The sequence below is a fragment of the Nycticebus coucang genome, chromosome 4 (genome assembly GCF_027406575.1).
Source record: "Nycticebus coucang isolate mNycCou1 chromosome 4, mNycCou1.pri, whole genome shotgun sequence".
In the NCBI taxonomy this organism is placed as follows: domain Eukaryota; kingdom Metazoa; phylum Chordata; class Mammalia; order Primates; family Lorisidae; genus Nycticebus; species Nycticebus coucang.
Genome location: NC_069783.1, coordinates 119,147,766 through 119,219,854, shown reverse-complemented (window position 1 = coordinate 119,219,854; position 72,089 = coordinate 119,147,766). Strand labels below are relative to the sequence as shown.

General features: G+C 40.5%; 1 long non-coding RNA gene across 1 annotated transcript; it reads right to left on the bottom strand.

Moving 5' to 3' along the window:
• Positions 1-11,910: 11,910 nt before the first annotated feature.
• On the bottom strand, positions 11,911-58,472 carry LOC128584965 (uncharacterized). The gene is made up of 3 exons (XR_008379775.1): positions 58,392-58,472; positions 12,690-12,868; positions 11,911-12,030 (listed from the first exon to the last, which is right to left on the bottom strand). It is a non-coding gene; the product is annotated as an uncharacterized LOC128584965 (long non-coding RNA).
• Between the last annotated feature and the right edge of the window lie 13,617 nt (positions 58,473-72,089).

Here is a 72,089-nt window from a genome sequence, read left to right as displayed (position 1 = left end):
AGTCGATTCAGTGTTCATTGTTTTCTCTCTTCCTCTCTTCTTCTTCTTCTTTTTTCCCCTCCCTTGTAAGCTAAATCTAATGGAAGTCAAATCAGTCCTCAAAGAGAAAAAACATCAGGCTTATTTTCACCATTTTTTTCTTTTGCTTTGTTTTGTTTCTTTGGATCAGAAACACAGGACTTCTCAAATCAAGTTAAGTGAGTCCCAGATGTGGAATCATTTCAAATGAAAAACACACCCCATCATTTCAAGCAGAACTCTGCTTCAGAAAACTGGTGATTGCAATGCCTGAGACTAGAAGAGGATTTCTCTGGAGAGTTTGTCCCAGACTGAGGAGAGGAAGAGGAATGGGGAAGATGGAGCGTGGCATGCTTATCCTCTGCCTGGAGAGAGGAGAGATAGAATTCAGATTAATTAGACTTGGGGGAGTCATTCGTGAGCCAATCAGAAGAAAGGAAGGCATCTTTGAACAGAGCAGAAGCATTGTTAGAATTGAAGCTGCCACATGTTGAGATCTGGTTTTATTAAAAAGAAGGCACCAAATTCCTATTACAATCCAGGACATCTACCGCCAGGGACAAAAAAAAAAAAAAGAAAAGAAAAGATAAAATCAGTGAGAAATGACAGTGATGCTCACACTTGTAGGCATTGGAGAGAATCCTTTTTCCGAGGGAGAATGGTGGATGGCAGCTGGAATGTCGGGAAATGACGTGATGTGCAAATTAATATATTTCTTTTAAAGGCTAAGAGAAGAAGAGGGCCTTTGACAGCCTTTGGTTCAGGCATTAATTTTCAAAGACTGATCAAGACACTAACATGTCACGTGGACTTTCTTCCAGTGTTTGGCCAAAACAAGAAGGTTGAACTATGTAACCAAAGACGTCTCTTGGTGAAAGATCCTCCTTTTCACAGCTATAATTCACGTTTTCATCAATGTCATGCTGCACATGGATGAAAAAAGCCATTTCAATGTGTTTCTTCTGCTCCTTGTAATAGATTTGATTTTACATTTTTTCCCATCTGGTTTATGGAACTGAAATATGGAAATACTTTTACTCTCTATGTATTTCTTATGGGGCTTAGTTTAAGGCGTGGTGCTTTTCTTTTTACTGATCTGGACTCTAATTTGGATTTTCCCCACCTCGTCTCCTCAAGCAAACAGGTCATTTGAGTATTTTAGCAAGGCTCTTACCCATCACTTACCAGCTGCATTTTATGATGAACAGCTTATCTATTTCTTCCAGAGAATACCTCGTATCCTACCCAGCTATGCCTCCCCATGGTGTCACAACAGAGTTTATTAAACTAAATTGAGCTGGATGTGTTAATTTACATTTTCAATAATTATATTTCTCCAATCAGTCTCACAATACCATTCCTTGCTAGCATGGATTATGTACCATAATTCTGTTTAGAACTTTAAACAAATGTCCCATTTCAGCCTGTTCTCTACCCTATGAAGTTGCTAACATACCCATTTTACAGAAGAGGAAACTGAGAATCCAGTAAGCAGCAGAGATGACATTTGAAGCCATTTCTGTTTTCAAGTTTATTGCACTTTCACTTTTATCCTGCACTGTCACTTAGGGCAATAGAGCTCAAAGAGAACACAGATACTTAGGAGGGAGTGTGTCCAAACCATCTGGGAAGGTTAGAAAGACTGTGTGATGAGTTAGGTGCTGGTCTTGTACAGAGGCGTGTGAAGACAGACAAGGGCGAGTCTGAAGTGGGAGCAGCAAAGGAGGTGGTCAGAGTGCTGGAAAGTTCAATCCAGTGACCATAATACACAGTTTAAAAAATGTCTTAAGTATGAATCTGTGTAGTGATCTCCCTGGCCACTGTAAAAATTGTCACAATTTTGTAGCTTAAAACACAAGAAATTTATTCTCTCAGGGTCTGGAGGCCAGTAGTCTAAAAATCAAGGCTACCCAAGAGTGCGCTCTCTGCAAGGACTCCAGGGGAGAAGCTTCCCTTGCCTAATCCGGCTTCCAATGGCTTCAGTTCCACTGAACTGCTTAGCTTATGGCTACGTAAGTCTAATCTCTGCCTCCATCTCCTCTGCGTCTCTGTCTTCTTTTCTGTTTCTTCCATGGCTACTTGTCATTGAATTTAGGGCTTACCTGAGCTAGCCAGTATGAGCTCATCTTGAGATCCTTAACTGAATTCCATCTGCAAAGACCTTCCTCCAGATACACACTGAGGGGGAGTCTGTGAATGTATCTTTTTGGAGGCCCATTATAACCCACAAACCAAATATCAGATAAATGAATCACTGAAAGTGAAGACTGGTAAAGTGGGATTCTGCGGAGAAGACAAAGACCATGAATTAGCACTTGCTCCCTCCCCTCAGCACTCAGCCCCACACCTCATATTCCGAAGGCCTTATCAAGAGTTACCTTTAGAGGGCCAGCATAGCCCTGTGGAAGTGGCATATGCTTCGGCAAACCTGAGCTTGGATAATGACTCCGTCATTTCCTAGTTCTGACTTCAGGTGGTTCATTTCACCTCTTTGAGCCTCAGTCTTCCCTTCTGCTAAATGGAACTGGTCCTGACACACACCTGGCCAAGTGGGTGCAGGATGAAGGTGAAGTAAAATTTCCAGCTTCCCACAGTCTGCATTAAAATATGCATTAGCGAATATATCAATATACACTCGGGCATATTTAGTGAACACATTTATTTCATGTGTATGTCCCACTGATTTATTGAGCCCTTACTATGTGCTAGTTACTGTCTGAGATGTTGAGAATTTAGCCATGTAGATGATTAATGGTGCCTGCTCTGATGGTGTTGGCATTCTGAAGTGGGAGAATGAACAAAGGTGATCAATAAATACAAACACAAGCACATACTTTTTTTTTTTTTTTTTAAGAAAAACATCTTTCTAGAAGGTGATAAGAGGAAGAAGGATTTTTGAAAATAATGCACTATAGAAAGACTGGGGAGTGGGGGGTCACATCAGAGAAGGTGGTTGGGGAAGCCAATACCTGGTGATGGCGGGTAAGGTGAGAAGACGCAAAGCAGAGAGCAGAGGGAGAGAGTCATGGACAAAGGGGGACAGCGAGTGCAAGGGCCATGGGCCTTGAAGACCCATGACAATGAAGCCTTGTCCAGTAGACTCTCAGTAGATTCCTATTTCGATATGGTAGTCACTCATCAACTTTGTTCACCAAATATTTCTGCTTCTCTGCAATTCCTGGCCCCCTGGAATTGACAGGAACATATAACTAATTTTAGAAAATGAGCGGGGTGTGAGAGTGATGTATCACTTCTGGTGAGAGCATTAAATTACTGATGTGAGATCCCTGCGTTGCTCTCTTGCTCTGGGAAGGAGACTGACAATTTTGAGGGTGTTAGCTAATCCATTATCCTAGGAATCTGAGTAGAGCCACCCTACAAACTCACTCATGACATGTACAGTGAATGAAAACAGTGTGTGAGACTGAACTCTAGCTGTTTGACATTGCAGAGATTCTGGGGTTGTTTGTTACTGCAACAGCATCTAACCTGTCCTGACTGATGCACTTGATTTTGGTGAGTATAACCTTCCACTTGCCCACCACAGTCCCTCCACACTTTGTTGGGTTTAGGTCATCACTGAGAACTAGATGTCATCTCAACCCAAGCTGCCAGTGCCATCGGCAGGTTCCCACACCTCTTCCAGACAGAGAAATTGAGAATCCAGAGGAATTGTGTGGGCAGCAGCAGCTTAAATGAAACAGGAGCCTCCCCAGGAGAAGCAGCTACCTGCCTTCACCTCCACTAGCCCAGGCAACCCTCACCAGGGCACGGATGGGCTCTGCAGTTACTCCTACATGCTCACGCCCTCCTCCTCTCCCTTCATGAATCCCTTCAATACTCCCTTAGTGGGCCTGTACAGTCCCACTCTCGCCAACAAGCTGGAGTATTCATTCCAGACAGTGGGCCTGATCCTGGGGCCTGCACGTGGTACTTCTAAGGCATTAACATTACTCATCTCTGGGAAGGGAGTAGATTACAAGTGCATCCAGTGTTGGGAACGAATTGTCTGAGCCAGCACAGAGTGGTGACTTTCATCCTTTTAAACCTGAAGTCTGTACACCAAATGCTCTTAGGAGCCAGACACCAAACCAAAATGAGTGAAGTGGGCCAGGTGTGATGGATGCAAACTTGTGAGTGTGCATGCTTCTTCTGAAGGCAGCTGCTGCTTGATGCCGATGGGTTAGTGGCACCAGATCTGTCAATCCAGTGTGAAGAATCCAGACATTTCTCTCTCTCCCTTCCTCTTTCCCTTTCTCTTTCTCTTTTCTCTCTTTCTCTACTCTGTTGGCCCAGGCTACAGTGTTGTGGCATCAGCCTAGCTCACAGAGACCTTAAACTCCTGAGTGCAAGTGATCCCCCTGCCTCAGCCTTCTTAGAAGCTGGACCTATAGGCATCCACCTTCACACCCAGCTAATTTTTCTATTTTTTTAGTAGGATGGAGTCTCACTCTTGCTCTGGCTGGTCTCAAACTTCCTGAGCTCAAGTGTTCCTCCTGCCTTGGCCTCCCAGAGTGTTAAGATAATGACTGTAAGCCACTGCACCTGGCCCAGGTATCTCTATTTATTGAGAATATTTGGTTATAAAGTATTTGCAGCTAATTAAAGAATATTTAAACACTAGTTTTTATTGGTGTTATTTACCTACATTTCTAAAGTATTTCCAGAACTACCCCTGCCAAGAAGCAAGGTAAAATCACCCTTTCCTTGTCCCCTTGAGTTAAGCATTGCCATGTGACTTGCTTCAGCCAGTAAAATGTCAGCAGAGGTGACTTCAGCATTTCCAGGTGGAAACTATAAAACCCAGTAGGTTGTTCAAACAGACTCTCCTCAGTGTCTTATTTACTGTGGGAGCAGAAGGGCCTTTAGGTAGGTTCTTGAGTTCCTGTAACAACAGATGGACAAAGTAAACCCGGGGACCCCACCAGCAGGGACACGATGAACATGTAGCATAAGCAAGAAAACATGTTTTCTCCCCACACTTCTAAAGTGCAGGAGCTGTTTGTTACTGCAGCGTTATGAAACTTGCCATGACCCATTAAAGCACTGCCCAGATGACACAAAATGAGTCTATGGGCAGATTCTCCAATTTGCAGTCTTAGAAGAGTTGTTTTACTGCTGGAAAAACAGTACTATTTTTACTGGAAAAAAAAAAATTTCCTTTCTTTTATCATCCTTACTTATTCTTCCCATTCAGCAAACATTTTCCAAGACTTCTATATTTTGGATTCTGGCAATGGAGCAGGGAACACGTCAGCCCTGTTCTTGCCTTTGTGACAAGTGCAATTCACAGGAGAGACAGATGTCTATATCAAACAAGAAAGCACGGGGGGAGTATTGTTGTGAGTGCAGATGAATCATTTTTTTTAAAATAAATTGTATTGTTTACATTTGAGGTTCACAATATGTGGTGATATACAAATAGATAGTAAAATGGTTACAGTAGGGAAGCAGATTTGTGAGTCTGTCATCTCACATGACCACTTTTTTGTAACAAGAGCATCTAAAATCTTTTTTTTTTTTGAGACGGAGTCTTACTCTGTCTCCCTGGGTAGAGTGCATGGCATCATAGTTCACAGCAACCTCAAACTCCTAGGTTGGAACAATCCTCTTGTCATAGCCTCCCAATTATCTAGGACTATTGGTACCTGCCACCATGCCTGGCTAGTTTTTCTATTTTTAGTAGAGATGTGGATCTCGCTTTTGCTCAGGATGATCTTGAACTCCTGAACTGAAGCAAACCACTGGCCTCAGCCTTTCAGAGTGCCAGGATTACAAGCATGAGCCACTGCACCCAGCCTAAAATCTTATTTAACAAAAATCCCTACTAAAATACAATTGTATTAATATTAATTGTAGTCCTCATGTTGTAGGTTATATCTCTAGACTTGTTCATCTCAGATGTTTGCTATTTTGTGTCCTTTGACCTACATCTTCTCATTTCCTCCCGAGCCCACCCAGGCTAACCATTGTTACAATCTCTGTCTCTATATTTGAGCTCTTTTTTTTAAAAATCCCACACTTTTTTCTTTTTTTTTTTTTTGTAGAGACAGAGTCTCACTTTATGGCCCTCGGTAGAGTGCCGTGGCCTCACACAGCTCACAGCAACCTCCAACTCCTGGGCTTAAGCGATTCTCTTGCCTCAACCTCCCGAGTAGCTGGGACTACAGGCGCCCACCACAACGCCCGGCTATTTTTTGGTTGCAGTTTGGCTGGGGCCGGGTTTGAACCCGTCACCCTCGGCATATGGGGCCGGCGCCCTACCGACTAAGCCACAGGCGCCGCCCAAAAATCCCACATTTAAGTGAGATTGTGCAGTACAGCAGAGCCTCCATAGTTGACCATCTCCCTACACTGAGCACCTTCTTACCTTGGCTTGTACACATCGGTACTGTAGGCCTAATTCTGTGTGTTGACCAGTTTTTTACAGTCCCTTGGTTGGTCAACTTACAGAGATTCTATTGTATTTTTTATTCTTTGTCTGGCTTATTTCACTCGGCCTAATGTTCTCCAGGTCCATGCATATTGCAGCAAATGGCAAAATTTCCTTCCTTCTTAAGGCTAAATGATATTTTATTTTATAAAAATTTATATTTATATTATGAAAATATATATATCATTCACCCATCAATGGGCTTTTACATTGCTTCTGTATCTCGGCTATTGTAAATAATGCTGCAGTGAACATGGGAGTGCAGACATCTTTCTGAAGTGGTGATTTCATGTCCTTTGGGTACATACTGAGGAGAGGGGTTGCTGGTTCATGTGATAGTTCTATTTTTAATTTCTTTACGTAGTTCCACGTTGAATTTCATAATGGCTGTGACAATCTACATTTTCACCAACTGTTTGCTAGGGTTTTCTTTTTGACATAATATCACCAACATTTATCTCTCGTCTTTTTGATAATGGGCATCCTTAATAAGTGTGAGATTATATTTCATAGTGGATTTAATTAGTGACTTAATTTTTCATACACCTATTTATCATTTTTATGTCTTCTTTGGAGAAATGTCCGTTTGGGTCCTTTGCGCATTTTTAATTGGGTTTTCTGCTACTGGCTTTTAGGAATTCTTTATACATAAGAATTCTTTATACATAACATTCTTATTTAAGAAGAATTCTTAACTTCTTATCATACATGTAGTTTGCAATTTATGTCATTCCCAGTCTATAGGTTGCCTTTTCATTTTGTTACTTGTTTCCTTTGTTATGCAAAAACTTTTAGTTTGATGTAGTCCCATTTATTTATTTCTTTTTTATAGACTGAACTTTTGGCGTGGTATCTAAAAAAATCATTGCCAAGGCCAATATTGGGGAGCTTTTCCTCTATGTTCTTTTCTAAGAGTTAAGCATTCAGGTCTTATGTTTAGATCTTTCATCTATTTTGTGTTGATTTTTGTATATGATGTAAGGTAAAGTCCAATTTCATTCTTTAACATGTGGAAATCCAGTTTTCCCAGCACCATATATTGAAGAGATGATCTGTTCTCACTGTGTCCTCCTGGTGCCCTTGCTGAAAATGAAAAACAGAGACGTAGACCAATGGAACAGACTAGAAACCCAGAAATAAAAAGATTATTCCCTTTAGGATCTTTGTTGTTAAAGTTCATCCATAGCAAACTAGGAAACTCTTTTCAGGGGCCATGTCCTAAAAGCCCAATGGGTGTGGACCACGCAGTTGCAAACATATTCAAAGGCCTTTTTAACCTATAGTAAATTTCCAAAATCTCCCTCCCTTCCTTACCTCTCTTTTTTTCTTCCTTTTCTTACTCCTTGTCTTCCCTTTATTTCTCTCTTCTATCCCCCCTCCCTCCTTCTTTTCTGTCTTCATTCCTTCCCCCCTTTTTTCTTTCCTTAAATAAATTAAAATAGATTTGCCATCAATCCCACCCCTGCTTGCTTACAGCCAAATGTTTCAGCTCAGTGCTTTCCTGAGTAGGACGGATCAAGGTAGACCAGTGTAAACTAGTAAGCTTAGTGCCTACACATTAAGATCCCTGCATGATTATATAATGTGGAACAGTAACTACCAAACTACAAGCACATTATAGACGCTTATTAATGAATGTCCAGGTATGCATGTCATCAGAGTGTTATACAAGCGACCATTGTTTTTCATAGCGCCAAATGAGGGATAATGGTTGATGTAATAAGAGTGATCAAAAGTTAGCTTCAAGGGTGCACCTAGCATGTGGGCAGAACGGGCCTGAGCGCTCTAATGGACATCTCATGTGAACATGGACATCTCATGTGAACTGCACCACAACCCTACAAAGGACTTATTACTATTCGCATTTTACGGATGAGGAAACTGAGACTTTCACAGGTTCTGTCCTTTGCAAAGGTTTCCCAGATAGTGAGAGGAAGAATAGGGATCTTTTGAAATTCAAATTTGCCTGAATACAAACCTTGCACACAATCATGACTTTTTACCTACCCACCTAAGTCACCCTCAAGGGCTTGACTTGGGTCTCTTCTGAATTTCAAGGTGATTCCAACCCTTTGTAGTTGGTTTACCCCATCCAACTACTCCACTCACCCAGAGCTCAATAGCAGCAATGATTCATAGCTGGAAATGCAACTCAGGCCTCCTGGAAGTGAGTGTCTCATTCTTTCTACTAATCCTCAGTCTTGGAGGGGCCCCTTGCTTACCAGAGCAAATCTCAGAATTTTTATTGTCTGAACACACAGCTTTACCAGGACCTATGCTCAACTGGGTGCATGGAGGTGGGAACCAAGAGATTCAACTCATCTCAGCCAAGCACCTATCTGTCCTGGGAGCCTCTTACCCTCCACCTGGAAGACAAAAGTCCACCTGCAATTAAGAAACAGTACATTATCTCCAAATTGTGAAACTGAGTGATCTGTTCCTCTCCCTCCTACTCTTCGAGTGGAGTTACTGCCTTTGAGTCATAATGAGCAGGGGGGTTTTGTTTGTTTTTTTTTTTATCCCCCATTTTTTTTATTAAATCATAGCTATGTACACTAATGCAATTATGGGGTATAACGTGCTGGTTTATATACAATTTGAAATACTTTCATCAAACTGGTTAACATAGTCTTCATCACATTTTCTCAGGGTTTATTAGCCTGAATCTCTGTTTTCCCATCTGCTAAATGGGAATAGTGGCATTTGTTGTGTAGGTAGCTGAGGGAATTTAAAAAGATAGTGATAATGATGGAAAACTGCTGGTGATGATACCATGGCAACCATACCATAGCAACAACAACTGTAATAATAGAGGATGCTAACCTCAGGCAACCAGCTCATTCAGGGTAGTGTACCCTCCACAGACCAACAGGCAGAGACTGTCGAGACCCCAAAAGGGTCAGAGCCCAGAGAACCTCACAACCCTCAGCCAACCCTAATGTCTATATGGGTTCCAAAAGACTCTGACCCACAGCACCGTGCTTACTCTCAGACCCCCTAAAAGGTGCTTATTTATAGTTTTGCATGCTATGTGTGCAGTTTCATTATAAGCATGTTTGTTTTAGAATCAGGCCGACTTGGTTCCATTTGCTGTTTAGCCACTTATTAGCTGTGTGGCCTTAGGCCTTGATTTTCTATTGAATTAATACATCTTCATTCTTGCAGGCTTACAGATGAGGATCAGGCATAACATATAGCAAGCACTCTGAAGGGTATAAGGCCAATAGAAGGGGCTTAATTAATGGCAGCTTTCTTAGCAGGAGTCAGGGGGATATCAGCAAGATGAAATTAGAAGTTGTGACCCGGTGTAGGATAATGCATTGAGTGTGTGAGTTTCGGAGCCCAGCTGCCTTAAGATCTTTGTTGATAAAGTTCCTCTAGGCAAACTAGGCAACTCTTTCCAGGGGCCATTCCTGAAAAGCCCAGTTGGTGTGGATTGGATTTTCCCAATGCTCTCCATAAGTATGGATACCTGGGTGAGTTGCAGTGGCTTACGGTTGTAATAGTAACACTCTGGGAGCCTGAGGTGGGAGGAACACTTGAGCTCAGGAAGCTTGAGACCAGCCAGAGCAAAAGTGAGACCCTGTCCTACCTAAAAAATAGAAAAATTAGCTGGGTGTGATGGTGGGTGCCTGTAGGTCCAGCTTCTAAGGAGGCTGAGGCAGGGGGATCACTTGAACCCAGGAGTTCACAACCTGGCTGGCTCCACCCTCACTCCAGCTGTGTGACAATGAGCAAGATACTGAGCCTCAGTTTCCTCATATGTCAAATAGGAAAAATACCCATAGTATTTGACTCCTAGGGTTGCTGTCCCAATTGCCAAGCATGTAATGAAGGCAAAATATCAAGCCTTATGTCCACAATTATTTTAAAATCTGACAACATCCCCTGATTTCAAGTCTAATTTGAAACTGGTCAGTTTGGTGCTGGACAAAGTTTTGCTTTGAACTGCAGAAGAAGCATTGTCCAGTCTGGCCCTCCGGAACCCACCTTTTAGATTGAAACAGTTTATATGTCTGACAAGGCCTCATTGTTTTCATCTCAGCAAGGAGCACGTGTTCCTTCCGTGTACACTTACCTTTGAAATGGTTAACTATAGGGTCTTACACTCAGCCTCTTCTGACTCCGAGACGCTGGATAGCGGGGCCAAGGCTGCCCTGGAAACCTGATCCACTCCCCAAGCCCTCCCCAACCCCTCAATTCCAATCATGTTGTTTCTTAGACTTGGGCTCACCTATAAATCATTTTTAATGACAGTTTGAGAAGAAAGAAGTTGCAAAGCAAATCTTACATGACGTTCTCATCACCAGCGGCATTTAATATCCTAAATCAAATGCTTTATGGTGTTGCATTGCGGGTGTTGTGCCAAATGAAGGAAAGCTATTAATTTTTTTTGCCTTTGTGCACCTTTTGTGTGCTTGGGGTCACTCACTTCAGGGAATTCCCGGCTGTTATGCTTAGGGAGGGAGGGTTCGTGTTGCGGGGTGTTAGGATGGTCGGAGAGTCCACCAGGATTCTTGGGGGACTTTCACACAATGAGGCAGCCTGTACCATGGTATCCAGAGCTGGTAATATGAGAAAGTTATGAGAATATAAGCCAGGCCTCATCTGGGGTTCCTCGCCATTCACCTGAGGGGCCCCTTCCCTTCCAGGGAAGTTGATACAGTGAAAATCAAACCAAACCGACAGCAAATAAAAACAGACTCTACCTCTTCCCCCTCCCCATCCAAACTCAAGCTAGGTTTGAGAATAAATGTGAATGAACATGGCCAAGTTGAACTCCTGTGTTCCAGTTCCCTTCCCTATTTCCCTTCCACCTGACACATGTTTTCTGAGGGCCTACAGCATACCCAAGCTGTGCCCATCTGCGAGCTTAGCAGGATTCCTGAGGTCAGAGCATGTCTTCTGAGCATCCCCATCCCCAGTTGCATTGTGTTCTCAATGCTGGTGCTATTTCAGGGTGACTCAACACAACTCTTCTCAGAGTGATTTAATTCAACCGTGGCATGGATATTTAAGTGCCAACCGCAGGCTGGGAGCTGAACTAGCTCCTGGTTGAAAAGAGAATGCTTTTCCTCTCTGGTGCTTGTTTCAGGCTGTGGTCTTCAATGAGTCTAAGGCACAGAAAAGTACAAAATGCCAGCAAAGTGGGATCGGGGATACTAGACTCACCCAGGACAGTGATTAGCCATGGTAGGCATTCCGCAAATGGTTAGTGAGTGAATGATCTGGCCGACGAAGAACCAACAACACACACACACACAAAAAGTGACTGGAATAGCACTGATATGTGGCATAAGTTTTGTGCATTGTTCAACTTCAGACAATGGAGGAAGAGCATCCGGAACATTGGCTCATCAAACCCACCATGCAGGGCAGCTCCTACTAGCAAGAGAGAGAAGTGTTCATGTTCTACAATAAGAAACTGGAAAGATGTCAGTTCCTCCCCACCTTTGATTTCCTAGGAATGACAGCCCTCTTCTTGACTTGCTCGTGTCTGCAATGAGGATGTTGTTTGCATGGTCACAGGCTGCCTTCTGCCCTCCTGTGCAGATGCTGTGGCTCATTCCAGAAGGTTTCTGATAATAAGAGCCACATTCAGTGGGCTGCTACTGTGAGCTCAGACCTATGCTTTCCCCTTCCACTTGGTCAGAAGGCTGAAGCTCTGAATAATTCCCACATCCTAAAGGGGCTGAGTTCTTAGCACAGGGCCGGTTGTATACTAGCTGTTAAATAAATGGCAGATTTAGTTAATTCTTGTCACTTTCAGTTTACAAGGGAGGAAACTGAGGCTCAGAGAAGGGAAGGGAGGGAAGAGGCTCTGAATTGATGCTGGGGAGGTCATGAGCTTCCCAGCCATGGTAAGGACTTCAGTCTAGCACTGGAGCTGGGTGACTTTGGGTGTATTACTTCATCTCTCTGCAATTCAGCGACTATGTACTACTCATGGGTGAATCATAGCAGAGCTCCAGTTTTATACTTTTAAAGTGTTTGGATATCAGTGATTTTTCCCAGGTTCCATTTAGTAAAAGAACTTCCTCATAGTGGTCATGTGAAGAATTAAAAGGGGATATAAAAGCTGGGCGCACAGTTTTTCAGTACCCAAGAGTTAATTCAATTATCGTCTCCATGGCTTTCCTGGACAAAGGAAGGAGAGAGTTCTATTTATACATTGGAAACAAAGCTACTGCCATAGTTTCCACTCCTGGACAAGGCTGTGCCGAGGGCCCGTCCTTACCTCCTGGGCTTGGTGATAGGCGATCAGCAATTTCCTCTGCCAGTCACACGGGTCAATTATTCACTAGCTGCTCTTAAACTCCGTCTCCACCTCGGGGCAGAGCTCGCCCAACCGTCCTTTGAACCAGAACTCCGGGATTGATGTTGGGGGATCCCAATCAGCTTTATTTTCTTCTTGTCCTGGGGAAGTGGAGTGAGGTGGGGGGATTGGGCAGAGGGCAGGTGTGCACTGTAGGTCAATGCATGGTGACACGAAGGTGGCAACTTCCAAAAGCCCGTGTTAACTAGAACTTGGCTTCCCTGAAGCTGGGCCTCGACAGAAATATTGGTATCTTTTGATCTCCATTACGTCATCATCATCATATTTTGCATCACCTACCATGACCGCTTCTTTTTCCCTATCTTCTCCTCCTCCTTTTCCCTCCTTCTCCGTATTCTTTCCCTCCTCGTCCTCCTTCCCAGCTCCCCCTCCTCCTTTCCCTTCACCTTGTCCTCCCACTTGTCACTTTCCCCTCCCCCTTCCAATTCTTATAACTTTCAAAATGGTCATTTAAAACCAAAATAATAAAAGCTAAGAAGTCCAAAAGGTTCTGGGTTTTGTCATAATAACTACCTTAGTTTATAAAATATCAACTATCAAGGTCATTAAAAAAAGAAACAAAAAAGAATGGGAGTTTGGTGTCTCTGATTTCCTGGAGCCCTGGTATGCCCTGGGGTATTTTTAGAAAGATAAAAGGAGCACTAAACACAACTTCATGTATGTGAAAATGTGGACACCGACACCTACAAAATACACTCACACACAGTGCACACACGTTTGCACACACACTCCCAAACATTTCACAATTACACACTTACATGAGTATACACATCCTAAAACACCATTACTCTACATGGTCTACACACACGTGTGCACATGGAAAATCACATATACATACAATTTCAGGCAATAGCACATACATCTCCCCAGAGGCACATTTACAGACACTAATACACAAGTGGACCCTCTTAGGTTCCCCTACATGTGTGTATTTGTACACACATCCACACATACATGGTCACTACTCACACAAATATGCACATGTATGTGTGCATAGGTATTCACTTGCACAGGCACACACACATTCAGGCCCAGTGTGAGATCTCACGTACACTCTGCCACACACTCTCCTTCACTCACACAGTCACACACACGACACCCTCAGAAATGCCTATATTTATACACGTACAGATACATGCAGACACATGAATGTGCACACCCAGGGTCTGCCAGCCTTGAGCACGGCCCCTGGGAAGGCTGCCCCCTGTGCAGGACTGCGCCCGCCACCAGGAAGCCTGGTAAGAATCATCACGGCAGCTCCACAGTGATAACAATTTCCAGAGCCAACAGAAGGGAGCCTAATCCACTGTGAGAAGCTGACAGGGCGGGCGCCTCTGCGTGCTTCCTGCCACTTCCTACTAACTCAGCCAGCGTGGGGAGGTGGCAGACTCTTTGTCCCCTCAAGCCGTGTCATCTCCTCTCTAATGATGCCAATGTTTTGACAAAGCCGAGCCACACAGCCAGTAGGTGTGAAGTTGGAATTAATTTTCTTTTGGAAGGTCAAGTGAATTAATGAGCGTTTGGCTGGGTTTGTAGCGTTCTTTTTTTCTTTCTTTTTTTTTTTTCCTTTTTTGCAAGATAGAGAGAGAGAGAAAGAGAGAGAGAGAAAGGAGAGAGGGACACTCTTTCCGGGAGCTGTTTTGTTCTTCCCTTCTCCTCCCTCAGAAGACTCAGCCCCTTTTCCAGAAAAAGCCCGGCAGACCCCTGTGGGCAGACAGATGGGCTCTGATAAGGCCTGCCTGGGGAGCTTAATTTGCCCAATGCATGTGGAAAGTCTCAGCATTATCCCTATCTTGACGGACAGGGTATGAGTAAAAAATAATAAAATACATTCTTTAGCCTTTAAGGAGTTTAAATAAATACAAATTTAGAAGAACAAGTGACTTTCAATGTACCCGCCAGTTCTGATTGATTAGTAGTGGCTGCCTGCAGCTGTGTGGGAAAGCAATGGTGGCTCCCTTCAGGCTCTTGGGAGAGAAAGGTCATGATCCATTAGCAATGTCTGCCTTGGATATTGCGGAAGGCAGTTGCAGCACCAGAAAGCTAATTTGTTGTTGTTGTTGTTGTTTAAAAAGAAATGCATATAATCCAGCATGTTAAAAGTAAGTAAGGAACTCAGGAAATAAATACATTTAAAACATTTTAAAGAAGAGCCCACAAGGAAACTTAAGGAAAAAACTACCTGTAAAGCAGGAATTGTAAACTCGAATGCCCTTAGGAGCCAAAATGCCTTTAGGAGCCAAGAAGGTGACATAAATAATTAATGTGGCCCAGATGGGTCCTCGGCTGAGCTCTAGACTGTATTTCTCATTTAAAGAGTGGAGCTGCTACTTTGTTCAATTAATTTCTGCAGTGGAAGAAGCTGGGCCAGATATTATCATATCTACTAGGTTTTTTTCTCCACCAAGAGAAATCAGAATGTAGGTGCTCTTTTATTCAAGGTGAAATCTCTTAATTTTTGGTGTTGCCAAAAATTCTTTGTTGTTTTCTTTTTTAAAGATCATTTCTGCAGGTTTCCAGAAAACAGCCAGTTTGAACCTCTCTTTTAGGGTAAACTGAAAGTAGTGCAAGAGAAAGCTCTGGTGATAGTGTTTGGTGTAATTCCACATCTGTTTTCTCCACCAGACTTCACACTCACTGACAGCAGAAAGCATGTGGGTGTGAGCGTCTAATTCATGACTCCTGTGCCCAGCACCTGCATGCCTTGCATACACTCACCCTCAGTAAGTACATATCAAATGAATAAGATGCGTGGACCAAATCCCACCCTAATTCTAAAGTTTCATCTGATCTCCCAATGGTTTCTCATCTTTTAATGACATATCACCTGCTCTGCTTTAATTCTCTAAGATAAAGACTATTTCCTCTTATTCTTCCTTGAGTGCTATGGATCCCATCTGTCTGGATTCACATCCCAACCCCCCCTCTTACCAGCTATGTGACTAGGCAACCCACTGCATTTCTCAGAATACCAGTCACCCCACTTGTAAAATGGGGCTCATCGTAGTAACTGCATCCTACCTCACAGGGCTTCGTGAGGAACAAGCTAGGGGAGCTTACAATATATCTTGTAAACCAGGGGAATTTTGAGAGTGGAGGACAACAGTGTTAATAATTGCTCTGGGACTTCGAGTATAAGCTGGAATTGCCCCCATGCAACCTGGAATGTAGAGTCACCCTGTGTTAAATCCATCCCTATAAAGCACTTAGGACAACGGTTCTCAACCTGTGGGGTGCGACCCACAGGAACTGTATTAAAGGGCCACAGCATTAGGTCTTTTGGTCCATTAAGAACCACTGACTTAGGGCAATGCATGGTGCTTAGGACTCAGCAGTGTTAGGTGATCTCATGGGAAGGCCACTATCAAGCTTGTATGTCACTCCTTGTTAGCCTTCCATGGCATAGAGGGGTGGAAGGAGCTTAGGTCTTCAAGGTTTTCAGTTCTGCCACTTCAGTCCAGCCAAAGTCTAGTTGAGCACATACTCTTTCTTTCTCCTCCCCTGCATTACACAGGTGGCAGCTGAGTCACGCGTTGAAGATGGGTAGTGATTTGGACAGGCAGCGTGTATAGAGATAGCAATGGTGACTTTCTGGCAAAGAAGACAGCTTAGACCAAAAGTTAGTGTTCAGGGGGTGGGCATAATCCATTTGGGACTAGATACCCAAGGTCTGCAAGTATCAGGGGTTAATGAGTCTGAAAAATTAGCTTGGAAGATGGTGTATATGAGCTTTGGACACATTTATCGTGTTTTTTACATCATCTGGGAAAGACCTGCCAAGAGAGGATTGTGCACCACGATGCCAACATGAAAACAACTTACTTTCCTGGGAAGAATCTCAAAGACCACTGACCCAATTACCAGATCATATTTTAAAAGGATGTTCTAAAATTCCCTTATTCAAAATAGGAGAGAAGAGAGAGTTGCCCCTACACACTTTCTTTCATAACTATTTATTATTACAGAGCTTCAGGGACAGAGAAGGCAAACTTGCAAAAACAAACTCTCCAAAGAAAATCAAGCCTTCTTTCTAATGTGGGAAAACTCTGTGGGATTTAACTGAGATAAAATTCTGGTCTCTTTTCCCAGTGCTCCTCCAGCTATTGCTTTGCAAGCATGACAAGTGCTCTTGTCCATCCACCACATTTGTTCATTCATTCCTGCCTCCCAAACAGGAGGAGGATGCTGATGGGGCCAACAGGCAGCTCACTTGCAATCAGAAACAGCTGGATGCCCCTCAAATCCTGCACCTTCAGAGCAGAATGTCACCAGGGTCTGTCTGATTTGCTTTCTTCCAGCCCACAGCTTTCTCAGAAAGATGCCAGCCTCCAAATAAGAATGCCTTTACATGCCCCCCTCAGAATCTGAGATAGGCATTCTTACAACTTGTATCTGTACAAAGATTTTCCCTTAGATACATTTACACTCCCCTTTCTCTTGCTGACACTTGCAGCCCAGATCATGGAAAAGCTTATGTGATATCATGGCTCGTTACATTTGTCCTATCACTGAGCAAGAATTTAATGAGCATATACTATGTGCCAGACACTGTTCAAGGCACTGGAGACATAGCGGTGAGCAAGGCAAGACCCCTGCCCTCATGGAACAGACATTCTTTGGTGAAATACACTCTCCTCATTTATCTGTTTGATAAATTCTTCTTTATCCTTCAAAATCCAACTCAAAGACCAACTCTATCCCCTCCCCCTCCAATTATTCTGTGATTGCCTCAACTTTGGACAAATTGATTCCAGTCTGCTTAACTGTCGCTTGCCTGGCCCCTGTAGTACTTGCAACTTTCTGCCTTAGAATGTAGTGAGTAGCTGATCTGCCTACACAGTGGTTAAGAGCAGGTGACTTGCTATTGAAAGGGCAGGCTCTAGGATCTGACAGCCTTGATTTGAAGCCTAATTCCTCTTCTTTTATCTATGTGAACTTGAGCAACCAGTTTTGCTTCTCTTTGCTGTCAATTGCACACCTACAAAACAGGAATCACAACCATGCCTGCCTATGAGTATGAAAGATCATGAATAAATTGCCCAGTTAGTACAATATTTGGCAGATGGTAAGAGCTCAAAAATATCATCTTTTATTAATCTTTTATTAAAATGTATTATTTGGACACTATGGTAAATATTACTATGACTACCAGTGATTAGTTCTCTTTTTTTTCTAAGCAAATGAGAGACTATATTTCACAACCCCTTTGCAACTTGGAAAAGCTGAGTGACAGGTTATGACAAAAGAAATATATTAACAAATTGGCATGTGTCAGTACCAGGCTAAAATAGTAAAATTTGGGCAGCGCCTGTGGCTCAAAGGACAAGGGTGCTGGCCCCATATGCCAGAGGTGGCAGGTTCAAACCCAACCCTGGCCCAAAAAACTACAATAAAATAAAAGAAAATAGTAAAAATTTGCATAGTACTTTGTAGCCTGGCTCCTGGGTTCCTCTGCTACAGAAACCAATGAATTCCATAGTAGATCAGTCAGGAGGGCTGTTCCAGCTCTGCTCTTCTGAGCATGGGCGGATTTGTAGGATGCTGGCAAAGCCAATACTTGAGGGTACCAGTGTACACACCCAGGCCAATTACATTTGAGCTGGAGCCTCGGGAAAGCCAAGAGACTCATCTGTAACTCAGCAAGACTGCAAACCTCTTTTGGCTTAGCTTGACCACTAAAGGCAAGCACTCTTGTTTGCCAGGTGATAAGGACTTGAGAAACAAGAAGTCGTTCTTTCCAAGAAAGGGGGAAGATCTGGAAAGAAAGCATACAGGCCAACAGGGTTACCATTGCTACCGTGATGTAGATGCTCTCTATGCAGGAGTAGCATTGGAAAAATTATAGTTATCTCTTTTTTTAATTAATTAATTTTATTTTGGGTTAATATAAGGGTTACATTATATTTGTTTGTAAGGTAACGTCCAAAGTCCGAGTTGTAGTTGAGTCCTTCACCTAAGAGTGTGCCATATATCCCTACATTATATCTGATAGGTGGGAACTTAACCTCCCCCGGCCCTACTCGTTCTTGAATTTAATTGTGTTTTTCTTTCATGTGGATCTGTAGTTGTTGATCTACTAGTTTCAACTTAGTACTGAGTACATGGGATACTTGCTTTTCCATTATTGAGATATTTTACTTAGGAGAATGTTCTCCAAATCCATCTAGGTGAATACAAAAAATGCCAAGTCTCCATCACTTTTATGGCTGAATGGTATTCCATAGTATACATATACCACAATCTATCAATCCCTTCATGGGTTGGTGGACACTTGGTTGTTTCCACATCTTTGCGATTGTGAATTGCTATAAACATTTGAGTGCAAATGTCTTATTATGATAAAATACTTTTTTTTTCCTTCTGGACAGATAACTAGTAATGATACTGCGGGATCAAATGGGAGGTCTACTTTTAGTTCTCTGAAGCTTCTCTGTACTTCTTTACAAAAAGGCTGAACTAGTTTGCAATCCCACTAACAGTGTGTACGTGTTCCCCTTTCTCTTCGCCCACACCAATATCTGCAGTTTGGGGACCTTCTGATACAGAAAAGTTCTTTGCAAACCTTATTTTATTAAGTTCCCACTACTACCCTTGAGCATCCTTGTTTATTTTGATCATGAGAGAATTGTCTCTGAGAGGTGGTAAGTGCCAGAAGTGACATTTGAACCTAGCCTTGTCTGGGGACCAAGCCCCTTCACCAATGTTTCAGCTCTGGAACCAGTTCCCAAGAAGAGCATGAAAAGTTAATGACCACTAGGGGATTTCAGACCCCAGATGCCTTGGTTTGGATCCTGACATTCTCTTTGGCTAGCTGTGTGATCCCTGGCAAATGGCTTCATTTCAGCCTCTATTTTTCAATCTGGCAAAGGAGACCACAAGGTCATTCTGTCTTACTGTGAAGATTTCATAAGGGACATCTGGGAAGGTGTGTAACACAGGACTTGGCAGGTATTCACCACCATGGTAATGTGAATTCTCTTCTCTCTTCCCATCAGGAAAGAAAGAGGAAGAAGCATTTCCTTCCCTCCCTGCCCCCGCACCTCCCCTGACCATGAGAAGCTCAGGAAAGGAGGGAGAGCTCCCTTTCAGAGGGTCTCCTTTTCTGGCAGACAACTTTGAATTTTTAGCTATCATTTGGAGCTTGGAGTTTACACCCCTGTGATGGATGAGCAGGGAATATAAACACCTAGTTAGCGACTGAAACCACTGGTTAGAATTGAGAGGGAGGACAGGCCAGGGTCCAGGACCTTAAACAGAAAAAGAATATATACTTTCCCCCAAATGACAAAAAGGTGACCAGAAAAGGAAACTGCACTAATAATTGAAAAGAGTTGTTTGACCTGCTTAAAAATTTTAATTTCTGGTAATGGCCAACCAGTTGGGTGGTATTTTATTGACGTTAATAGATTTTTACAGGGTATTTCTCCTATTGCTCTCCAAGAGCCTCAGGAATTCATTAAATATTAAAAAAAAAATCATGCTCTGCATTGTTCAGTTAAAGACACCCTTCTGATGGGGTTTACCACAGGTTGAAGACCTGGAGGAAGCAGGCCTTCATGGGCAGCCTCAGCAGGAAAGAAAATAAAATAAAAATAATCATGGATGCTTACTCTGTGCCAGGCAGTAGGCCAAGTACTTGGAGTGTGTGTGTATGTGGGGTTTTAATGCACACAATAATCCTGTAAGGAAGGTGCTCTTCATATCCCTATTCTACAGATAGGAAAACCGAGGCTTAGATTTCAAAGGTTAGTAAAGAATAGAGAAATAATAGCTAGAATTTGCAATCAGGCAATGAATACTTTTCTAGATCTGCTTCTTATTAGCTGGGCAGCCTTAAACAAATTACTAGACTTTTTTGTGCCTCAACTTCCTCTTTCACGAACCTGGGTATTATTCCCATTTTATAGTGAATAACAGAGATTCAAGCTCATAGAGCTAATAAGTGGTGGGGCCAGAACTCACTAGAGGGTCCTGAATTGGGTGTAATTACTAGTTACTGCATGATAAACAATCCCAAAACTCAGCAGTTTAAACCAGTCATATAATCTCACATATGGCTTTGTAGCTCAAGAATTTGGACAAGGCTATGCTCTGATCTGCATGGAGTTAACTGCCTGGAGAAATTAGGGTTTGAGGTCATCCACATGTGCCTCTCTTCCTCTACATGACACCTCATCCTTAGGAACTCTCGCTGTGGCTTGTGCTTCCTCACAGCATGGTGCTGTCCGTAGTTGGACTCCTTATGTAGTGTTGGGTTTGGTACCAAAAGGAGCATTCCAAGAGGCAAGAGGTAGAATCATCACTTCTACTGTAAACTACTGATTGGGGGCGGCACCTGTGGCTCAAAGGAGTAGGGCGCCGGCCCCAAATGCTGGAGGTGGTGGGTTCAAACCCAGCCCTGGCCAAAAACTGCAAAAAAATAAAATAAAATAAAATAATAATAATAAAATAAACTACTGATTGTTCAAAGCACTCACAAATTACCTCTTTCTCAATTCAATCAGAGGGGACACAGATCTCAACTCTCAGTGGAAGGAATGCCAAAGTAGTTACAGCAATGTTTAATGTGTTTCGTGCATACATAGTAACAATCTGATGAATGGTAGATTTTACTTAGAAAAGTAAAGAGAGAAAGCCCCTCCAATGCTTTGGATACCACAGGTAGACATGCCTCTTTCTGGGATCCTGAAAACAAGCCTCAAAAGAAGCTGGGCCTGATGAATTTGGCATTTTGCAAGTCCAGGCTGTTGCAATGGGAAAGATGAGTGAGCAAATTAAGATTAGAGACAGAGAGGCTTTAACGTTATCCCAGATGGCAAAACGCAGATTTAAGGCATGAACAAGAGAACTGCTGAAAGAGAAATTCAAGATACAAAGGGAATGGAGGAGGACCTAATTTTCAGCTTCTGGCCAGAGTGGGAAATTTGCCTTATACAGTAAAACAGTAGGAAAATACTTTATGCAAAAATATCTCCTGAATTCACAGCATGGATGTACAAATAATGCCTACAATTTGAGGAGATTGGAATGTCTATTTTCCTGGAAAACCTGGAGAGACCATTTCCTCCAGTGCCCCTCTTATTTTCCAGTGGAGGGCTACCATGAGCTGATCATAACAGGAAGTAGGAGGAGATACCCAGGAAAGTAGTGGTCTGTAGCTGTACCAGTGGTACCAGGTCTAAGGCTAAAAAGAAAATCCTGATTATTTAACCACTCACCATCCTGAATCTAATGACAACTTCTGTATATCGGGCAGTGTGCTTGTGCCAAACCTGGAGTTATAAATTTGAAACTTACATTATTTTAGTCTCACAGCAATCCTATAAGAATTAGTTAGGAGCATATTCATTTTGCCAATGAGAAAACTGAGACTTTGGTCGTCACCCAGTCATTTAGGTAGTGATTGCCTGAGACCCAGTCTGAATTCATGCCAGATTTCAGCATTTCTCAAATACCAATTTGTCATCATCATCATCATCTGTACACCTCCTTTACTAAGGTTAATGTAATATTAATTTTAATTAAGTAAATTTTGACTTACTTTAAATAATAATGTGATAAATATCCACCAATCTATAAATATTAGAACTGAGTACAGCCATTCAAATAAGGACTGTTTACATAATCCTACACACTGGTGTCAAGAAGTCAGCACAAAAGAGAGCTTAATCTATGAATCCATGTCTGTGAGGTTCAAGATCAGGCAAACTAGTCTACAGGAATAGAAATCAGAATAGTAGTTGCCTGTGGGAGGCAGGGTGAATGGACAGGCTGGAAAAAGACTTGAAGAAAGCTTGCAGGATGATGGCAATGATTTAAGTCTTGATTGGGACCTTGGTTACTCAGGGGTGTAACGTCTGTCAAAAGTCATCAAACTACAAACCTGAGATCTGTGCATTTTATTGTGTGTAATTGTACCTCAAATTTTTAAGAGGCCTCAAATTTAGACTTTTGACATTATCTTCAATGGGGTTCAACATAGACTAGCATTGAAGTACTCACTTCATAAACCTTAAACAGGTGTGCCCTTTCTAAACATTTGTAACACATAAGGATTGATTATTTTGTATATAGCTTGATTGTTCTATGTTGCATTTTTGTGTAAATATTTTAATTTTTTAGCTGTAAACATTTAAAGTATGCCATACTTTATGTTAAAAAGTATGCAAAGGATTGTCTTGCTCAGAAAAAGTTCTAGACTCTATCACTAAGAAGCTGTGTAACCTTAAATAAGCCTTTCTTCCCCTTGACTTTGTTTCTTCATGCATACAATGTGTTGATGAGAATGAATGTATCCAGGCAGGAGAGGTGCCCACATTACAAATGTAGGTGATGGTAGATTATAAAAGCGCCTTACAGATATGGAGATGATATAGAAACATGGTTAATATTGTAAAAAGTACCTCTCTTACTTAAGAGAAAACAATTTCCTGATTAACTGAGACCTGTGACAATTCATTCATTATTCATCCATCTACTCAGCTAACACTCAAGTGCCCACAATATGCCGGGCACTATTCTAGGCAGAGAGCACATTGCAACAAAAGTAGTAATGGAGGTAAATTGATTATATATGGAAAATGCTCAGCTCTTAGTCTGTACTCCATAAAGGATGGTAATTATTATTACTATTAATAATAGCCTAAGCAACAGACCTTCCTTTGAGGCTCAGTTACTATGGTTATTTAACATATTTATTAAATATGTTAAATCCCTGCTATGTAGCAAACACTACCCTAGCTGCTGGGGATACAGAGGTGAACAAAATAAATTTTAAAATTCTGTTTTTAAGGATTTTACATTTGTGAGGGGAGAGACATAGACAGTAAAACAAGCAAGCACATATGTTGTTTGCCATGTATGGCAGTTTTAAATAGCAGTTTCAAGCAAGGCCTCACTAACAAGTCAAAATCTTAAGGGGGCTGGAGAATTAGGCATGCAGATAATTAAGGAAAGAGCATTCTAGGCAGAGGGTACAGCAAGTGCAAAGGGCACTGGTTGAGAGATGCCTAGCATATTTAGAAATAAGAAGAATAGTGATGCTGCAGCAGAGTAAGGGAGAAAGGAAGGGAACAAGTTTATAAAGTTCCCTAGAAAATTTCCACCAGCATTGCCACACTAGTTAGCCTGCTGCCTATATGCTATTACCCCCTAATATCTCAACTGCTCCTTATGCTTCCCCTAAGAATAAAGATCGACTGAAAAAGCTTACAAATAAAAATCATGCAACTTATTCAAGTCTAGAACTGGGGTTCCCAAACTGTGTCCAGGCTTTCTGGAATGACTCACAGAATTCACAGAAGTGCACAAGATACTTTCTTTTCTTTTCTTTCCTTTTTTTTTTTTTTTTTTAAAGGGAAACAGAGAGTACCTTAAAATTTGGTGGACATCACGTGAGCTACATTTATCAAAGAAGTACAGTTTCAACATTAGATTGTGCTGCATTTATTTTGCACTAAATTCTATTTTCTCTGTTATCAAATGGTCACTTCTGCTTTTTCATTTTTTTTTTTTAAATTAGTGCCTGCATTGTATATCTGGCTCATTCCTTTTATTTTTAACCTTCTATTACATTACTTGTAAAGTGAGTCTCTTTTATTTAATTGGTGTGTGTGGACCATTTACATTTAATATAATTATTGATATACTAAGGTGTAAATCTGCCCTTTTATTATTTTTATTTTCTTTCCTCTATTTTTCACTGCTGTGTTTTCCTTGTCTTGTTTTCCCACATGTAAGTTGAACAATTTTTACTATTTCATTTTAATTTATAGTATTTTTGAGTATACTGTTGTGTACATTTTAGTGGCTGCTCTGGATATAGAATTTAGAGTTGACATTTTTCTTCTAGTGCTTTGCAAATGTGACACTTCTTTCTGTTTTCCATGATTTCTGATGAAAAATCCACTACCATCTGAATTGTTATTCTCCTATAAGTAGTGAATCATTTCTCTGTGGCTGATTTGATTTTTAAAAATTTATTTTAAGTTTCATAAAATTGATTATGATGTAGCTGGGTGTGAATTTCTTTAGCTTTTTCCTGTTTGGAGTTCAGTCTATTTCTTGAATATGTATGTTTATGTCTTTTGGCAGATTTAAAAAGTCTTTATCCATTATTTCTGAAAATACCTTTTCAGTTCCACAGTCTCCTCTGGAATTTTGATGAAACTAATGTTAGATCTTTTAAATGATCTAATAGGTCCCCCCAGCTCTGTTACTTATTGTAAATCTCTTTTCCTCTCTGTTGTTCAGATTGGCTAGTTTCTATTGATGTGTCTTCAAGTTCACTGATTCTTTTAATCTGTTATCTCCAATCTGCTAGTAAGATTTTTGTTTAAGCTAGTGTATTTATACTAGCTTAAAGTTGCAATTTTTTATTTGATTTTTCTTTATAGCTTTTATTTATTCACTGAGACTTTCTATACTTCCTTTTGCTTCATGATTATAATTGCTCATTACAGCATTTTTGATGCTCACTGCTTTAAAATTCTTATCTGATAATACCAACATATATCTGTGTAATCCTGGTGTTCCAACCTATTAGTTGTCTTTTCTCATCTGAGTTGAGATTTCCCTGGCTCTTGGAGTAAGTGATTTTTGTATTGTACTTTAGACATTTTCCGTATTACATTATGTAACTCTGGTTCTTACTTAAATTTTATATTTTAACACATAGTCAAACTGTTGAGGTTCAGAATGTATATTCTGGCCCATTTTCCATGGGCCCTGGTTTGGATAGCAATTTAGTTTTCAAAGCCTTTCAACACTACCCTGATATGCTATGCTTGTGTGTTACCTGGAGGTCAATGTGAAGTCTGGAGGTCAATATGAAGTAATATTTTCCTTCATAGTTTAGTTCTCAAAGGTTTTTTTCTGTCAATTCTGGTTCATTCCACATGTATTGCATTGGAACGTGCTGAGAACGTCATACTCAGATTTTTTGATTTTTCACTTCACACACAGATTTGAAGAATCTCTTTCTTGAGCTCTCTTCTCTCTTTAATCCTTCTCCTCTGCACTGTCTATTTAGAAGAGGATGGCATGCCATACCTTTGTCATTATCTGCAGATAGTAAACAGGGGTATAGCCTCTGTACCCATAGTGTCTAGTGAGGGTGGAAAGGGCACTGTTTACACTAGGTTTAACACAGATCAGCAAAAGATCAAAAGTGCTTCACCCCAGTGCCCTCAATACTTGATTGGAAGGAGAAGGGGCACTTCCATATGTGTGTATGGCAGGGATGGTCCACAGGGCTCTACCTCATCACTCCTATTGTACCTGGTGGGAAGAGGGAAGGACATAACTTCTTTCATGGAGTTCACCTAGACTAGAGCAGGTGTGGTCAAAAAGGCTGTGCTCTTTCTTTAGTCCTTTGACTAGAGACAGTAGGTTTTTCTTGAAGCAGTTTCTTTTTCTTTCTTTCTTTCTGACTTTCTTTCTTTCTTTCTTTCTTTTTCTTTTGCTCTGCATCCATTGGTGTTTCTGGGTTGTGGGCTGTTCTAGTGCCTAAATTTAGCTAAACAGAAGGTTGAGTTTTCTTTGCCAGTCCACTTTCTTTTCTCTACTTTCAGAGTCTTCTGAAAGTTGCTTTTTATGTATATCTTCTGTGGAATCTAACTGCATTTAGCAAGAGGAATAGCACTGGATGAGCTCACTCCACCGTGTCTTACCATATTCATTTGGATAACCCCATGTTTTGAGAAACTGGATTTTTATAAGTAGCTATGATACAAAAACAATTATCTCATGAGGATCAACATAGAACAGAAAATTAAAGGGGTGGTGACCAATCTGATTCTAAGGTTTGAAATATTTTACAGAACCCAACAGGTGCACCTAACAGTATATAATTCAGAGTATTTAAGTTATGATATAATAAATTTTTTTTCCTTCTGTTATGTTTATTACTTTTTCAAATAATACTAATTTGTAGTATACATGCTTACTAAATATTTTGGAGTCAATGATTTCATAAACAGGATTGTTAGGGGCTTCCTAAACAAACAAATCACTAAGATACAGAGTCACCATGACCTAAGAAAGTTTAGGAACCAGAGGTCCAGAAGAAAGGACTTTTGAAACTCAGAAGCAAACAAATGAATTAATGCAAAGAGAATTTTGAAGGCAAGCAAGACCTGGCACTTCTCTGGAGTGTTGGAATAGGGGGAAAGAGGTGGAGGAGGGGAGGAGACACTCAAAAACACAAAACAAAGCTCAAAAAATCCCGCTTTGAGCTTTGTTACTGCAAAGCTCTTTATCTGAGGAGCTCAAAGAGCTTTATTACAGGTAAATATCCTTGTCTCCAACTGCTAAAAGGAGAGGCCAGACCCAGGGAGATTAGTGGAGAATGGCTATTTAAGGTCGCATAACAGTCAGTAACAAAGTGGAGACTGGCAGAGTGGTCTGTAAGGGGATTTGTCTGCTGTCTGTTGTATCATCCTACGACCTGGATGTGCAAGGACAAGGCTCCAACAGGGGAGCTCAGAGGAGACAGGGTATCTTAGGATGGCAGAGCACAACCCCACAAGGGACTTTGGGAGTTACTGAAGGTAGGCTCCCCTTTGTTTTCCAGATCTCATGCTGAGGCTCTGAGAGGGTGAGTGATTTGTCAAGTTCATCCAGTCTATTATTTATCTGACCAGAAGTAGAATTGAGGGCTTCTAACTTCTACCTACTTCCCTCTCTCTTTGGATTTTCCTACTTCTCAAGGGATTTGTCTAAGAATACCTATTATGGAAATTCCATTTCTCCAAAGCTGGCTCAGTGGAATTTGAGTTGGATCAGAGCTGGTGGTCAGAGCACTGGTGAGGATTTGGAAACAATTAGAGAGGAGTAGTAAGCACAATTAATTCGGGTTCAGAATCTCGGCTCTGTAAAGGATTGGCATGAGAGCCAGTATTCAGACCTCTGTTTTCCCTTCTGCAAAATGGGACTATGCATAGCAACCATCTCTTGGAGCTCACAGAGTGCTCCCATGTAAAGTGCTTGCCATAGAGTTTCATGCCTAGAATTGTTCAGCATTGTCTATTTTCATAACCTTGGGAATAGTTTGCTCAGACTGTTCAACTTGAAATATTTGGAATGAGTCTACCCTATCTTCTATAATTTGCCACTATTCTATAATTTTTTTCTAAGTCCACACTGATGTTCAGCTTTTAATCCAACTACGGTTGTCAGAAAAAAATATAGAACACCCAGATAAATTTGAATTTCAGATTAATGAAAAATAAATATTGTACATGTCAAATATTACATGGTATATACTTATGCTAAAACTTTAATCATCATTTCTTTGTACTTAAACATATCTGGCATTGTATATTTTTGATTGTTAAATCTGTAATTCCTGTCAGTGAGTCAGTCTTGGGTCTCATATTTTCGTTCTGGAAAAATATTTGCCCTATTTTCTATGCTTCAACTGAAGAGCCAAGGCAGTCAGGATTCAATCTGTGGCTTTGATTTTTTTTTTTTTTTTATTGTGGTGAGAATGGGGCTAGAAACACCCTCTCAAAACTTAGCCACACTGTAGTTCAGTTTCCCAAATTTTAGCAGCACAACAGATTAGAATAGGAAAGGGTAGAAATTTGTAACATAAATAATTTTTTTAGTTTATAGGATGATTCCAGAAACTTCTGGGAAGAGAATCCAGATAAAGACCCTCAAAGGTGTGCTGCTAGAACTACCTGAAATTGTAAGGACGTTTAGATTCATGCTGATTAAGACAGATGAAGGGAAGATCTGTAGGTGTTTAAATTTTGAAGGATGAAGCTAAGTAGCTAGGTCTGAAAGGTGTCCCGGCTTGGGAATTAAGAACGCTGAAACTGTCTAAAATAATGTATTGTTCTGTTCAGTGGGGCAGTAATTCCTGTGCATCCGTTGTTATTTCCTCACTTCTCCAAATAACCTTTAAAAAAATGAGGTCAGACAATTCAGTTCACAAGATCATCCTAGAAAAAGGGCTATTTACCTCAGTGCTGAATATCACTACAGTCGCCTTCAAGGTACTCCCTGTGGGAAGCTATGTACTGACACAGGTGCCTGGTCCACCCTTCAGAGCAACTTTGGAACTCTTCCTGAAATGGCCATCGGAGCTGTCATCATAAGGGGTCTGCCACTTAAGTTGGCAAATTCGTCCTAGAAAAATTACTATGTGCATAAATTATCTCTTCTCCTGAAGGTATTGTTTTAATTGGGGCAGAATCAGAAGAGACAGGAAATTATACTGTAATAAGGGTAGTCCCAATGGAGCTTTACTACCAATAACACACATGCTGAACATCTTACATGCATTAACTCATGTAATCCTCACAGCAACTGTATGGAGCATGGGCCAGAACTATCTTCATTGAATGGAGAACTTAGAGTGATAGAGGTTGAGTAATTTGACTAAGGTAGGAAATGACGGTGACAGCAAAGATTCCAACCCAGGTCTGCCTAACTCCAGAACAGTGTATAACCACCACTACCCTGTTCTGAATGGCAGTAGGTGTGGTCTGAAACACTCTTAACCTGAGGTCAAATTCAGACATGAGCTTCCAAGGGCTTTTAATTTGCAAATTTCCTTTTTTGTGCACATTTTTTAAAAAGAAAAGAGTGTGTAGCTATCAACAGAGTATCAGCGGGTCCAAGACACTGAAATTAGGGACCAGAGGTTAAAGCGGTGCCATCATTTCAGCATACAGAGTAAACCCATGTAATAACATCAGAACCATTTAGCTTGTTAACCAGTTGTTCTCTGCCATCAGATGTAGAGTTTTTCTTGGTTTTGAAATATGGGGTTTACCCCGTTAGTGACTTACTTTGGATAAAACTGACTAAATGAGGGAACCAAGTGAAGAAGCTATAAATAGTATAGGAGGCAAGAAAAAGCCAGTGGGGTTCAGTGTTCCTAGGGCCCAGAGGAGCAGGACTGGCCCAGCTTGCCCATGGATCAAAGGGATAGGGCAAACCCTTCATCACCAGGTTTCCACATCAGCACCATTAAGGGCAGGAAGATGTCAAGGGGGGAGGCTTTCTTTGAAGTGTCAAGATAAGAACCATCCCCACCTCCTTTTAGTGTGAAAGTCATTCCTGCAGAAGCCAGGGGAGGGTGTGAGGCATTTGGCTGTCTGTATGAGGAACTTATCTACCGAGACAGACACCTTGGTGGCTCCAGGATGTTGTCTGGACCCTGCCAAAGATCTCCCCTGGACATCAAGCCTCAAAATACACGAAATACTGAGCCATGTGACCATTTTCCAATTGTAAACTATCTCCGGTTGTATATGCATGTACTCTGACTTTAAGCAGTTGAGTGCATAAAACCTGCACTTAGATGAACTGGGTATACCTTGTCCTTTCTTGACTGCTTGGGCAAATTACTTAGCCTCTCTGAACCTCAGTTTCAATGGAAGTAATAGTAATAGCTCCCATATATAAAGTTTATTTACAAGTTAAATGAGACTATGCAAATTACTTTCTTTCCACAATATTTATTGCATAAAAACATTGAAAAACTATATTACCTGATGTTTTTCTTTACTGTATGACTTTATATATCTGGTTTAGGTGGGTTTTAGAGTCAAAAAGTCAGAGGATGTGTCATTCTCTCCATGAATGTTCATTTTACTCAATTTTAAGTGCTTTGAGTTGAAGGAAGCGATCCTACGTAGTTTCCTTTTCCAACATAGGCATAATGTAATAGCTAAAAGCAGACTACCAACATTTGAAACTTGCCTTTACCATTGAATAACCATTATGGACATTGGGAAGTTACTTAGCTCCTCTGTGTGCAGTTTCCTCTTCTGTGAAATGAAGACAAGTTACAGGTAGTCATTACTAAGGTTAACTGAGGTACTATGTTATCCATTAGGACGGTGCTTGGCACACAGTGAGTCCTCAATAAGTGTGAGTTATAGTTTTGTACTCCTGCTGAAGCATCCATAGATACAGTGACTATTTATTGAGTAGAATGTATTGAGAAGCTCAATAAATAGTCAATGTTGGGCACACCAGGATTTGAAAGCATCCATTGGCCTTGTGTCCCTAAGACACTTACATTTTAATAGGAGAAATAAATATTCATCCATTCTGTCATTCTATCAAAAGATTTAGGGGTTGAGTTAGGCTAGGCATTTATGTCCTGGATTACAGGGAGAGCTTTAATGTGTCAAGCTTTGGTTTTCACAGGGATTTTTTTTTTTTTTTTTTGTCTGCCTGAAACACACTGGAACACTTTCACCACCCTTCCTTTTCAACCTGATAACATTTTCAAATCCTCAGCTTCATTCCCTCCACCTCTAGGAAGCCCTCCTTGACTCTGGATTAAGTTGGGTTCCTCTATCTTATGTCCCATATGCTCTACTTCATCCATTAAGATTGAATTACTATTTTAAAGTCAGACTTCAACATTCTTTAAAACTATAAGGGTAGGCTCCAAATCTGTTTTTCTTTTGTTGTGTCTCCAACATCTAACATGGTGCATGGCACATTGCAAGAGGGACTTTACCTAACAATTGCAATCGGTGTAACTGGCTTATTGTACCCTCAATGAATCCCCAACAATAAAAAAAAAAAAAAAAAAGAAAAAAAAAAGGGAAACTAAAAAAAAAAAAACTTAGTTGTGGAGAGAGGGGACCACTTAGGCACTACTGGTGGGATTGCAAACTAAGATAGCCTTTTTGGAAAGAAGTATGAAGAATCTTCAAAGAGCTAAAAGTAAACCTCTCATTTGATCCTGCAATCAGCTCAGTTCACAATCACAAATATGTAGAAATAACCCAGTGCCCATCAACCAATGGATTGACCATCAGTGGATTAATAAACTGTGATATGTGTATACCATGGAATAATTTTGAGCCATAAAAAATGATGGAGACTTTGCATCTTTTGTATTTACCTGAGTGGCTTTGGAGAACATTCTTCTTAGTAATGTATTTCAAGAACGGAAAAGCAAATATCCCATGTATTCAGTAGTGAGTTGAAACTAGTAGATTAACAACTATAGGTCTACATGATAGAAAAACACAATTATATTCAAGAAGAGGGGAGAAGGAAGGGGAGGAGGGAGGAGAGAGCTGAGTAAGTTCCCACCTAACTTGCACAATGTAGGGGTATATGGCACACTTTCTGGGTGAAGGACTCAATTACAACTCAGACTTTACCTTAGAAATGAAAACAATGTAACCTAATTGTGTGTACCTAATATTAATCCAACTTTTAAAAAAAACATTTTTAATTCAAAATTTAAAAAAGATATATTTGTGAATGGATGAATAAAAGAAGAAATTTCTGGATGTATATTTCTCCCATTGAAAAGTATTCTTAATTTTCTCTTCCACATTGAAAGGGTAGCATCAGTGAGCTCAGAAACCTTTATAGAGCTCAAAAGATCCTGTGAGGTAGAGCAAGCTTATTTTTCACATAAAGAAACTGAGTCCAGAGAGGCAAAGACACCCTTCTAACTCTACTTAAGGGGCTCAGCTGTGGCTACAACTCTGATCTTTTGATTCCTAGAATTTTTTTTGCAAGAAAAACAAAAAACAAAAAAACAAGAGTGAAATACCTTCACTAAAGTCAATCATTCCCTTGGTGTAGAATAATTAGAGCTTGCCCATAGAGATGCAGACGACTGAGGCAGTTAATTGAAGCAAAGTAGATTTCTCATTAGAGGCAGGCAATGGGGCACAGGAAGAAAAAAATAAAATTAAAACATGGGCTCAGAAAAACAAGGGTTCTAATCTTGGATATTTCTGGCTATCAACAATGTCTTTATTTTGAAGGAGGTGCAACAATGCTTTCTTATAAGAATGAATTGTGGCGTTGTAAAGAATTGGGTTGTCCTTTGTCCCTGATTCCTGGGTGAACTAAGTCTTTGGGATTTCCTGAGTAGTAGGATTTTCTTTATTACTCAAGAGCCCCTCAAATCATACCTGAGTTTATGCTAAAAGATGAGACAATCAGAGCGGGAGCTGAAAGCCCAGCCATACAGTAAGTGACTGAGTTGAAGCTTTGAGCCAACCTAATTCACTGCAGGCAGGGCAGGAGGGTTGCTGAAGAAGATCGAATCCAACCACGTGGCCAATGATTCAAGTAGTTATCCTTACTCATTGTAAACCCAATAAAAATCTCTGGACACCAAAACAACTAGTGGGACTTCCTGATGGGTGAACGCACCAATGTGTCAAGAGAGTGACATGCCCTTAGTCCCATAGGGAAAGGCACAAAAGCTCTGTGTTGAAGACTCTTCCAGACCTCATTCTTACGTGTGTCTTCTTTGGGCTGGTCCTGATAGGCGCTCTTTGGAATGAAATTGCAATTGTAACCATAGCACTTTTCTGTATTCGGTGAGTCCTTCTAGCAAATTATCAAACCCAAGGAAGTCATAGGAACTCCTGAATTCTTAGCCAGCTGATCAGAAGTGTGAGCGGCCTGGATAACCCCAAGCTTGTGACTGGCTTCAGAAGTGAGAATAGTCTTATTGGGACTGAGCCTGTAACTCATGGAGTTTGTGCTAACACCAAGTGGTGGTTAGCATCAGAATAGCATTGTTGTTGAGTCACATGTGAAGTGTCCCTAAGAGACTGTGACCACACTGGTTTTGTCTCTATAGCATAGCTTCCCCAGTTCCCTACCTCTGGCAGTCTCAGAGGCCCTCTTCTCTGCTGGTAGCCATTTCCTATGTTCTGTTAAAGGTCAATAATCCCTTTTCCCCTCCACCAGAGTAGTGGACACTTAACCAAAACCAAAGTATTTAAATACTCCCAAGACTTTTTTCTAGGAAAGAGGGTGGCTTTCAGCTGGACAATGTGAACTGGATGTCACGTTTGTCCTGTACAGGGAGTCTACATGAGAACTGGAGAGAAAGAGGGTGATTCCATGAGTCTGGGATCAAATAGTACTTTGGAGGAGTTCCCAGTTATATGACATGATAAATTTACCATTGCTTTTTTTTGTTGTAGTTGTTGCTAACAGTATTTTGAATTTTGAATTGGGTTCAAAAGTAGGTTTCAACACCCCAAATTTTCCTTTTAATTTGTAGCCCTCAACCTACATTGCTCCCTTCAGTGAATAATAACGAAGAGGGATACAGATTCTTTTCTCTCTGTTGGGAGAAGTGAGGTCTACTACTTAGACCAGCTAGAACCTGTGATGGTCCTACTGACTTGTTTGACTGATAGATAGTAATAATAAAAAAAAAAAAGTTCTGGGCTTCTGATCAAAACAAGCCTGGGGCTTCTTCCTAGACTTCCTGGAATGCTTGCTTTGGGGAGGGACACCACGATGTAAAATCTCTAAGGATGCCATGCTGAAGAGACCCTTCAGGAAATCCTTGGGACATGCTCTTTTGTCCCCAGCTGTTCTAGTTCCCAGACCACTGAGTCACCTCGATGGAGACACTAGACAATGTGTGAAACGGAGCCAATTCACCCACACTAAATCCTGCCCTAATGCCAGGCCCAGAAGCAGGATCCCATGCCTTTGAATTTTAGGGTGGTTGGTTAGGCAACAGTAGGTAAATGAAACAGGTAATAATAACAGGAGCCCTTTCCCTGGTTCCTACATGCCAGGTATTTAGGAGGTGCAATCTCATTGATTCATCAGAGCAACCCAAGAAGGTAGATACTATTACTAACCCCATTTTAGAGATGAGAAAACTGAGGGTCAGAATGACAAAGTCACACACACACACACACGTACACACACACGAGATTACACAGTTTGGAAGTAACAGAATCAGGTTTCAACCTCTTGGATTCCAAAGTCCACATTCCTAACCACCACATTCTACTGACCCTGGATTATGCTGTAAAAAGCAGCAGGCTGGCCCTCTTCTGGAATTTGGCCAAATTCATAGAACTGTAACAGAGCCCTGGAAGTAACCAGCACTCTCCAAAAGGGAAGGTTTATTCATAAGTTTGTGGACAAGGTGAAGAGATGTGAACCAGCAATTGTGTGAAACTCTCTGCAAAATCAGGAGCCCATGACCTACCACCCTTAAGCCTGTAAGGTCATCAGGACCCAATGAGAATGGAAGTTGTAGGAGAGTTACAAGAAAATAGGCAACCCTCCCTCAGAGAAAAGCAAACCTACCACCTGCAAGGAGGGTGCGTCCTAACCTCTCTCCCTGACTCTTTTCACTCTCCAGCCACCGACTTCTGCTGGGCAAACTCACCCAGCAACCAGCAGGCAAGGGAGCCCATTGAGGCAGCCCATGCAGGTCAGTTTCTTGGACAAAGAAAGGTTTGAGGAAGGGCACAGAAGGACCCTGAGCCACAGCATAGCACATTATTCCTGTTGTCCCTAATTTCCCATACTTGATATAGGTGGAAATCAGACGTCCCAAAAGTAAGACGAAAATCCTTGAGATATATAGTTCTCCTGAGGTTTCTGGAGTAACTAAACTCTGAACCCAACCCCATTGGTTTCTGTCACCTTTCCAGAGCTCATTTCCAAAAGGAAATAACACCTGCCCTCAAAAACTCCACCTGCTGCAGCCACCTCTCTGACAGTAAGTCACAGAAGCAGACTGATTTCTCAAGGGAAAGATGAGTGAAGTGAATGAAGAATTCCTCCAGGCCCTGTGCAGGAAGGTAAGTGAGGAAAGCTGGGAGGGGGAGGGTAGGGTGGGATAAAACCTGGCAGTCACAGTTTTTTCCAAAGAAAAGAAAAGATCTAAACAATGTCCTCTATACTGAACACAGTCAACAGTCAACTAAAGAACTTCTGGGCTTTGCCTTTGACTTCATTATATGCTTTTTGATTTCCTGGACTAGCAGACAGCTGTTAATTAGTTTTTGTTCAGGTTAATCCAGCTTTTCATTCATTCTCCCACTAAGAGTTTAAGTTTGAAATGTCACTAACAACCTAGATAATTTAGTGTTCAACCCCTCCATGGTCAGGGAATTATAACTAATGAATAATATGGGCAACCAATTTAATTCTAGAAGCAGTTCATTAACATATCAAAAGACTTCCAAATGTGTACCCTCTTTGACCCTGAAATTTCCTGTCTAGCAAATTGTTTTTTTTCTAAAGAAATAATTATGAATGTCTACAGATACTCAACTTAAAAAATGCTCACAAAATTATTGTTTAGGACTACAAGGACTTGGAATAATCTAATATTTAACAAAATAAAATGTAATAATAATGGTGGTAATAACAGCAATAATGATCAAATATATAGTGTCAAATATATAGTGTTTCCCAAATACCAGGCATTATTTTAAGCACTTTACCTAGATGACCTCGTTTCATTTCCACAACAACCCTGTGAGGTTGGTACTGTGATTTTGTCTACTTGAGAGCTAACAAAATCAAAGCACAGAAGTTCAGCAGTTTGCCCAAGTTATCGGGCTTGCTCTTCAAGCCATGCAGGCTCACGCTCAGGACAAGAACACAAATGAAAGTCTGCAGACCATTTGCAAAGTTATAATTCACACTAATCAACCATTGACTGTCACTTTTTCTAGTCTCTTGTCTAGAGAAACATGCTTTTGTAATGACCTGGCAGGCCAGGTTTGAATGGGGTGGTGTGGGGCCAACTAGCCCACAGCCAACCCCATTCTCTTCTCACTCCTAATTCTGTCCCACACCATTAGGGGCCACACGCAGATTTGTGTGGACACACTAGCAAGAACATTCAAGCTCCACTGAGACTCTTCCATCTCAACAGTGGCCACATCCAACCACCTCCCCGACCTGGGGGTGCCCACATCAGAAGCATAGTTCATCCTTGGGAGGCCTAGGGAAAATCTGGGCAAAGCCCTCAAAGCAGATTCAGGCAGGGCTGCAAGAGCAGGGAATGCCTGCATCCCAGGTACCCACAGTGGTTTAGAAGGGGTCATGGGCTCTGTGAAAGGACCTGGCCTCACCCTACAGAATCCTCACCCTGTGGGAGGAGGGCTCAAGTGATATATTGATATGCTGACTTTTTAAGGGAAATCCTTAAGAATTAAAGTTTGGGTTCAAGGTAGGGATTCTTTTTCTCATTTCTAAGAATGGTACTGAAGCTGGCATTGGAATCCAAATTCCTAGCTCCAAAGCTTGTCCATTTAACCATTACACCAAAGTTGCCCCTCCAAATAAGATTCTCTTAACAGAGGTATGTCTATAAAATAGAATCCTATGCCACCATTAAAACATATGTGTGTGTGTGTGTACATATATATGCAATGATGAAAAGTTATTCTTCAAATCTTATAGCTGGGGAAAAAACAGGTTATAAAATAGTTAAGTATATTGTGATACTTTGTGGAAAAAATGATTGCTATATGCATAGAAAAAGTATAAAAATAATATTAAAATATTAATATATTGTAATATTGGTGATATTTGCAGTGAATTGTTCTAACTCCTTCTGGACCAGAGGGCCTCTGAGATCATATTTGAGAAGGGATGCTTGATTTGGATCGGCAGTGAATAAGAAGGGTGACCAACCATTTTGGTTTGCTGAGAACTATGGGAGCACCTCTGTACTTCTGGTGCTGAAATCAGAATATTCCTGGGAAAAACAGGGGCAAGTTGGTTACTTAGGTCAACAAGGAAAAAGTATTTTTCTCTTAAGCCTTAGAGATTTCTAGATTAACCTGATACAACAGCAGAGCAGAGCCTCTCCACATTGTCACAGGAAAAAGCTCAGGACTAGAAGCTGAACGCTGCAGCCTAATGCTTACTTTGAGATATTATGCACCTTTGAGGGCATTGACAATTCACTTTACCTCTCTGGAAAACAATGTTTTGATCCATAAAAAAGATGACAATTAAATCTGCCTCACAATGTCACTGTGAGAATTAAGTAAAGTGTAAAATTTTGTGCAAACTATTTGGAGCTATAAATTGCTGTGCAAATGTGACTTTTTATAATTGTTAAGACAAAATAAGACTCTAATAAGAGACAAACTTACATACAGCTAATAAAAAAGATAGGTAACTGATACTAGAACAGTGATATAAATTAATTCTTAGAAGCAAAGAAAAGAGGAGGATGAATTCTGAGGAGGTGGTAACAAAATCCAGAGTTGAAGAAGGTTCCCAGAGAAGGTGGTGGTTTGGAGGATTCAAGACATAGGACAGCATATTTATTGTAGCGCTATTCATGATACTCAAGGTACGGCATGAATTTAAGTGTCCAGCAATGGGTGGATGGCTATGTAGTAAATATACAAAGTGGAATACTATTCAGCTATAAAAAGAATGATAGAGTGAAATTCTGTTGTTTGCAGCAACAGGGAGAAACCTGGGGGGCATCATGGTAAGTGAAATAAGCTAGATACAGAGTCAAATAACATGTGACCTCACTAATACATGGGCTCTAAAAAAGTCAATCTCATAAAAGCAGTAAATAGAAAAGTGGTTACCAAAGACTGGGAAGGGGAGGGGCAAGGGGGAATGAAGAAAAGTTGGTCGATGGGTACAAAGAAAGAAACAATAAATATTTGAGATGCAGGATATGCAAATTACTCTTATTGATCATTATGTAATATATGCAAGTATCGAAATGTCACATTGTACCCCATAAACATGCAGAATTATTATATGTCAATAAAATAAAAATAAAAAGCTACAGAGCAGGATTTGAAAGGAAAGGAACTACTGGTGAGTCGAGTGGTTCCTGAATTTCAGTCACATGTTAGCTATCTACTATGGGGATCTGGACTAAATTCTGGGACTGAGTTGATGAGTGAGGCAGAGTTTCTGTTCTCAAAAGATGAAAAATATATGAGTGGATAAATGGATAATAGTAAGATGATATATAGACAGATGAATAGTTAATATGGTGTTTTTTCTCTGGTTTTTGCCACCTTGCATCTGAAAAACTTTGAAAATCTTTCCTCTGCTAAAAGAATTTCTCATCATGAGCCCCACCTCCCTAAGATGGAAGCTAGTTTCATTTTTCCAACCTCCCTTCCAGTTAGATATTTAGCCCGAGCTCCACCAGTCAGATATTCACAACACAAGAAAAGTGGGCTTGCATAGAATTCATCATTTAGTTATGGTGGAGGTAAAGATGTCCAGATTTCAAGGAGACTGAGCAGTCTCCCAGTGCCATGGGTGAGAAGTGCAAAGTGTGTGCTTGGTGGTGCCAAGAAAGGAATGGTGGTTTTTGCTGGGGCAGCCATCATAGTGCGCTTTGGATGTTATTTGAGTTGTCTATGCTATAAGCTTGACTCTATGACCCTTCTGGAGAGTCAGCGAATCACCCCGTATCTTTCTGGGCACCAGGGATCAGTTTCATGGAAGACAATTTTTCCATGGACCAGGTGGGGAGGGGAGACGGTTTCAGGATGATTCAAGTGCATTACATCTTCACCTCAGATCATCAGGCATTGGACTCTCTAAAGGAGAACACAACCTAGACCCTTCACATGTGCACTTTACAGTAGGGTTCACACTCCTGTGAGACTCTAATGCTGCTGCTAATCTGACAGGAGGTGGAGCTCAGGCAGTGATGTGAGTGATGGGGAGCGGCTGTAAATACAGATGAAGTTTTGCTGGTTCACTTGCTCACCTCCTGCTGTGTGGCCCAGGCCATGCACCAGAACAGGTCTGCAGCCCAGAGGTTAGGGACCACAATTTTAAAACATTTAATTTAATACATATTCTGATAAGATTGGGCACATTCAGGGTGGTATGGCTGTAGACTAATTTAATACATATTCTGATTAAATCAGCTACACCTGGTTTTGTTGTTTGTAACTAAGAATGCTAACTAGATAGATAGCTGGATAGATAGATGGATGATATACAGGTAGATAGATAATAGGTAGGTAGGTGATAGCTAATGATAGAAAATAGATGAATAGGTAGATATGTAATTGATTGATAGATAAATCAATCGGTCAGACTCTCTGGCAGAAAACAATTTTCCCTGAATAAAATATAAAGGAATAACCACCTAAAGGCACTGGAGAGTGAGTGCCTGAGGACAGATGGATTCTAAAAGACAGCTGACACTGGTAAGGGAAGAACTGCACTCTGTGAGCTTCTTGTTTTGAGTGCTTCTAAACTAAGAGTAGGCACCAATCTGCACCAGTACAGAAAGGAAAGGGTCAGAGAGGAAGAAGAGCCCCAGATGTGAGTATAAACTCTCTTCAATTCTCTAGCTGACCCCTGAGCCACACATACATGGGGTGGACTCCATGAAAGCTGGCAAAGGCTAAATTCAGCTGCTATTTACCAGAGGAGAAACAGAGTTTGCATGCCAGATTCAAGCAAGTTGATTGCCTGCTAACACCAAAGGTCTACCTCTCTGTGGTCACCTGTTTCCCTATCCGTCCTCTTCAAGGGAATACAGCAGACTTCAGAGTTTCCAGAACATGACACTCACCAAGTCCAATCCAAACCCTCCCCTTCCAACTCCAAAGACAAATGAACAATTTCACCTAAAGTAAGCCTGAGTCTTTCATTGGTGTCTTGCAAATATCTTTTGGGCTCCTTCTCTATGCCAAGCATGCTAGATGCTGGGGCTAATTATGCATCCAGATTTCTTCACTCATTAACAGACATTAGCCAATCTCCACTGCACGTAGGTTACTCTACTGGACTTGGCATGTCATGGTTAAATACCAGGGTAAGCACCTTCCCCTCATGGGTCTTTTATTTTTGCAAGAAAGGCGTTCATTAAACACATATTTACCAATTAATTCATGCTGATGGGGAAGTGTGTTATGAAGTTCAGGAGAAGGAAAGATCCAACAGATTGTTCCCCAGGGAGCAAGGAAGGCTTGTTCCATCTTGTTAGCACTTGAATGGAGACAATTGTGCTGAATATATTTTGGCCCTTTACTCCTCATAGTTATCCAAAGGGCCTGGAGCTTTTACATTTGTGCCTTTCACACATTCCTTTGTATTAAGATTTTTTTTTTCATAAAGAAGAAAAGCGAAGAAGCAGGAAATACACACACACACAGACCTCACACCAACCTTTTTCTTCCAGTAATTACATAACTGAAAAATCCTTCCAAGGTGTGTAACTCTACCAAACCTATAAACTTGAAGCTTTGTTGGCAAGCAAGTCTATGCCAACAGTACATAAAACCCCTCCATGGCTGAGTGTCCCAGCAATCTGAATTCATATAAAGAAAAAAAAAATGTCTGGGCCCCTAAAACCCACTTAGCAGAAGCTGCTAGCTTAGACACTGGCTCTCTCAAACAATTACAAATTGCAAAGGTAGCATTGGAAAGGTAGGATCATCATGGAGGAAGGGAAATGGGGAATTATGATGAGAGGGACCCCAGAGCAGAGGTGGGAAGAAAAGAGTGTAAACTCCAGCCATGAGAACTGCTTGGGGGAGAGAGGGATTATTCGAAGGAAATTGCGCCGGAAAATGTAGCCTCGAGTAGGTGGCTGATGGTAAAATCAGCTTTTAGTGTGGGCAAGCTGCTGGACTCTGGAGACGGAGGGAGTGTAAAAAAATGTACTGTGAGTCAGAGACTGCAAGTACCATGCCAGGACTCTTGGGTGGTAGACTAAGGGCATAAGGTATAAAAATTGGAAGAGAAACAAAAAAGAGGTTTAGGGGAGGGAGGGAAGCCCAGGTCGAGAGTCTGCCAAAGGAAACGCTTGCCTTCCTAGTGGAAGAACAGCTGCCCAGTTTGGGGAAGGCTGTAGGCCTTGGCTGTCCCTACCCCAGCCTTCCTTTCAGCCCCGTTAATTCTAAGGATTGTGGCAAGCCACCGTGGGAAGAAAAAGAGGCGAATGTTCCACCAGAAGCAGAAAATGATGGTGCCTTGTGTTTGCCTCCCCCCAACCCATCTTCCAACCAGCCTCAGATTTGCTCAGAGACCTTCTGATAATGAAAACAAAGTGGAAGCAAGATTGCTGGTCAAAGAGAAAGCCAGAGAGGGGCGGCGCCTGTGGCTCAGTCGGTAAGGCGCCGGCCCCATATACGGAGCGTGGCGGGTTCAAACCCGGCCCCGGCCAAACTGCAACCAAAAAAAAAAAAAAAAAATAGCCGGGCGTTGTGGCGGGCGCCTGTGGTCCCAGCTACTCGGGAGGCTGAGGCAAGAGAATCGCTTAAGCCCAGGAGTTGGAGGTTGCTGTGAGCTGTGTGAGGCCACGGCACTCTACCGAGGGCCATCAAGTGAGACTCTGTCTCTACAAAAAAAAAAAAAAAAAAAAAAAGAGAAAGCCAGAGAGAGTTTACAGATTAAAGAATGTGGAAGCTACATTTCCATATGGAGATCCAGAAGCCACTGAGTGTTGACCAAGAGCCTCTGGGAAGTTTCATACTCCTGAATTCACTGTCCCCTGCCCAGACCTCTACCCGACCTGCTGAGACATGTAAATGTCACCGGCTATTGTAGCTGGCCAGGCCATGTTCAGAGTGTCAGAGCCTGTGGCCTCAGCCCCTCCCTCTGAGATGGAGGTCAGCTCCGTCAGACGCTGGGGGATTTTGATGGGGTGGAGGGCCCTGGGAAAATTAGATTCCAGCCCTGCCCCACAGGGACTCCTGTCAAATTGGGAGAAGGAATAATGAACATATAGAGATGGTGGAAGTGAAGATTATTCTTTTTCTTCTAACTGGAGTCAGACTTCAATAAATTTGTATGCTGACTGTGGCCAAGAAAGGTAACAGGTTGTGTTGTTTTTTTTTTAAATCACCCTTTCAATAGGGTGAATAATAGCTAATAATAACAATAACACCAATAGCTAACATGAAGGTACGGAACAGTATTTACAGTACACTGTCATGCATATAAAAAAACAAAAAGGAGGAAGAAGAATACATTTGCGTATTTCCTTGCATGGGCATAAAACATGTCTAAAAGGATAAAAAAGAAACCAAAATCATTGTCTCAAAGAAGCAGAGAACTTGGTGGCTGGGGGAGTTGAGGGACTTTTCATCGTAGTCCCCTTTCTACCTTGTGAGTTTTCCAGCATGCCCATGTTTCCCCAGTTCAAAAAAAAAATAACTTTTTAAAGCAATTTTCAAAGATACAAAACATTGTTATTAACTATAGTCACCACGCTGTGCAGTAGATCTCCCAAAATTATCCATCTTTTCAAACCAAATCCCTTTGATTCACATCTACCCATCCCTTCCACCCCCAGCCCCTGATAACCACGCTTTTACTCCCTACTTGTGTGACTTCAACCTTTTTAGATTTTGAGTATAAGTGACATCCTGAAGTATTTGTCTTTCTGTGCCTGGCCTATTTCACTTAACATAATGTCTTCCAGATTTATCCATGTTGTCACAAATAACGGGATTTCCTTCTTTTAAAAGGCTGAATAGTATGAAAAGCAATTTTTGAAATGTGTCACTATTTGCCAAAAGCCTACTGTGTGCAAGGCATAGTGCCCAAACCTGAGGTTGAGGGGTGAGTAATATAAAATCACCCATCTGTAGAATACCTGAGAAGCTGGGAGGGGAGGTGGCAGGTGCACCATTAGCCACTGAGTGTGGACAGGGGGACACTAAGGTGGAATGATTGACAAAGAAGCTGATGGGCAGTAGTTCCCATCAATAGACTAAGACACAAGGCCTGGTTCATGTACTTACTTTGTGTGTGAGCTTGAGTAAGTTACTAGACCTTTCTGGACTCAGTTTCCTTGCTTACAAAGTGAGAATAATAATGATGGTGGAGGAGAAGGAGGAACATGAGGAGGAGGAGAAAAAAAGAGAAGAAAACAAGGTTAATGGTGGTGGAGATGACAAAGCTGATGATGATGGGAACAGTCTCAATGGATTTGGGGAGGGATTAGATGAGATAATGTATGTAAAGTACTCAGCACAGCATTTGACACATGGTCATCAGATCACCTACGGCAATGAGTAATGTGTAATAACAGCAGTTATGGGAACTATCTTCATCTCTTTGGGCTGCTGTAACAAAGTACCCTAAACTGAATGGCTTATAAACAACAGAAATGTCTTTCTTACAGTTTTCAGGGCTGGAAAGTCTAAAAGACCAAGGTGCCATCAGATTTCAGGTCTTATGAAAGTTCATCTCACTGTCACCTGACATAGCAGAAGAGCTGTGTTAGGGAACTCTCCAGGGCTCCTTTTATAAGGAGGACACTAGTCCCATTTGTGAGGGCTTCATCTTCATGACATAATTACCTTCTAAAATCCCACCTAATATCATTACTCCAGGAGTTAGGATTTCAACATAGAAATGGGGGGTGGTGGTGGTTCATAAAACCACCTTCAGTCCATTGTAATTGTGTTACCAAGGAGAGATTCAAAGAAGAGTTAACTGTGGTGTAGAGGATTGTGAAAAGCTTCACGGGGATGAGGAATTTGACCTGGTTTTTAGCAGATGGAAATATGGGTTAGATTTCAACATCTACAAAAGGACAGTCAACATACAGAACAGCCCAGGGAAAGGCTTAAGGCTAAGTTGATGCTCTTGGACTCTCTGTTGGGTTAGGTCTTCAGAGTGAAGCTCTGAACTGGGTGGGAGGAGAGACAAAGGATAAGAGTTATATTTGAATTGGAAATGCCAGATCTTCTGACACCTCAGAGGTTATAATAATATTTTCTTCTCTTTCTGTCTCTCCATCTTAACACCTGGACATCCTCTTGTCAAATCAAATCCATCCACACTTGGTGGAATGTTTCATATAAGCTCAATCGCTCTATAGAAAGCAGACCTAGATTTTTTTTTTTTAAGGATAAGAATCCTGTTATATTTATTTATATTTTTTACTAATAACAGAGAAGTTAATTAAATGTTTGTACTTTTATGCTGTGGTTGTTTAAACTTTATGCTACTTTTATTAGATACATCCTGATGGATAAAAGTAGTCATAGTAGTTCATCTGATCCTGGTTTTTTAATTACTTTTTTTTTTCCCCTTAGGGGAAGAGATTCTCTTGTAGCTAGGATTTGCCTTAAATTATTGGGCTATAATAAAAATCAAATGTGGACCATATTATGTTGGGATAACATTTTATTGTGAGTGGTTATCTCTCTGACAGCTACTAGATATTTCAGGGATTCAAGCCTAAAACATAAATTTCTTTTTATTTTTTTCAAACATCTAGATCAGGTGGATTGAAGAAAATTCTGAGATTCTAACATGTCCTTGTTGTATAGTGTTACCATTTGCAGGTACCAAATGTCTCTTAAAACATATGGTCTTGACACTGTGATAACTAAAAACTAGAAGAATTTGTACAAGATTTGAAATGTCATAAATAAAGTCTGATTTCCTGTTTTTGTTCATTACAACAGACTTGTTTCCCCAGTGTCTGATTTTATATTTGATATTCATTAACATTTTAAGTGTCCAAAACTTGTGTTGTAATAATACCAATTTTATCTTTTTTCTATATTGATATTTTCTGTAAGTTTTATAAGAAGGGTTTTGTTCCTAGATAATGATGATGATGATAAGAAAGTTTGAAACATATCATTGAATATAAACATGTCTTCAGGCCTGGGTTCAAATGTGACATTTGCCATTTATCAGAGCTGTGTGACCTTGAGTAAGTGAGCTAACTTCTTCAAGCCTCAATTTTCTCAACTGTAAATAGAAATAACTCTTGTTACTTCTTAATGTTGTTGAGGAGTTGAACAACTCTGACTCATTAGTGAAAGCTGCCTGGAGAATTACCTTTACAAGTCATTTGAGGTCTAGTCCAGGTTCATCAGAGAGTAGCTCAGACATCAATTAGTGACTACAAAAGGGAAAAATGGCCATCCAAAGGCCCCAGATGTGCTAAATCTGATGCAGAGATAGGCAATTCTGAAAAATAAATAACTCACACATTAAGAACCCCAAAGCAGTCATAGTTTCCACACAGACTTCCTTGAAGTTATTTATGTAAAAATGTTATATATATATATATATACACACGTGTATGTATATGCATGTACATCAATATCTATATTTATATGTCTAGAGAAATTTTTTCTTTTTCTTTTTCCTGAGATAATGCTTATAATTTTTAAAAGATGAGTCAATTATTTTCTGAACCTTTGGTGTTAGAAACTAGGGGTATGTGAGATATAGTTTTTCTTAAAAATTCGAGGCAAAATGTTTGGAAAAGTAGAGTATTATTCAAAGATTTGGTAATTTTTCTTGTGTTTGATCAACACCATATAAATTTGCATTTCTTGAGATTTCATAGCATACACGTATTTTTCATTCAAATTTCTTTGGTATACAAAAAGCTGTGTATACCCCACATCTAAAACTTGGTGACCTTAGAGCTAAGGTCACCTAGACCTGTGAAACTATCAAGGTAGACCCGTGAAACTGCCACTACAAACATATCCATCACCTCCAAAAGTTTGCTCCTTCTCTCTTTATTTATTGTTTTGTTATAAGATCACCTTCTTTGCAAATTTTGAAGTATACAATACAGTACCGTTAACTATAGGCATCGTGCTATATAGTAGATCTCTATGGCTTATATATTTTGCATAACTAAAACTTTGTACCCTTTGACTAATACTTCTCCATTTTCCCCTTCCCACACCCTTATGAGTTCAGCTATTTTAGATTTCTCATATAAGTGGGATTAAGTAGTATTTGTCCTTCTGGGTCTGACTGATTTCACTCAGCATCATGTCTTCCATGTTCACCTATGTCACTGCAAATTGTAGGATTCCCTTGTTTGTTAAGGATGAATGCAATTTCATTGTCTGTGTGTGTACACATATACACATGTATATACATAGATGCACATATAGTATAAAATACACACAATATACATGGGTCATTACAAAAGTCTGGATATACATAAAAATTGAGAAACATAAAAGCCTCATAGACAGAAGCAAATGAAGCCCTCCCAACAATATCTATAAGCTGAGCAAGTTGAAAATTGCACAGGTGAATCAGAAAGGATGATGTCAACTGTGTTTTTTGAAGTGAAATAATAGACCATAAGACAGTCTGTCTCAAAACTTTCATGGTGACCCTGCATATATACATGTGTATGTGTGGGGTGACATTTCCTTTATCCATTCATTCACTGATAGACATTTCAGTTGCTTCCATATTTTGGCTATTACTATAAATAATGCTGCAATAAACATGATAAGGTAGATAGCTCTCGGAAATACTGATTTTACTTCTGTTGTATACATACCCCCAAATAGGATTTCCAGATGATATGGTAGTTATAATTTTTATTGTTTTTAGGAACTTCCACATTATTTTCTGTAGTGGCTGCACCAATTTACATTTTCATCATCAGCATACAAAGTTTCCCTCTTCTCCATATTCCTGACAACACTTGTTATCTTTTTCTTTTAATTTTACAATATCCATCTTAACAGGAGTGAAGGGAAATCACTGTAGGGTTGTTTTGCATTTTCCTGATGATTAGTCATGTGGAGCATCTTTTTATGTGCCTGCTGGTCATTTATATATCTTCTTTGTCAAACAAAAAGATTCTGAACAGCCAACGAAACAAGGCAATAAAAAGCCTATAAAGTGGGAGAAAAGACTTGCAATCCATATATCCAGGAAAGAGTTAATATCCAAAACATATAAAGAACCACAACTCGATAAGAAAGAACACAAAATGCCCAATTTAAAAATAGGCAGAGGTGCTTGGTAGATGTCTCTCTGGAGAAAGAGAGTTTGCAACCTGAACCATCAGCATGAACAAGACAGATGTCCATATGCACGTGATTCTAAACCCTCTGTTTTCACCTGTTGGCAAAGCTGGCACTGTTCACACATGTACACACACATACACATCCATACACACATAATTATGTATATGTGCATATACATACAAATACAAATGTGTGTGTATACATTTAATATATATTTCAAAAAGTCTTCTCAGACATCAAATGACTTGCAAAACAACATGTTGATGAGTTAAGTGTAAGTGAATCAGAAACATGTGGCTTGAATTCTCCTCAGAATATCCTAGGGTTTAAAAAGAAGAGGGGGAGAGGTCTTTGGAAGAGAAAAAAATACAGTTTGGGTCTTACTGAACCTAAATCATTCGAAAAATACTTGAAGATGTTTGCTAAATCCAAAAAGCAGCCTTGCTCCCACCATATGGCAATGTCAGAGTGGCCCTTCAGATGAGCTTCAGCCTAATTTTAATTTCTTGCACATGTGGTAAAAACATCTTGGAGGACTCTCTTAAGCCACTGTTCAAGGGAGTGCCCAGAGTTTGGGGGCTTTTTGTGCATCTCATTTGCATAACAATGTCCACAGGCCTAGCTTTCTCCTCTTCTTATGGAGCTGAGCAGGGGCTGGTCTGATCTGTCTTACATAATTCTTGGGCTTGGGTGTGTGCCCTAAGAGGCCATCTTTCCCCTACATGCTGAAGGATTTTGGGCCAGTCCCGTAGTTCCCATTCTGGTTTCTAGTGGGAGATTTGCGTATGTTTGAGAGTATGTATGTAGGCATTTGGAGTATTATTCCCAGGTCTTCACAGAATTCCCTCCTAAATCCACTCCTAAATTATCATTGCAGAATGCTCCTTAACAGCAGGCTGAGAAAAATCCCTGGGAATTGGGGTCACTAGGCATCGCTTCTAGTGGTTCAAAATATCCCACAATCCAGGGTGGAGGGTTTATCTCTCCAACCATACAGATTCACCCAAACAGTCTAGAATGAAGCTTGAGGAGATTTAAAACAGCAGTTTTCCATGACAGTAGTATTACCCATTAAAAGGAGTGCCAGAAACTTGTGGGGACATTCTTTAAATGCCTCAGTGATGTAGGTTGGGGAAACTACTGGTATTAGTAGGCAAGTGCCCAGTGCAATATGTCCAACAGGACAATCCCACACTGTGTCCTAAAAAAACTGTTAGTAATTATCTGAGTCCAGAATTTTACCCTGTTTTGTATCCTTTTCCCTCAATTTTGGTGTATCCTAGGTTTTCTGTGCATGTAATGCCACTACCATATAATCCAAGGGAAAATTGGAATTGATTGTACTCAGGACAAGGTGGAAAAATATGGCACTCATGACAGTGCCATTGATAGGTTCTGAGTGGCCAGCAGAGTGTGGCACAGCACAGCACAGCCAAACTGGTGGTGTCAGTAGCTGCTGCATTCACGGCAGTTCTACATAAAGGTGCAACATGGGTTATCTGCTAAGTCTCCTCTTTGCCCTACTTCTTATTTATACTGCAGTTATTCAGGGGGAGGGTAGTGTATATTAGGCCTAACAATTAAGTTTGCAAAATCATTCTAGAAAAAGTGCTACATACCCCACTGCTGAATATCATTATGATCACCTTCAAGGTACTACCCTTGGAAAGCTATGTACCCATGCCAGTGCCTAGTCCACCCATCAAAGCAATTTTGAAACTCTTTTTCTGGAATGGTCATCAGAGCCAACATGGTATTACACACAAAAGCACACAACAATAATAAATACCACTCAGCAAGACACGCCACATGTTGACATGAACGCAGCTGTGAGACACTGATATACCAAGGTTATGAGACTTTACCAAGTTGTTTGTACAGTGCCACCAATATGAGTGCAGGTGGCAAGTTTGCAAATTTAATTGTCAGACATCATACAATGGCTGCTCTGTTGGGCTTTTCAGAAAAAGAATTCCAAAATTCCTTTAAAGGTTTGGACTAGGTGCTGGCATTGGGGCATAGCTTCCCAAGGAGAGTACCTTGAAGTGATCATGATATTCAGCGATGAGGTATGTAGCACCTTTTCTAGGATAAGTTTGCAAACTTAATTGACCTTGTAAATTATGTGTTTGAGTTTTATTATCTATAATTTTCATTTTAGCACAGTAAAGAGAAGTTAAAAACATTTGCTACAAAAAGGTGGCATGCATTTTGATGTGATAGAGAACCCTTGTATGAGAGCCAGTGGTGCCAGATACCCAAGCAATGTGGAACCAAGAGTTAGTAAGCCTGGGTGCCAGTCTTTGTAGTCTGTGATTGCCACTGCGGTCTTGAGAAAGTCTCTTGCCTCTCTGAGCCTCAGTTTCCGCATCTTAACAATGAGAACATTGAACTTGAACATTGAGTCACAAACTTCAATTCCTCAAACATAATGAGTGAAAAGGGGCATAGGGCTGCCTATTAAATCCAGAAACATATTCTTTATTTCCATGTTAAAATGTTCCCTTTACCATTTTTCATAAAATATAAAGCAATTTAAGGCAACGTTTTACTTTACCTCTTTTTACAGGGATATCAATATAGATGAATTTCTTAGAACTTTGAGAGTATAATAGTGAGGATACATGACATCTGATACTTAGCTTCAATGATGAAGAGGCAAGAAAGAGACAGAAAGAGAAAGATAGAAACTGTGGGAAATTACATCACCTCTCCCCTGTCAAAATGAGGACCCATTTCTCAATTACTACCAATGCCTGCTAAATATGTATTGTTTCATGTCTCCAGATTTTTGAATCATCTAAGAAAATCTGGAAAAATGAAATTTTATGCAACATCCCCATATTTAAAAACTGGTCTAATGAAAAGTGATTATTAATAAATTCACCTATAAAAACACAACATCTTTGTATTAGAACACTTCTAGAGGAAATAAACTCAAAGAATTCTTTTAGCTCTGGAAATCTAGTATTCTAAGCCAGAGGCCAGCAAACTTTTTTTGTTAGGGGCCAGAGAGTAAGTACTCTGGGATTCACTGGCTATAAAGTCCCTGTGTCAGCTACTCAGCTCTATTGTCGCAGTGTATAAGCAGACGCAGATTGCATTTACATATGGGTGTGCTATGTTTCAATAAAACTTAGTTAACAGAAATAGGTGGTGATCTGAATTTGGCCCATGGCCCATGGCCTTCTTGACTCTTGTTCTAAGTAGTAGGCCACTCTCTATGTCAGCATGCAAATCACCATTTAAAAGCAAATGGTGATTAATGAATTTTTGAATTTCTTTAGAAAACAGTTCAAGACCTCACTTGGTAACAGATTTGGTTGACCTCTCTTCTTAGTACATCCAAAAGAGCAATTGCTTCAACACCACCTCCCTCTCTTTCCTTATTGACATGTAACTTTTTTTTTTAGAGGGCAGAGTGTGACATTAAAATGTCTATAAATGTGAAAAAATGATTTGTAGAGTAGCGTGTACTCATCATTGGCTAATGGGGATGTGGGAAAGCCTGTTTTGCATTTAGATTTCTGTTATCATCTTGTTAGAGAGTCTAGAATATCCCTTTGGTCAATGCAATGCCAGAAATCTTGTTGGGAAATGGTGAGAAATCTTGAACTTGCCAGATGCTGGGTTGTGGATTAGTCAAAGCAGGCCGGGGAAGGAAGGCTCCAGGGTGCGCCACCAGCCTGGTATTCAGCAGGGGACTCAGGAGCAAGCCTGCCTCTGTTTCTCAACAGATGTGTGCCTCGGGCAAATCACTTCTCAACTGTAAAGTGAGGAATATGAGCTCATTGATTTCAAAACATCTATAGTTGCCTAATTTCTAAAATCCCCACCAAGCCCCCTGACCCAAATGGGAATTCTAAAAATAAAAATGTTTTACAATGACAGGAACTGACTAAACAAGTGTGTAATGAGTGTCTCTTGCTTTTATTCACTCAAATCCACTTTTCTTTGGGTAAAACTACCCACTGTTTTCTTTGAACTAATCACTTTTCTCTTTGTCTCACCCCATAAAGTAAATGTCAGCTAATTACAGCTTGTGGGCCTGAGAATGGGACTTAGTTCTGGGCAATCAGAGCATTTCCTCCCTGACTAGTGATTGGATCAGGAATGGACACGTGATGCAAATCCCCACATCGAGAGACAGTTCTCTGAGGTCAGCTGGGGTACAAAGTAAAGTGGCTTTCTTTGTCTAGCCAAGATTGATAAACTAGGAAGATGTAAACGTGGAGCTTATATGTGGCCATTTATGGCACAAAATGAAAAATGACTATTTCAGAATGAAGCCAACTAGGAGGAAATAGAGCTGAGGGAAGGATAATGATAGATTCTGACAACAGGGTTTAAGCGCCTGAATGTAGTCATGGCTAAAGCTAATTCTTTCTTCCAATGTTCTTTTTAAGTTTGTGTAAGAAATAAATTACTTCAAAAAAATGTTTACATGACCTTGAGTGAGATCTTGTTTTTTTACTTGCAACCAAAGAATTTCTGAATCGAGTGGCCGAGTAGCCTATTAATGAGAGCCTGAACAGTCCTGTATTTGCCCTCAGCCCCTTTAACAGGGAAAAGATCTTAGGGTCTAGGAGACCTGGATTCTTGCCCTGGGTCTGTAATGCTAATGATGCAAAGCTGAGCAAGTATAGTTTATCCATCCTGTGCTCCAGATGTGTTTTTTCTGTCATGTAGCAAAACCTGGCTAAACTGATGAAAGGGGCAGAGATGATGCACTGGTCGTTTGCTCCTAGAGGTAGAAACCCATTCTGATGGAGCTGAGAAGGGATTTGTTTCAAGGGTCTAGCAAGCCCTCAAGTTGATCAAAGTAGACATGTATATTTGCGTTTGGGCTTGGGATTCTCACCACTCTTTCCTCTGGGTACTCAGGAATCTCTCCTCTTTTTCCAATGTCTCTTCCTTTGTTTTCTTTTTTTGCCAATGAGAACTGTTGGCTCTGTTTTCACTCTCCCCAGACGTGGCTGTCCTAGTCTCAGCTTTGCATAGTTAAAGCCTTAGCAAAGCCCGATTAGTACCTAAGTCGGCTATTTCAAATTCCCAGGGCAGAGAAATTGGATTGGCTCAGCTTGTGTCACGTGGCAAAGGTATGGCTACTTCTTCTGAGACCATGGAGGGATAAATTCTCTGAGGGAAGAGCAGGCAAGAAAGAACCTCACACAATTCATTGCACATAGTAGATGCTCAAGAACCACCATTACTATTTATTCTCTTTTTCTGTTTCCTCCTTGTCTTCCATTCCTTCCTCCATTTCCCCGTCCTCCTCTCCCACTTTCTCCTTCCCCTCTCCCCCCTTCCTCCTTAGTCTGCTTGATCTTTTTCCTCCTTCTCCTTTCTTTTCCAGTCTTTTTTGCTTTTTCTTTGTCCTACCCTTCTCCTTCCTCAATTTCACCATCTTCTCTTCTTCCTCCTCCTCCTCCTTTTTTTCTTTTTCCTTTTTCCTCCTCCTCCTCCCCCTTCTTCTTCATCTTGAACCGATAGTATTTGTATTAGTATCAGTATAATCTTCACTTCTAAGAATTTCTTCCTTGATTTTGAATGTGAAAAGAGCAAAAATAATTTGCTCTCTAAATATAAGTTTTAGAGAAGCGCCTCTTTAATCCCTAATTTCATGTTTAAAACTCAGCAAACTATAACTGACCCCCCACTGCTCTGTAGAGCAGTTAGGAGGCTGGAACACACTAAAACATTTGAAAAAGTGTTGACAATGTGAGCATTGTCATTACTGAGAGTGTCCCCTCTCTGTGCCCTCATCCTCTTGGAGTTGCTAATGACAACATAGTATTCAGCCTGTGTTTTTCTAGTACCCATGAAAATAAGTGCCATCATAAGGCTAAATAATTTCTCAAAAGAGACAATGCAGACCCCCCCTTATTTTTCTCCAGTAGATTTAATTAGGCCATGGTTCAGTAGACCCCAATAAGTGCCCTCGAAGACTTTGCTCTTGTCCCTTTGAAATGGTGTAGTTTATAAAAACCAAAACAGAGACATGCTCCTTATTGCACTATTTTTTTTAGATCAATACTGAATGTTTATTTTATTTTGTACCTGTAACTGTCATTCAGAGTTTAACAATACAGTTACAATGATACACTATTATTTAATCTGGAGTCTCTCCAGCCTGAGCCCTTCCAGGCAGCAGCAGCTTCCAGAGCAGTGGGTGATGGGAGCCTGGCCTCAGAATAAACACCATGTGATTCCTGGAATTTGGAGGCTGCCTCTTTCCACTGCCCTTGCACGCTCTTCGTCGGCAGATCCTGGGTGCCGGGCAGCTTTATTACATCCTGGCGTAGCCAAGGCAGCCACTTAGCTTGTCAACAGCAAGCAGCCAAGAGGCGAGTCTTCCATCAGGGCCTGACACTTGGCCAAATCCCCGAGTGGCTGTGACTGTCGCTTCCCAGTGAGAACTGGGCATGAACAATTGGGCTTTTGTGCTGGTGGAGACCTCGGTGCTGCCTAATCTGGATGTGACTGGCTAGAGCACAGGAGATGGGTGAAATTCACTGATGTTCAGAACCTCTGTACCAAGGGCTTTTCTTAAAGGAGGAAGTTCAGAGTCAGATAGACTGGGTTCAGATGTTGTGTGACCTTAGAGCTGCACCTAACCAGCCATTGTTATCTTTCTCTGTAAAATGGACATAATACCTACTTCTTGGATTTTTCTTTACATTATGTACAATAATGCATTAAAGCATCTGGTGAGAGCCTGGGACGTATAACCAGTTGAAAAATCAATAGCTATTATTCCTGAGTGAACTTGAGATTGTAAGCCAGGCTGCAGTTGAAATCCCACTTTTCTCTTTCTACACAGCCTCATACTAGTCACAGTTTTAAACATCAAGTATCAAATATACCCATGCCAAATTTAAATTTTGTCTAAAGGAACATTTTAACAGTTTTTAAAATGTATAAATATCATACACAAATACGAATTTACACAAATGATCAAGGTAACAAATAAAACAGGAATCCAACTATCCCCAGGTCAAGGAAAAAAAAAAATATATCGTCAACACCCAGAAGCCCTTCAAGTCACTTCCTGATTACAGTCACCTCCCTTCAACCTGAAACTGACGCTTAATATGACTTTTATGATTTTTATTTTCCTGCTTTTCTCAATAATTTTGCACCCACATATGTATTAACATCAATAAAGTTTACTTTTACATTGTTTTAAACTTTACAAAATGAACCCTACCTTAAGCATTATTATGTCCCTTTGTTATCATTTAGAAGATAAATCCATGTTTTCACATGGAACTGTATTCATTTTCATTGCTATAGGATATTCCATTATTCAGAATTTATATTGGAAATAGCTATCAAGCAAACTGCTAGCTCCTGTGTGGTGGAGAGTCTCTGAACATGGTCGCCGTGAGTTCACCCCATCTACACATGCAAGCTGCTCCTCTGCCGCGTGGTGGACTCTGCTTTTCTCCCTTCACACCTTGGATAACCTTGTCAGTTGCCTTAACCAACAACATGTGAGGAAATTATCTCCTAAAACTTTTGAGTCCAAAGCCAAACAGCACTAGCAGCTTCTGCATCTTCAAAGCCAGCACCATTTAAGAAGTTCTGTTTACCCCCAGCTCACCATTAAGTGACAAAGCCCAGGACCCTGAGAAAGTCCACATGGGGAGAGAGAGCAATGCCCAAGTGGACCCTCGCTGCTCTAGCCATTGTAGCCAAAGTGCCAGTCATAAGAGTTTTTACATCTACCTTCGACATTCCGGCCCTGCAGATACCATGTGAAGCAGAAAAACTGCACGGCTGGGCCCAGCTCAGATTGCAGAATTGCCAGAAATAATAAATAAACATTTTTAAAAAATGCTTTGATAAGTGATCATTGTACATATTCATGAGGTACATATTTTAGATACGTAGTATCAGGTATAGTAATCATAGCAAGGTAATTAGTATATCCATCATCTCAAATAGGTGCCATTTCTTTGTGTTGGGAACATTCAACATTGTCTTCAACTGTTTGAAACTACGTATTATTTTTAACTATAGTCATCCCACAGTGCTATAGAATACTGGAACTTATTCTTCCTATCTGGCAGTAAGTTTGTATGCCTTAACACATTTCTTTTTTTTTTTGTAGAGACAGAGTCTCACTTTACTGCCCTCGGGAGAGTGCCATGATGTCACAGGACTCACAGCAACCTCTAGCTCTTGGGCTTACGTGATTCTCTTGCCTCAGCCTCCCGAGCAGCTGGGACTACAGGCGCCCGCCACAACGCCCGGCTATTTTTTGGTTGCAGTTCAGCCGGGGCCGGGTTTGAACCCACCACCCTCGGTATATGGGGCCGGCGCCCTACTTACTGAGCCACAGTATCTCCCTTCTCCCTTCCTTTCCCAACCTCTAGTGTCCTCTGTTCTACTTTTTAATTTTTTGATACCAACTTTTTTTAGCCTCAACATATGAGTGACAACATGCATTGTGTAACTTTTTGCTCCTGGCTTATTTCACTTAACGCAATGCCCGCCAGTTCCAACCATGTTGCCACAAATAAAAGGATTTCATCCTTTTTTTAAATAGATAAAATAATTAAATTTTCATTTTAAGCCCTTAAATTTGGGGGTGGTTTGTAAGGCAATAAAAGATATCTGATGAAAAAATACTTCCTAAGAAGCTAGCTGGGAGAATTGTTTTCTTCTTCCCCTTAGACCATGAATTCTTTTTGAGCAAGTTTTACTTTTTTAATGAAGTGATATTTTTATATCTTCATACATTTTTCTTTCTTCTTTTTTTGTTTTTTTTTGTAGAGACAGAGTCTCACTTTACCGCCTTTAGTAGAGTGCCATGATGTCACAGGACTCACAGCAACCTCTAACTCTTGGGCTTACGCGATTCTCTTGCCTCAGCCTCCCGAGCAGCTGGGACTACAGGCGCCCGCCACAACGCCCGGCTGTTTTTTTGTTGCAGTTTGGCCAGGGCTGGGTTTGAACCCGCCACCCTCGGCCTATGGGGCCGGCGCCCTACTCACTGGGCCACAGGCGCGGCCCTCTTCATACATTTTTTCAACTGCATCTCACACTACTTGTTTTTTAATCAGCTTTTTATCCCGACCTTTTATGTGTTTGTAAAAATGACACTGAGTTGAAGTCCCTATTAAATAAAAAGAAAAATAAGCGGGAAAGAAAGAAATGAAAGCCTAACTAAAGGTAAACATTTCGGGTTACATTTTATTAGAGAGAGTAGGGTGTGTGAGTGTGTGTGTGTGTGTGTTTAATGTAGCTCTTCACCAGAATTGCCACATAACCATGTTCTCATACACATAAAAGCATCTTTTGAGATATAAACATTAATTTATTTTAATAAGTAGATATGTGCATATTGGTTTATTTTTAAGAAGGGATGTGCCATCATTTTACATTGGCAATAAGAGGTGAGAAAACTCAAGCTAAGGCCTTGCTGTCCAGAGCTCTGTGGTCTGAAATAGTTAACAGCCTTTCTTCCAGTTTACTGCCCTGGAGTGGGGGGGAATCAGAAATAGCAACAAGCCTTTCTGCATTTGCACAAATGTAATTGCTTCTAATGCTACTTAAGTTTCCACGAAGCCTTAGCAATTTCATTTCACTGGAGCTTTCAGGTTCGTTTTTCCTTTCAAAGGCTGCATGTATTGAATGTTCTATAAAAGAATGAATGTAGAGGGTGAAAAAGGGGGAGGAGGCTATGGAAACTAACTGCTTTAAATAAAATAAAAAATACTATAGCATGTGGTTGGAATAGACTTCACTATAATGGAGACTTTGAAAGTTCAAGGTCTTTACAAGGGTATGGCAGAGGCTGATTGAAACAAACACAACTGGGTTTGGATCTGGTTCTACCACTAAACAGCAACTGACTTTGGGTGAACAACTGATGTTTTCTGAGTTTCGCTTTCCTTGTCTATAAACGGAGCTAAAGAAAACCTCAGAGGCCGGGCGTGGTGGCTCACACCTGTAATCCTAAGCACTCTGGGAGGTTGCAGCAGGTAGACTGCTTGAGCTCAGGAGTTCCAGATAAGCCTGAGCAAGAGTGAGACTCGTCTGTACTAAAAACAGGAAAACTAGCTGGGCATTGTGGTGGGCACCTGTAGTTTCAGCTACTTGGGAGGCTGAGGCAAGAGGATCTCTCAAGCCCAGGAGTTTGAGTTGGCTGTGAGCTATGATGCCACGGCATTCTACCCAGTGCAGCAGAGTGAGACTCTGTCTCAGAGACAGAGAGAGAGAGAGAGAGAGAAAGAGAGAAGGAAACACACGGAGAGGAGTGAAGAATCGAAGAGACTTAGTCCAATGTCTGGCACATAACAGATCCCAAATGAATGTTGATACCATAAATATATATATATATATGTATTTATACATATGTGTATATTTATACATATGTGTATATGCAATACATACATATGTGTATTTATATACATATATACACACAAACATATACACATATATGTATATATAAAATTATAGCAAACAGTTTTGGAAATATTGACAGTCCATCTAAAGGACAGTAGATTTAGGAAACCAATTCATCCAGGAAGCCAGGAAGATCTCAGATACTCCCTATAAATCATTGTCCCCTTGATGGAGATTCGTTGCATGTCTTGCTGTCCCCCTGCCTGGGGCCTAAGGCATAATCAGATGGCATGGAGCAATCTTGGAAAGTGATTCTACTTTTTTTGTAGTTTTGACTTCCGACAGCTGGACAGCAGGAGTGGCAACGAGGTCTTAGGAACCTTCAAAGAGAAAAGTTAAGCAGGGAGAGCATTCATTTGGACAATAGATGAGCCAACACAGACAACATGTCTAGGCTTTCTAAACACTGATTCAAAATCTCCAAAACCTAGCAAAGAAACACATGCAGTTCATGCAGTTAAAGTTGTTATGATCAGACCCAAGACGCAAAAGAAAGGAGGAATTTGGAAGAATAACATTGGCTTAGCCCTGAATTAGATGCTTTGTATTTAATGTCTCACTTAATCCCCCATAAGATCTCATTTTTCTCCCACCTTCCAGATGCAGAAACCAAGGTTAAAATCAGTGAAGCATTCTGGACAAGCTCCCTCGTTCACACAATCCGCAGAGACAGTGGGCTTACCAGGTAGAGAAAACAGAGACTGGAGTTTGGAGCTGCTGATGTAGCTGGTACTTGTGGGACAGAAAAACAGACAGGAGAAGCTGCACTGAAACACCAGAAATCTGCATAAGCTTCCCGTTCAGTTTTGTCCAAATACTGCGCTGTGTGTGTACAAGGTAGGACTCTGAAACTTAGCAGAGAGCAGCCACTGGCAGGGATGAAGGTGGGGTTCTGTGAGGCAGAGATTCCAGAAGTTACAGAGGGCCAGCAGACATACGAGTATGTGACCAGGAAAAGAAAAGAGGGTGTGTTGAAGAACCTAGTTATCATTTTTGGAGTGAAACTAGTCTAGCTTCAGAGAAAGGGCTTTCCTTACCTACCAAAACAAAGCCTAAACAGGTCACCAAGATCAGCCTCAGCACCCAGTAAATTAACTGCCTGCAAAAACTGAACTCAATTCCCTCTAAAAGATGGGAGAATAAGTTAAGTTTTCAGCAATGCAGACTCCACAGTTTCCAAAACACAATGAAGAAAAAGGTAAATACATAAAGGACAAGAAATATGACCCATAATCAAGATGAAAAAGATAATAGAATCATACTCAGAGGTAAGTAATATAGATGGTAAAATTAGTGCCTAAGACTTTAAAACACGTATTACAAATGTGTTCAAGGAAATAAAGAGAAGATAAAAATAATCAGTGAAGAGATAGGGAATTTCGACAGAGGAATGGAAACTATTACAAAGAACTGTAAGGAAATACCAAGAATTGAAAAATAAAGTATCTGAAATTTAAACAAATTTCACTGGATGGGTTTAATACTGGATTGGACACTGCAGAAGATAAAGATAGGTCAAGACCAACTACCAAAAAAGAAAAAAACTAAAAAAAATAAATAACAGATTTTTGGAGACCAAAGATGATATCAAACAGTCTAAAAATATGTGTAATTGGCATCCTAGAAAAGGAGGATAAAGCAATTAGAATGGAAACAATATTTAAAGAAACAAGGGGTAGGGGGGCGCCTGTGGCTCAGTCGGTAAGGCTCCGGCCCCATATGCCGAGGGTGGCAGGTTCAAACACGGCCCCGGCCAAACTGCAACCAAAAAATAGCTGGGCGTTGTGGCGGGCACCTGTAGTCCCAGCTACTCGGGAGGCTGAGGCAAGAGAATCGCTTAAGCCCAGGAGTTGGAGGTTGCTGTGAGCTGTGTGAGGCCACGGCACTCTACCAAGGGCCATAAAGTGAAACTCTGTCTCTACAAAAAAAAAAAAAAAGAAACAAGGGGTGAAAATATTCTAAATTTGATGGAAAATACTAAACCATTGATCTAAGAATCTCAAACTGCCCAAAGAAAGAGAAACACAAAGAAAAGCACAGTTAGTTACTTGATATTCAAGTTGCTGAAAACCAAAAATAAAGAGAAAAATCTTAATACCAATCAGGGGAAAAAGGCACATTACATACAGGGAACAATGCAACAATTATGAGTTAACTTAAAATGCTACATCCATTGAAAACACATTTCAAAAATGAAGACAAAATAAAGACAAGAGAAAATAAAAACCAAAGAATTCATCCTTGGCAGTCTTAGCTACAAGACATGATAAAGAAAATTCTTTAAACAGAAAATTAAACCTACACAAAAGGGTGAAGCATGACAGAAATAACAAATATGTGAATAAATATAAATGGTTTTTAAAAAATTTTTCTCGATTTCTTTATAAGATAGTCGCGTACAGCTAACATAGTAACAAGATGTTGTGGGGTTTATAACATTTATAAAAGTAAGATAAATGCTAATAATGGCACAAAAAATATGAGAAGTCAATATGAGTGTGCTATTGTAAGGTTCTTACATTGGATGAGAAGCAGAAGATTAAAATTAATTCTGGGTAGATGGTGATAAGTCAAATATTAATTCTGATTATGCTATGCTACTTAAGGACATGTTAGAAGTTTCAAAATAAACGTAAAAATAAAATAGAGGAAATTAAAATAGTATAACAAAAAATAGTATGAATGAAAGCAGGAAAGGAAGGGGAAAAAAGAATGAAAAAATATTTGGATGAGTAGAAAATAAATATCAAGGTGATAGACGTAATAAACCCAGCCATATTAATTATTGCAATGAATATAAATGGGCTACACACTACAATTATAAGACAACAATTATTTGTTTGGGTTTTTTTTTCAGTTTTTGGCTGGGGCTGGGTTTGAAGCTGCCACCTCCAGCATGTGGGACCGGCACCCTACTCCGTTGAACCACAGGCGCCACCCAAGACAATGATTATTTGAACAGAAAGAGTGGGAAACCTGCAGCTTCAAGGCTACATGTGGCCTTCCGAATCTCTCAAGTGTGGCCCCTTGACCGAATCCAAACTTCATGGACCTAAGCCTTTTATTAATAAAATTTGTTTTCAGTTAAAAGGCTCGCTGGATCCTGCACTCAAGAATCCAGAAGGCTACATGTGGCCCCAAGGCTGCAGGTTCCTCGCCATGAGAAAGAGAGTTATTACAGATGGACAGGAAGATGAAAGGGGCAAAAGCATCAATTCATTAAGACAACATAAGAATACCCAGTGTGGTAGAGTCGCCAAAGATGGCTACCATCAATCCCTTTCTTCCTTGGATGTACGTATCACTCCATGGATCGAGAGGTGCAGTCTCATTCTTCCCCTGAATCCAAGTTGTCTTGTGACATATCTTGACTAAGCCTTTCTCTTCCTGATTCCAATATTTGCAAAATAGCCCTTGCCATCCATGGATTTAATTCCTGCCAGTCAGCCTTGACTCTTTTTGTTTCTCCAGCCTAAGGATGCTAGCATCTTACTGCTGTTACTAATCTCTGAGTTGCCTCATTACTGACTGTTGAGCTTCTACATTTTTGTATCACTTGGCCAATCCATTCTTTATACTGAAGTCTCCACATGAAAGATAAAAAGATGGATTCTAGTTTCCCATTAGGATACTGACTGGTACACGGAGCTAATGAAGCTTGTTAAATCCATTTTCCACATGGGAAAGGTAGAGCTCAGCATTGTCCTGAGTTGTTTTCTTTCTTCTGCTCTAGTGGGACTGGGCTCAGACCTTTTTGGCATCCACAAGAAATCACGGTCCAGCAAAATGTTAGCGAGCTTTGATCTGCCATTAAAAAATGACTTACAAATGGGAAGCCTCTTCCATCTGTGCGATTTAAACAGTGCAATCAATATTTAAATAATAAATACCCTCATTTGGGGAAGTCTGTCCTCTTCTGGCAGCTCTCCTGGGCTTGTCTGGGTCAAACCATGCTGTGTTGGGTCTCTGTCTTTACCACCTCCCCAGGTCCTGGACATGGCAGGTCTTTGGACTTCTCCGGGACACGGGGGTATGTTCAAGTTCTCCTCAAACCGTCACTTCACAAGTTTTCTCATCAGGCTGAAATCAAGAGAGAATTTGTGCCAAGGATTTTAAGTGAAAAACCACAAAGGACCGCAGTGAATTAGGAATCCTGAATGATAGAGGAATGTGGCAGGAAGATTTATAAATGCTTAAATGTAGAATTGCCTTTGGAGATTGCTCTGGTTTGAATGCCTCTTCCAAAACTCATGTTGAAATGTTATACTCAATGGGCAGTATGGAGAGGTGGGACCTTTAAGAAGTAATTGGACCTTGAGGGCTCCTCATCATGTAATGGATTAATGTATTAGTAGATTAGTAGGTCATCAGAGGAACTATGGCTTTGTAAAAAGAGGAAGAGGAGAAAAGACCTGAGATAGCACATGAGTACACTCAGCCCCCTTGCCATGGTCTACCTGTGCTACCTGGGGTTCCACAGAGTTCCCATCAGCAAGAAGGCTCCCACACAAGGTAGCTCATCAGACTTCTCAGTCTCCTTAATTGCAAAAAATGAATTCATTCCATATGTGCACAAACATCTTGATCAACTCATTCCAGTTTAGTATTGATCATGTGTGGTGTTCTTCCATTCTTACAATGATTCACTTAGGAGAATGGTCTTCAATTCCACTCAGGTTATTACAAAAGATATTTTATTACCTTTTTTTAAATGGCTGGGTAATAGTTTACAGTGTGATATTCTGAAATTTAAGAAGAAAAAATTCCTTCTCTTTACAAAATAACCCAGTTTCAGGGAGTCTGCTATAACCAATAAGAAAGGGACTTTACCTAGTACCTAAACAGGCAATTTTGAGTTTTCCTGGCAGATCTGGGTTCAGGTCCAATCTGCCCCTCCCTGGCTTGGTGACTATATCAAGAGTCCCAGCTGGAAATGGAAGGGCAGCTCAGAAGTTTTAGTTCAAGAGCGGTCAATGCAGGGATCCCTACAGAGGTATGTACATGGTTAAGGGAGCTGAAGAGATGGTGATGTACCCTGGAGATGAGAACAGTGGAGAGCCATAACCACCACAAATTCCAACAGAGGGGAAGAGAGAGAACAGCTTTGCTAGACCTAACCAAAGCTGGAATTATGGAGAAGCAAGCACCCACCAGAAGCTGTGGCTCTAGAGAATTGAAACCTCTGCCCCAAGTGGTTTGCAACAAGAAAGGCAGGAACCAGGGGAAGAGAACACCCTGGGTTCTCTGTCTTCTTACCCTCTGATGTCCTGCAAGGGTCTCCTATTGGTCAAGTCAAGCCCAACCAGAAATGAGTGGGCAAATGAGTCCATTGCTGAAGTCTGTACAGGTCAGCCCCTTTGGGGGCCTATAGCACAATCGAGATGGGCAAAAAATAGCTTGGGGTGAAAATATTGGGAGGAGGGAAATGGAAGATCACCAGTTCAGTGGTCTCCTTAACCTCAGTGGTCTCCTTCACCTCCTTAGGAATGAATCATAGCATCAACCTGGCATAGTCATCATGGAGATAAAAATGGATGATATTTACATATTAGTGTTCCCTAAATATGACCGTTTCAGATTCAAGGAGGGAGCTTTATAAAAAGCTAAAATCCCTACTCAGTCCATACTTACTGAATCCAGTGTTCTACAGTGGAGCTAATAAATGCTTTTAAAGCTTGCATCCACTCTGAATACCTAGTTTGGAAAACTATTGATGAAGTACGGCCATTCTTCTGTACCCAGGGATGATTGGTTCCATTATCCCTCAGATACTGATATCTAAGAATGCTCAAGCCCCTGATTTAAAGTGGTTATAGTGCCGCATGTAACCTACACAAATCCTCCCTCATACTTTCAATCATCTATGGACTATTTGTAACACCTAATACATAAGAGGTAGCTTCCATGTAAATAGTTTGTATTGGGAATCATGGCAGGCAAAAACATCTGTACATATTCGATACAATACAGATGCAATTTTTCCCCCAAATATTTTTAATCCATGTTGGTTGAATCTACAGATGCAGAACCCATGGGTATGGAAGGCCAACTACACTTGATTAAAACTCAGATTTTGCATCCAGACAGTTATAGGATTGAGTCCTGTTACTGCCACTCCTTAGCTTTCAGCCAGCGACATAACTGATCTGGACTCAGTTTCTTCATTGGTAAAGTGGGAATGGTCACAGTATCCACTTCTAAACAATCAGGAGCACTTGATGGGGACCATAACACAAGCAGAGAGTTTCTCACATTGCAACTCTCAAACAATGGTAGCTTTTTTTTTTTTCTCATGAAAGATGAGGAAAGATCAAGGCATTACATGCTTTGACTTTGGGAAAATGTATGCCATTAGAGGGTTTTGAGCAGAGGAATAACACAACCTGAAATATTTTTAAACTGGATTTCTCTGTATTTAGCACAAGCTATATCTGGGCCAAGGCAGAAAAAGCAAGACTACCTAGGAGAGAGTTGAACAATTGAGACAAAAAATGATTGTAGCTTGGAGATATAGGTGTGTGTATCCACCGTTTACAATGCCCATTTTAACAATAGATCTATTTATACCTTTTGCTTATGAACGACTTCTTTACCAATCAAATCATGGCAGCTTGCTAACTGAGCTAGCCTTGGTCTTGAGTTTCACAAGAGATTTGGACAATATAGAAGGCAGATGATTCTGGTTAACTTGTTAAGACTCATGCTTCCCACACCTTCCCCACCCTAGGTCGAAGCCTTGCTGAGGAAGCATCAAGTTCACTTCCTTTCAGGTCCAGGCTCTTCTTTTCTCTCTCTCTCTCTCTCTCTCTCTCTCTCCCCCCCCCCCACAATGTCAGCCTCTGGCTCCTGTAGACTCATTCTACACCTATTTATTTATTTATTTATTTGCTGAAACTGGTGACAGCCTAGGTCCATGCCAGATGCATTTCTACTCTACTAAGTGGCAGTTAAAATGAAAGGAGAACACTGGGTGCTTCTAAGTTCTGTATACTTCTCGGGTTTAAAATTGCACTTTTCTCATATTGTGAATCTTATACGTGCTCCTTTCACAAGATATGGTAAAAGAAAATACTAATACTTAGCCCCCACTTGTGTTAATTGATTTACGTACATTGTTTTTCATGCTCATGATAATCTTATGATTTAGCTATTGCTGTCTCCATCTTCCAAGAAGCAACCAGGCTCAGAAGATGTAACTGACCCACCTACACTTCTGAGCTTGCAAATGACCCAGAAGCAGGATTTGAATCTAAGTCTATTCTACTTGAGGAATTCACTTTCTTGTCACGTTCTTAACCCCTGTGGTACATAGTCCTCTCCCTAGCAAAGAAAACAAACAAATAAACAAGCAAACAAAGAAAACCCCACCGTCTATTTAAAAACCAACTGTATGCCAGGTGCTTTGTGATTATGTTTACTACTAACGACAAATCTGAGAAGTTGATATTTGCTCCGTTCAGTTGATGGAGTGAATAATAACATCCAGAGGAACCATTCATTTATTGATTTGTTGGGCATAGCATATGATCTCATTAAATAAAAATGACTGAACTGGAAACAAATTATGCTCACCACCTGGACATAACCATTACTTCTTCTTTTTGTCTTTTTTTTTTTTTTTAATTCCAAATGAATATGAGGGAACAAATGTTTAGGTTACATTGTTCTCACTCCCAAGGTGAAGTGCAAGCTGTAGGAGAGCCCCACCCGGGGGAGCTAAATACCCTTGTATTGTGCACATTATTTCTATTTTATTGTCCATTCTTTGTGTGTTAGTCCTTTGATTTTTTTCCCAAAATAGGATTATATTCTCCATACTGCAATATATCCTCATTTCCTCACTCAAAAATACATTATGAACATCTATTCGTGTAGTTAAACATTTTGCATAGCATCTGTTTGTAATGATTGAACAGCATTTTCTGATGGTATCACAATTTATTCAATAACTCCTCATTATTGAACCTATGGCTTTTCCTACTTTTACTATTTCAAATATCATTTCGATGGACACGTTGTAGTTAAACTTTTGAGTTATCCTGTGAGTTCACTAAGAAAATTACTTGCAATGAAAGTGCTGCATTGAAGCCTTTGCAAATACTTGATTTTTTGGCAGATAAAGATTCAATAATGTTCTGATCCCATCACAGTTTGTGGTGTCATTCATGTCCCCAAACCCTGGCCTAAAACTGGATATTTTAATCTGTTAAAAACAAAGAAAGAAAAATTGCTAATTTTCTAGCTGAAACATGGTAAGTCATTTTTATGTTGTTTTTATTTTATGACTGGGGAAGTTGAATATTTTATCATGTTTCTGTTGTCGATTTGAGATCTATAATTGCATATCTAGATTGGTCTCCTAATATATAAGTAATAAAGCATGTTAGGGTAAAGGTTAGGCCAGGCAAGGCACATCAATTTAATGAGCAGCAAGACACAACAAATTGAATTTTCCCTTTGTGAAACTGTACCTTGTCTGACTGTTCCTGTGGTTCTTACTCAGTGACCAAGCTATAGACCTGGCTGGTGTCAGGAAAGACACCCTCTCTGGGGAAACCCTTGCCAAGTTAGCAGATGATGTGAACACAGACCCTGCCTAACCCTAAATAATTTTTGAGAATGATTATTTATTATCTCAAAAAATATGATTTATTATCTTAGTAATAATTCAGAATAATTATCGCCTGAAATCCTCAGCCTGATTCCAGTTCCTTGCAGGCGGTGACCCAGTCTTGGTTGTCTTTGTGACCCAAAAGAGATAATTAGCTGCACTGGCTCCAGAATAAATGGATGATGAACACAACACAGGAAAAGGAAGAGAGAGGTAAGGATTTTTCACCTAAGAGGAAGAGATACTGATCAAAGGTGCTCAAGCCAAAGTGGAAAGTTGATGGAAAGAAAAGTATCCTTACACAAAGATGGAAAATCTACCCTGTGGTTGAGAGAAAATGAAATCTGGAAATGGAGACCTCAGATATAAGCAGTTTCTCTCTTATTATTTTTTTCTCTCACCTAACAGGTGCTCATTTGTTTTATTTTCCCCCTCAGTAAAATAACTTTCTCTGCACCTCTGCACAAGCACAAAACATGCTTACCCCGGGCTCCAACCCACTGCAGTACCAACAGTGGCAGACTAGTGTCTCTTAGTCTCAAATTCACAAAACAGAAAAATCCTATTCACCCAAATCAATTGAGTGTTGACACTTGGTCCAAACCCTCTTAAAATGAAGGGAGATTATTACCTGTACTGCCGAATGCCTTTTAAGATGTGTTGGCTGTGTGTTTGTATATAATATGTTTATTCACACTCTCTCCCAAGTAGAATGAACGTTCTGTAGGGATAGGGATTTTTGTTGTTTGCTGCTGTATCTCCAGAATCTAGCAAGGTCCCTGGTATGTAGCAGACACTCCATAAATTCTTGCTGAATGGAAAGAAGAGAATTGCACTCAGGCAAGACAAGCTTTGGCGTTGATGCATTTTGTAGTCTGACTTGAGAAAGGTGTAAGGGCCTCAAAAAGAGCATGTGGTACTTATGGAAGATAACATAACACAGAAGCCTATTGAGATCAAATCTGCATATGGTGGAAAAAGCATGCTGAGGCACCCATTTTCCAGCCTTCCTGGAAGTTATGTGGGGCCATGTGACTGAGGTCAGCCAATGGAAAACAAGAGGTGATACTGTTTTTAGAAGGAGGCCATTCCAAGTATGGAGAAACCTCAAAGCACTCAAGCTAGACCTCCCATTTGATCCTGCAATCCCATTACTGGGCATCTACCCAGAAGGAAAAAAATCCTTTTACCATAAGGACGCTTGTACTAGACTGTTTATTGCAGTTCAATTTACAATCGCCAAAATGTGGAAACAGCCTAAATGCCCACCAACCCAGGAATGGATTAACAAGCTGTGGTATATGTATACCATGGAATACTATTCAGCCATTAAAAAAAATGGAGACTTTACATCCTTCATATTAACCTGGATGGAAGTGGAAGACATTATTCTTAGTAAAGCATCACAAGAATGGAGAAGCATGAATCCTATGTACTCAATTTTGATATGAGAACAATTAATGACAATTAAGGTTATGGGGGGGACAGAAAGAGGGACAGAGGGAGGGGGGTGGGACCTTGGTGTGTGTCACACTTTATGGGGACAAGACATGATTGAAGAGGGACTTTACCTAACAATTGCAACCAGTGTAACCTGGCTTATTGTACCCTCAATGAATCCCTAACAATAAAAAAAAAAAAAAAATTAAAAAAAAAAAAAAGAAAGAGGCCATTCCTCCATAGGCCAATATACTCTCTCTCCTCATTTATGAAGCTGGAAACAAAAAACTCCAGGGCTATCAGCATGGAAGGGGGGAAGAAAGGCAGATAGGAAGGGAAAAAGGGAGGGAGGGAAGAAAAAGGAAGAAAGGGAGAAAAGAAAGAAGGGAGGAAGGGGCCAGGGTCTCTGAGCTGCTTTTCATCAAAAGAGTCACCAGAAGACCCACTCAACCAACTTTAATTATTGCATCACGAAGCTATAAACTGTTCTGGTGTTAAACTATTAACATTAGTGTCATTTGTTATAGCAGGTGGTGTTGCACATTCTGAATAACATAAAAATCTGGAAGAAAGTCACTGTGGGCCAGAGCATTGTTTGGAGGTGTTTGGAAGAATTTGGAGAATTTTTCACTGATGTTTCAATAGCCAGCTCCTGCTCACTATTGATAATTATTACAAAGATGCATTTTGTAATTTTACAGTTTGGAGTTCTCGTTTCAGCCTATCAGAGGAAGGCAGGGCAGGACTCATGATGCCTATCTTACAGTGTGGGAAAGGGGTCCCTCTTGGTGTTTGAGTGGTCTATCCAAGACTTTTAGCTGGTCAGATGCACCTGGGGCTGATAGCTCTCAGTCCAGTGGTTTTTCTGCACCAGGATGATATGCTGAAGAGGAAGTCATGATGACTTGCTACATTCTGCCAGCGCACACACCATAGCAACTGTCACTGTTGCTCTGCCAACTCTCATGGCCCTATTGACATTTTGGGATGGACATCATTGTGGTGCCCATTATGTGCATTATAGGATATTTGCATATGCCCAGTCTCTACCCAGTAGATGCCAGAAGCACCTCTTTCACAGTTGTGTCAACCTCCAAATGTCCCTTGGAAGGAAAAATTGCTCCCAGATGACAAAACCACTCCTATGGAAATTTCTTCCGCTCTATAAAAGTTTCGCTTTGATGTTTCCTCTGAAACTAAAATATAGGCTAAGAAAAACAAACAAAAAAAATTAGTTATTTCTTTCTAAGGGAGATGAGTGATGTAGAATTAAGAACACAGTAAATAAAGCAAGCAGACAGCCCTCCAAATGGGAGAAGATACTTGCAGGTTCTGTTTCTGACGAAGGTTTGATAACTGGAATTCACAGAGAACTCAAACTAATTAATAAGAAAAGAACAAGTGATCTCATTTCATGGTAGGCAAGACACTTGAACAGATTCTTCTCTGAAAAAGACAGGCACATGGCCTACAGACACAGGAAAAAATGCTCATCATCTTTAATCATCAGAGAAATGCAAATCAAAACTACTTTGAGATATCATCTAACTCTAGTAAGAGTAGCCCAAATAACAAAATCCCCAAACTACAGATGTTGGTGTGGATGTGAAGACCTGCCATTCAATCCTGCAATTCCTCTACTAGGTATATATCCAGAAGACCAAAAATCATTTTACAATAAAGACATTTGCATCAGAATGTTTATTCCAACCCAATTCATAATTGCCAAGTCATGGAAGAAGCCCAAGTGCCCATCAACCCATGAATGGATTAATAAACATATGCACACCATGGAATACTATTAGATTAATAAATTTTGGTATATATACACAATGGAATACTACATAAAAAAGGTAGAGACTTTACCTCTTTTATGTTTACATGGATGAAGCTGGAACATATTCTTCTTAGTAAAGTATCTCAAGAATGGAAGAAAAAGTATCCAATGTACTCAGTACTATTATGAAACCAACATCACCCACACTTTCACACAAAAGATAAGTTATAGCCCAGGATGACAGAGGTAAGAGGAGTGTAAGGGGAGGGGAGGGGGGGCTGGCTGGAGGGAGGGTAATTGGTGGGACTTCACCTATGGTGCATATTGTAAGAGTACATGTCAAATCTATTACGAGTAGAGTATAAATGTCTTAACACAATAATTAAGTAAGTGAGGTGAAGGCTATGCTAACCAGTTTGATGTAAGCATTCCAAATTATATATAAAATCAGCACATGGTACCCCCTAAATGAATTAACGTATACAGTTATGATTTAATAAAAAAGTTAAGAAATCTAAAAAAGTTGACACAAAGCATATCATTTTCATGAGTTCTATCCACATACGAGATCATCTTTAGGAATGCTATAAATCTCACACCACAACGGTTCTTCCTTTCTTTCTTTATCTGTGATGAAGCTTAATTCCTATTTAGAGCTTCACCCTCTCTGGATCACAAGAGCTTCATCTCTGCTTACTAGGGCCAATTACAGTCAATTCTGGGTTTCTTGGTCCATTTGGAACCTCCTCAACCTCACACTGCTTTGTGGCTATGGCTAAAATCAAGGGGCCTGGTTAGGGTTAGGGTAACAGTCAAGTTTAGGGTTCAGCATTAGTATCTTTCCAGAGATCCCCATACTCCAAAAGATATTCTCCTTGCCTAATTTGCCTGTCCTCTTTATGGACCATCCAGAGTACCTTGACACATCCTTCAAGTTCAATCTCAATGAAAAGCCTGCCTCGGCTTTCCCAAGTCCATAGTCTCTCAGAAACCAATGCTGTTATTCCACTCCTGTACACACACTATGATTTATATGCACCTCGAATACACCATTTCTGAGACTTTACATTATCTGGTTCTTTATAGGTAAGTCTCTCCCTTTAGACAAGTGGTTCTTAATCCAAAGGCTTATAGAGAGTCAACGGAAGGGCTTCAAGGCAAGGTATTGATCCCTTGAGGCTATTTGGAAAAGTGTATATAACTATCCCATTTGTGCAGATTGGAACTTCCAGGATCAAAAGTATCAAAAATCCATTGCACTAAAAAAATGAAATTCTTTGAGTTTTTTCATCTCTGATGCCTGGCAGAGAATCTGGGGCAACAATGTAAGAAGGATCTGCTGCTGCATCATTGCCTAAAATATAGTCAGGGAGATTCTAAGCTGCTCTGATTTTATGTTTGAGCCAATGCCTCTAAGAATCAAAAAACTTTTAAATCTCCAGGAATGTGCAAAATTATAAGTAACTTCAGTCTAGCTCTTCTTGCCTGACAAAGATCAGGTGCCTGTTTGCCAAGAAGCCAAACATTTACAATAGCTGTGACCCTTTGCTCTACAGCCTACTTTTTAGTTGTCTCAGCAACCTGGTACCTAAGAATTTATCTTATAGGTAGCTCAATATGAATCCACAAACAGGCATGCGTATGAAGGTAATAAGAAAAATTTGGATTCAACTTGAATGTCTATCAATAGGTGCTATAATCATTTAGGACAAAGGCTATCAAAATGCTTGCAAAAGGCCAGGTAAAAAATATTTCAGGCTTTTAGGACTCATAGCTTCTATTTGTGGTAAATGTAACTACTCATATCCACCCCTGTAGTGTGAAAGCAGTCATAGAAACATAAATGAAGGGGTATGGCTATGTTCTAATAAAACTTTATTTACAAACACACATAAGAGACTGGATTTGGCAAGTTGGTCACAGTTTGCTCACCTCTGCCTTAGAATACTAGGTTGTTGTTCAAAAAAAAAAAAAAGACTTGTGAAAATGCTACAATTGTTTAAATTTGCAGAAGGACAGAACCAGTGAACCTGTAGCACTTTCTGTATGACTGGTTCTGCTTTAAGTACTTTGCCTATGTTATTGTATTTGATCCTCATAATGCTAAAAGTATATGAACTCTTAATATCTTATTATTCTCATTTTACAGACGAGGAAACTGTAGCCCAGAGATATTTTGGAACCAGCTGACAGACACACAGCTGGTCCTGGAAGAACTCTGATTTGAAGCCAAAGCCATAGTGTCATCTGAGGCTTCCATCATGAACAAAGCCCCAGCATTGTGTGACTTTCACTAACTTCGCCTTGACAATCATCATCCTCACCACACTCCTGGGCTCCTCTCCTTAAGTGCTCACCAGGTGCCAAGCATGGTCCTAAGAACTTCATGTGTATTATTTCCTTGAATCCTCACTAGAAGATGGATGTTATTCTGGCTCCCATTTTACAAATAGATATAAGAAGCTGCTGGAGAGGCTGATCTCTTACTTCATTAACATGACAACCCTATCAGGAAGGTACCATTGTCTCCATTTTATGAGTAGGAAAACTGA